This window comes from Miscanthus floridulus, chromosome 19, assembly GCF_019320115.1.
Source record: "Miscanthus floridulus cultivar M001 chromosome 19, ASM1932011v1, whole genome shotgun sequence".
In the NCBI taxonomy this organism is placed as follows: Eukaryota; Viridiplantae; Streptophyta; class Magnoliopsida; order Poales; family Poaceae; genus Miscanthus; species Miscanthus floridulus.
In genome coordinates, this window is record NC_089598.1 from 37,106,521 (window position 1) to 37,177,144 (window position 70,624).

General features: G+C 47.0%; 4 protein-coding genes and 1 pseudogene across 6 annotated transcripts; 2 read left to right on the forward strand and 3 right to left on the reverse strand.

Annotated features, from left to right (window-relative positions):
- Window positions 1–6,170: 6,170 nt before the first annotated feature.
- On the forward strand, window positions 6,171–6,548 carry LOC136525880 (uncharacterized). Its single transcript, XM_066518721.1, has one exon. It carries the CDS (start codon window positions 6,171–6,173, stop codon window positions 6,546–6,548), a length of 378 nt encoding a protein of 125 aa, XP_066374818.1.
- A 17,272-nt stretch (window positions 6,549–23,820) lies between these two features.
- On the reverse strand, window positions 23,821–28,341 carry LOC136528807 (MACPF domain-containing protein At1g14780-like). The gene is made up of 8 exons (XM_066521791.1): window positions 27,795–28,341; window positions 27,039–27,280; window positions 26,008–26,209; window positions 25,778–25,861; window positions 25,487–25,670; window positions 25,070–25,239; window positions 24,924–24,988; window positions 23,821–24,814 (listed from the first exon to the last, which is right to left on the reverse strand). Exons 1-8 carry the CDS (start codon window positions 28,092–28,094, stop codon window positions 24,184–24,186), a joined length of 1,878 nt encoding a protein of 625 aa, XP_066377888.1. The 5' UTR covers window positions 28,095–28,341; the 3' UTR covers window positions 23,821–24,183.
- A 3,518-nt stretch (window positions 28,342–31,859) lies between these two features.
- LOC136528531 (tRNA threonylcarbamoyladenosine dehydratase 2-like) lies at window positions 31,860–36,724 on the reverse strand. 2 transcript variants are annotated; one of them, XM_066521507.1, is made up of 11 exons: window positions 36,594–36,724; window positions 36,434–36,492; window positions 36,154–36,238; window positions 35,543–35,690; window positions 34,451–34,663; window positions 33,695–33,829; window positions 33,449–33,580; window positions 33,047–33,262; window positions 32,740–32,864; window positions 32,400–32,457; window positions 31,860–32,318 (listed from the first exon to the last, which is right to left on the reverse strand). In XM_066521507.1, the coding sequence occupies exons 1-11, from the start codon at window positions 36,686–36,688 to the stop codon at window positions 32,208–32,210; spliced, it is 1,377 nt and encodes a 458-aa protein (XP_066377604.1). In that variant the 5' UTR covers window positions 36,689–36,724; the 3' UTR covers window positions 31,860–32,207. The 2 variants fall into 2 exon arrangements, 1 of the variants encoding a protein (XP_066377604.1); XR_010777103.1 differs by lacking the exon at window positions 31,860–32,318 and having other exon boundaries at window positions 32,740–32,860.
- Window positions 36,725–39,768: 3,044 nt separating this feature from the next.
- Window positions 39,769–42,427, reverse strand: LOC136525881 (uncharacterized; annotated as a pseudogene).
- Window positions 42,428–46,597: 4,170 nt separating this feature from the next.
- LOC136527217 (zinc finger CCCH domain-containing protein 55-like) lies at window positions 46,598–51,804 on the forward strand. Of its 2 annotated transcripts, XR_010776727.1 has the most exons (6): window positions 46,598–46,826; window positions 47,057–47,679; window positions 47,937–48,546; window positions 48,700–50,320; window positions 51,196–51,311; window positions 51,442–51,804. XR_010776727.1 is itself a non-coding variant. In XM_066519846.1 (5 exons), exons 2-5 carry the CDS (start codon window positions 47,097–47,099, stop codon window positions 51,223–51,225), a joined length of 2,844 nt encoding a protein of 947 aa, XP_066375943.1. In that variant the 5' UTR covers window positions 46,598–46,826; window positions 47,057–47,096; the 3' UTR covers window positions 51,226–51,804. The 2 variants fall into 2 exon arrangements, 1 of the variants encoding a protein (XP_066375943.1); XM_066519846.1 differs by having other exon boundaries at window positions 51,196–51,804.
- The last annotated feature ends 18,820 nt before the right edge of the window (window positions 51,805–70,624 follow it).

Genomic DNA, 70,624 nt, shown 5'->3' on the forward strand with positions numbered 1-70,624 from the left:
CTATCCTCGGCGTCAAACCCGACCAGATCTAGGTTCATGGCCACCGGATCGAATTCGTTCCCAAACAGCGCTTCCAGTGCCTCCTGCATGTTGGCCGACAAAGGGGCCGCAAAGGTCGCCTGAAACTTTTCAATGATCCCAAGCTTCTGCTTCAGAACATTCTGCGCTTGTAGCTTGGAGTTGGCCGCGCGGGGTTTCCTAGCGATGTTGCCCGGTATCAGTATTAGGGATACCTGGAAGAAGGAAGCTGATGGCCGCGAACGCTAACTCGCCCGGATGGCCAAGAGCGTATTTTGGTCTGGTACGGGCTCCACCCCGCCCGACCCCGAGGGTGCGGGCTCCGTGTCGCCCGATCCCGAGGGCACGGGCTCCGTGTCGCCCGATCCCGAGGGCACGGGCTCCGTCACGCCCGATACCGAGGGAGCGGGCTCCATCACATCTGACCCTGAGGGTGTGGGCTCTGTCTCGCCCGACCCCTCGGGCGCGGACTTCGCCACGCTAGACCCCTCGAAAGGGGATTCCGCCTCTCCTGACGGGGTCCGTACCGCCTCCAACTACTACGGGTCTGAGAGTACGAACCCAGTGTCAAACTTCTAACACCAAAAGGGGAGTAGGCGCGTCTTGACGTGACCCGCGGCCACAATGGGCCATACCTGAGGACTCACGTCACCAACAGTGTCGGGCGTGCCGGCGCTAAGCTACCTAATCCCCGTACGACTTCCGACGGGGGTATCTGCTAACCGTGCCGCCCGCCGGAATGGAATGGAGCGCCACAACCGGCTGACAACGCCCACGTATAGCACCAGTGATGAATAGGGTCATGACGTGGAGCCATCCTCGTCATCATCTACAGGACCGGCGGGACCCGCGTAAAGGAGACGAAGGGCGTCGCAACCCCGGAGGCCTTCTTCCTCCTTGCTTTTCTCTCGTGTAACCTGCGCCTTTCCCTTCAACTATAAAAGGGGAAGCAGGATGCCCACGAACGGCTCAAGGCTGGAAGGAACTGAGTACAACTAGACTCAACTCCATTCGATCCTTCCATCAGAGACTTGGGACCTTCTCCCTCTCTCGCCTATTTGTAACCCCTACTACAAACAAGTGCCGGTAACACGAGCAGCCTCAAACTGGACGTAGGGACATTCCGCCTGAACCAGTATAAACCCTTGTATCCTCCGAGCACACCATCCGGGCTAGACGCGTAAACACAAATTTACTAGTCGGTGGTTCGAAACACCGACAGTTGGCATGCCAGATAGGGGTCTTTTGCGCGTCTCGTCGTCCACAACAGGCCACAGATGGCTAACCACGGCGTCAGTTGGGTCCCGGTGTGCACGTGCGCTTTGGGAGCCTGGATTTCTTCATCACCATGGAGGGAGAGCCGACGTGGGCTCCAGCCACCGTCCAACTTCTTCGCTCCACCGGCCTCGACGCAACCGTCACGGCCCTCGAGGAGTTGTAGCTGCACGCCTTGGAAGCCCGTGCCCCCGGGAGCGACCAGCTCCTTGGCTTCAATTACGGGAGGCTGGAGCACCAGCTCGACGCCTTCCTAGGACCCCGACTGTCCCGGGAGGACCTGCGTTGCCTCACCTTCTCGTTCGCCAACGTCATGACGTAGCTTACCGGAGGGAAACCACTCTCCCTAGAATACCTCACTCGGAGCGCCCCGACAATGTTCCCGTTTGGTCTACGCAATGCCGCAAGGACCATTGGTCACCTCGTGGCGCAGCGCATGCACCCGTCCCCCATGGATGACGAATTCATGGGTATGACGGACTATGTCGTGGAATCTTTCCACGACCTTCTCGCGGGAGATTTAGAGACGATCTCTGACTTGGACTCCAGCAGGGGAAGCCATCACCCCTCGCGAGAATGCTTCATGGCAGACACCCCCGAGGGCCACGTCGAAAGCGTCCACGAGGGAGGGGCTACTCCTACGAATGACCCCGATGATGATACCGGCCCTGCCTCGCCTACGGGTAGAGCAGCTGAGGGCATGACACAAGGAGATTGAGGATGCACGACTCCAGCTGGAGTAGGAGCATGTGGAGCTCGAGCGCGAGATCAAACGCCGCGAAGACGGTGGCCGTGCGCGCGCCATCACCCACGACGTAAACCGGAGGATCATTGAGGATGACGGAGGCCTCCCGCACTTCGCCTGGGCAAGCTAGAACATAGCTGCCGCAACGGCCTTGCTCTGAGGGCTCCCATTGCCCGTGACACCCGAAGACCATCGGGCCCATCACGAGATCTGCATGCTGCTCGAGCGCACGGCGGTACGGTAGGCGGAAAGCTCGTTGTCTCGGCGACGCGAGCTCGATGCCAGTCAGCGCACGTCTTCGGGATGACATGACCGAGACATATCCATCCACCAGGTGCCACGTGACGGTGGGGGGCTTGCCATGGTCTCGGTGCATGAGCATCTCGGCCCCAACCATGACGCACGTAACACCTAGGACGCCCGTAGGCGCGGATGGTGGGACAAGAGAGAGGAGGTCGGCCACAGCTACCACCGTCATCGCGGTGGACGCTACGACAGCTGCGAGAACCGAAGCCCAAGCCCCAATCTGCCAGGATCCCATGCTTTCAGCCGGCACATCCTCAACACAGCTTTCCCACTGCGGTATTGACCACTGACCAACATCCCAAAATAATCCAAGGAAATGAACCCCGGCCTGTGGCTCAAGGATTACCGGCTTGCTTGTCAAGCCGACAGTGTGGATAGTGATTACTTCATTATCTGCTACCTCCCCTTGTTCTTGGCCAATTCAGCACGAACATGGCTGGAGCACCTTCCGCCCAACCAGATTCAAAGCTGGGCGGACCTAAAAGAGATCTTTGTGAGAAATTTCCAGGGCACCTACGTGTGCCCTAGGAACCCCTAGGATCTGAAGAATTGCCGGTCTAGGGAATGCAACGAGTTGCCCAACATCACCGACGCCGACGTCATCGGAGCCTTCCTGTCTAGGATCACCTACGAGTCCCTGGTCCACAAGCTAGGACACAAGGGCCCTCGGACCACCAAGGAGCTCCTCGACATCACGACCAGCCACGCCTCAGGCATGGAGGCGGTCATAGCGATTTTTGACCGCCCCAAGGGCAAAGCGAAGTGGGACAAGGACATCGGCGAGGGTGCCTCCAACCGCCCAATCAAGAATAAGAACAAGCAGCGACACGGGGGATCGCTCATGGCCGCTGCAGAGCGGAAAGGCGGCCAGGCGCCCACCGAGGGTGCTCCTGACCACTTTGAGAAGCTACTCGAGGGGCCGTGCCTGAACCACGCCTTCCCCGTCAAGCACCTATACAAGGACTGCGCCCTCATTAAGCGTTTCCTGTCTGGTGGCTCCAAAAAGGGGGACTAGGGGAAGAAGCCTAAGCCAGCAGCGGACGACGCCAAGGGGAAGGATGGTGGCTTTCCGATGCTTGATGGCTGCCTCATGATCTTTGGTGGGGTGGCAGCTTACGACTCCAAGCGTCGCCGAAAGCTCGTGTGTCGTGAGGTTTACACGACCGAGCTAGCCATGCCATCTTTCCTCTGGTGGTCGAAGCCCGCCATCACCTTTGACCGATCCGACCACCCAGATAGCATCCCGTAGCCGGGAAGGTACCCGCTCATGGTCGACCCGATCATTGGCACAAAGCGGCTCACCAAGGTGCTGATGGATGGAGGCAGCAACCTCAACATCATGTACACTGATACGCTTGATGCCATGGGCATCAACCAGTCGCACATCTGACCGACCAGGGTGCCTTTCCACGGCATCGTGCCAGGGAGACAAGCCATACCACTCAGATAGATTGACCTACCCGTCACCTTCGGGGATCCGGACAACTATAGGGTGGAGACCCTCACCTTCGAGGTCATCGGGTTCCACGGAACCTACCACGCCATCCTAGGACGACCGTGCTATGCGAAGTTCATGGCTGTCCCCAACTACACTTACCTGAAGCTCAAGATGCCAGGCCCGCGTGGGGTCATCACCGTTGGCACCTCCTTCAGCGCGCTTATGAGTGTGAAGTTGAGTGCTATGAGCATGCCTTGGTGATTATCACCTTCGAGGAGCTCATGGTCATCAAGGAGGGGACCGCTAAGGGAGCACCCAACTCCAAGTGATCGGCTAGATCTTTTGAGCCCGCGGAGGGCATCAAGGAGTCCTCATAGACCCTAGCAGCTCCGAGGACAAAGTGGTGCGCATCAGCACCACGCTTTCCTCCAAATAGGAAAGCGTGCTCGTCGACTTCCTCCATGCCAACAGAGATATCTTCGTGTGGAAACCCTCGAACATGCCAGGCATTTCGAGGGAAGTCACCGAGCACGCCTTGAAGATCAGGCCAGGCTCCAAGCTGGTAAAGCAGCGTCGATGTTGGTTCGATGAGGAGAAGCGCAGGGCCATCGGTGAGGAGATCGCGAAGCTTTTGGCGGCCGGATTCATCAAGGAAGTGTATCATCCTGAGAGGTTAGCCAATCCCATCCTCGTACGAAAAAAGAATGGGAAATGGAGAATGTATGTTGACTACACGAGTCTCAACAAGGCATGTCCAAAGGATCCATTTCCTTTGCCATGTATAGATCAAGTAGTCAACTCGACCTCAGGGTGTGAAATCCTCTGCTTCCTTGATGCATACTCCGGGTACCATCAGATTATGATGAAAGAATCCGACCAGCTCACAACTTCTTTCATCACCCTATTCAGATCGTTCTGCTATGTCACGATGTCGTTCGATCTGAAAAACGTAGGGGCTACATACCAGCATTGTATGCTCAAGTGTTTTGAGGACCTTATCGGGTGAACCGTTGAGGGTTACGTAGATGACATCATGGTCAAGTCTAAATAGGCTGACCAGCTCGTAGCAGACCTAGAGCAAACCGTCGTGAAACTCCAGGCAAATAGCATCAAACTCAGCCCTGAGAAATGTGTTTTTGGCGTCCCATGGGGTATGCTGCTTGGGTTCATCGTCTCCGAGCGCGGCATTGAAGCCAACCCAGAGAAGATCTCAGCCATCACAAGGATAGGCCCTATTCAGAATCTAAAGGGGGTATAGCAAATTATGGGGTGCCTCACCATGCTTAGCCATTCTATCTCGTGCCTCAGCGAACGAGGCCTCCCCCTATACAGCTTTTGAAGAAAATTGACCAATTTGTGTGGACGCTCGAGGCTCAGGAGCCACTTGACAAGGTCAAGGAAATCCTGATGAGGGCCCTGATTCTGGTCCTGCTGACCGATGGCTAACCACTCCTGCTTTACATTGTGGCCACCACGCAAGTGGTCAGTGTCGCCATGGTGGTAGAACAGGAAGAAGAGGGACACACCCTCAAAGTGCAACATCCCATATACTTTATTAGTGAAGTCTTGTTCGATTCCAAGATTCGCTACCCCTAAATCCAGAAGCTCATGTACGTCATCTTGATCACCAAGAGGAAGCAGTGTCACTACTTTGAGTCATACCCGGTGATGGTCGTGACATCCTTCCCTCTCGGCGAGGTCATCCAAAACCGAGACGTCATAGGGAGAATCGCGAAGTGGGCACTCAAGCTGATGGGTCAGGGCATTTCATATGCCCCTCGGATAGCCATCAAGTCCTAGGTGCTGGCTGATTTCATTATAGAATGGACCGAGATCAAAATGCTGTCAGCAGCCATCGATCAAGAGTACTAGATAATGTATTTCAATGGATCGCTAATGAAGAAAGGCGCCAGTGTGGGGCTGGTCTTTGTTTTGCCCCTTGGAATGCGCATGAGGTACATGGTTTGCATTCACTTTCCTACCTCTAACAATGTGACCCCTCAAAAGAGCACCCGGGGGCTACACGCTTTGCTTATCACCGTGGACAAGTTAACAAAGTGGATAGAGGCTTGGCTGATTTCCATGATCAAATCTGAGTAGGCCATGCAATTCTTCCTCGACATCACCCATCGCTTTGGAGTCCTGAACACGTAGTTCACCGGGAAAAGATTCCTCCAATTTTGTGATGACTACCACATCCGCGTTGATTAGACCGCCGTGGCTCACCCCCACACAAACAGGCAGGTCGAGAGCACAAACGGCATGGTCCTGCAAGGCCTCAAGCCTTGAATCTTCAACCGACTGAACAAATTCAGCGGACGATGGGCTGTGGACCTTCCTGCGGTACTCTAGAGCTTGAGGATGACCCCCAGCCGAGCAACCAGCTACATGCCTTTCTTCATGGTCTACGGCTCCAAAGCGGTCCTCCCGACTGACCTCGACTATGGAGCGCCGAGGGTTAAGGCATACAATGAGCAGGGAGCCAAGACATCCCTCGAGGACGCCATGGATCAGCTTGACGAAGCACGTAACATTGCCCTCCTCCGCTCGGCTAAGTACCAGCAAGCGTTACGTCGGTACCACAGCTGTCATGTGTGGGGCCGGGCCTTCAACGTCAAGGACCTAGTGCTCCGCCTTGTCCAGAGCAACAAGAACCGCCACAAGCTCTCTCTGTCGTGGGAGGGACCATATATCATCGTGGAGGTGCTCTATCCGGGCACCTACAAGCTCAAGTTCATCGACGACAAAGTCTTCACCAACGCCTAGAACATCGAGCAGCTATGTCACTTTTACCCCTAGTCTATGCACGTACTTATAAAAATTAAGAATGATATTTCTGAAATGCAAAAATGCTTTTTCTTCTCTGTTTCGCTATCATTTCCTCGATCTTTAGCGACACCTGACCCCAGCAACGGCAAGGGGTCGGGCCTCACTCAGGGGTTGATAAGAATATATCTACTTAGAAACATTCTTTGCGCCCAACCCCTCCTTACAATTAAGATCTAGAAGCAAGAGTTGCGGAAACAAACGCTGAGTAAAACTAGTCAGACAGCAAGAAACCCATGCCTCAGCGGCTATGACATTTCTGCTCACCAACGTGATCAGAGTTTTTTCGCCCGCACCTAGAGCTTTACAACCTTAACGTCAGAAGGGGTCGAATCGCATCAACCTTTTTATACATAAAAAAGAGAAGGGCCAAAAGTCTTTTCAGCCAGAACAAAAGTTAAAAGCTTGTCCATTTATTACAAGTTCACCGCCTGGCTCATCTAACTAACTAACCCCTCGGGGGAATGGCTTCATCCTCAATCTTTATAGCTAGATCCTGCTCTAGGGAGGCCACCATCACCTCAATCTCCTCTACCTTGGCCTTGGAGTAACCAGGCATGAAGCCCTGACTTGATGTTCTCATAGTGAGAATGAGTGATCGCAAACGATCGATGAACGCCAAAGCAAAGTGTGTTCCTCATGGTCTCACATGCCTGATCCATAATCAAGATGGCGTGGACCATGAGCGAGCTCATCTCTAGCTCCGGGGCCAGCTCAAGGTCATCGTAGACTAGCTAGACGGTGATGCATAGGGTATCATGCTCATCGCTCTCCTTCAGGAAGGAGGCCTTCATCTCATCGAGCTCCTTCTCTAGGCCGCAGCTCTTTGTCACCTCCATCCCAAGTTTGTCATCGAGACCTATCCAAGTCACATATCGACCATGTCACAAGGCCTAACATGGGTTCTAGGAAGAAAGACAACAAGGGAAACCGGAGGCTTACCATCCACGTTCGCTCGAAGCTTGCGCACCTCATCGCACTGCCGGCTCACCTCAGTCTCCAGGCATCGGACCCCTTCCTAGTGCTGACCGACCTCCATGGTGAGCCTGGTGGACACACCCTCGGCTACAACCTTTAGGTCCCTCTCCCCCTTAAGCTCACCCTCAAGGAGGTTGATCCACTGCTTGTAGTCAGCGCACTCCTGGTGAGACAATTCGCGCTCCGTGCGGAGCCCCTCTATGGCAAGGAGTAAATTGTCCCACTCCTTTAGTGTCCGCTCAGACTCCGCGGTGTCCGTGCACATCCTCTTGATCAGGGCCGCGAGCTTCTTCTTGGCCTCGTGGGCATCCTTCTCCCTGACTCAGAGGTTGGCTAGCTCCTAGGTAGTGGGGGAAAGCTCAGCCACCTCCTAATGGGTGGTGGTGAGCTGTGTGGCCAGCCCATCACTCCACTGCATCTCTTTGACGAGGCGGTCCCAAACGTCCTTCTCGCGATGAAGGAATTGGGACTTCTCCTGGCTGCGGACCATAAGGGACTACAGAGAGGACAAGTCTTAGAGGTGTGAAAAGGGAAAATGAGAGTCAGAAACATGGTCATATCATACAAGGCCAACCAGGGTGACGACATCGCACAACGAGCTCAGCGTGGTGGTCAGGGCGCGATCCGTGGTCCCAACCTCTATGTGGATTCTCTCCCATTCCCTCTCCTCCACGGCGTCGTCAAGGGCAAAAAGTGTCACCCTCGGGTCTCACCAGTTTGCCCACTGGATCTGGGATCCTCCCCACGCATGCGGGTCGCCGCCTACCCGGACCAGAGACCGGGATGGCTCCGTGCCAATCTCAAGCGGCGCCGACCCCTCTTACGACAGCAACTCCTCTAGAGCATCCCCTCTGATGGTAGAGGGGACGGGTCCCAATGCCACATTTGCTAAGGACACCTTGGGTGCGCCCTCTCCCATCCACCCTACTATAGACGCAGCCACCTACACAGACGACGGCTCCGGTTGCGCTGTCTCTGCCTGTAACATCGCAGCCGCACCCGGCCGCTCCACGTCCACCATGGATGCCTCGGGTGCGTCCTCCTCCATCCGCCCCACCACAGCAGTGGCCTCCTACGTAGATGATGGCTTTAGCTATGCCGTATTCACCTATGATGTCGTGGCCACCTACACGGATGACGGCCTCGGCTGCGTCATTTCTGCCTATGACATCGCGGCCACACTCGGCTGCGCCACATTAGCCATGGGTGCCCTAGACGTGTCCTCCTCCATCTGTTCCCCCATGGACATAGCCATCGGCTGCACCCCTCCAGTCGACACTGTGGCCAACCTGGCGCCACTCCTGCTCACCTCTGACGTAACACCAGCTGGCTCCTAGCACGTCTACCAGAGGGCGAGGCTCTTCTTTGGCGCAAGCCTTAGGAGAGTCCTGCGTCCTCCAATGCTGCGAAGGACATGATGATCAGTTTATGGCAAAAATTCGTTAGAGCGAAGGAGCGAAGAAATTCTTAACTCACCTGGACACCACCGGACAGTGAGTTTTGGGGTCGGTCCGCTCGACCCCGGCTGCACCTCATCGACACGTTGCTATTTCGAGCCTTCCCTCTGCTCGGAAGGTCCGGACGGAGCAGAGTGGCCAGATCCCGCTGACTCCGGGGGCATCCAGAAAGGCCTAGATGGAGCAGAGTGGCCTGATTCAGCTGGCTCTAGGGGTGTGTCCTCCTCCTTCTGCCCCAGGGCATGCCACAGGAAGGGCCCCAAGTTCACGTGCTTGCCAACATGCTACATCCCCGTTGAGACAAGCTCCAAGGTTGCCGCCAGTCCTCTTGCTAGTGGTGACACGCAAGTCACACTCTCCCACGTGGAGTGCTTACCACAAGCTCTAGCACTTGACCCAGTCGGACCACTTATCGCCCTTCGCGTCTCTCTCTACTAGAGTTGCTCTTCATGGCTCCCGCGGGGCGAGCATAATGCCCCTCACAAAGTTCTTCTCTAGAGCACCGCACAAGCTTCTTGCAGGCTTTGACAGAGACCACCACCAATCCGTCTAGGAGGTGGCAACCTCCAAGAGTAATAAGCACCACGGCTTGCAAGACAATCACCTAGTGCCACTCGATACAACCTCATGATGCAATCGCACTAGAATCGCTCACTCACTCGATCGGATGAACACTATCAAGCTCAAGTGAGTTAGAGGGCTCCCAAGCACTACCACATAAGCCACCAAGGCTCTAGTGTGCTCAGCTCTAAGCCAAAGGCCGACCAACACTTCTATTTATAGCCCCACGGGCTAAAATAGCCGTTATCCCTTCACTGGGTAGATTTTAGGACGACCGAACGCGCAGGTCGTGTGCACCGAATGCGTCGAGTGTGGCAACCAGATGCGTCCGAACGCTGTGTTTGGTCACTACTTGACCGCCACGTGTCCCATTCAAATGAAGTAGCCGTTGCCACCAACGGCCCTCTCTGACACGCTCTAACGCGACGCATTAGACGCACTACAGTGAAGTGATCGGACACAGGAGGGGCAGCATCTGGTTGAGTCCAGAGAGCTCCTAGAGCCGCTCAACTTTGACCAGACACATCCGATGTGGCTAACCGGATGCGCCCCTGTGTCTGGTCCTCTCTAGACCAACACCCACGCCCCACGTCACCATGACCTAATGCTAAACAGTGATTGCTCATCATCCGGTCACTGCTACGAGCCAGAGTCTGGTCACCTCAGCAACTCTGCCCACGCCTGGACAGAATACCAGACACGTTCGGTATCGATATCGGACGCGTTCGGTCATGTCGGGAACACTACCGCCTGAGTCAGATACCGGATGCATCTGGTACTCATATCAGACACGTCCGGTCACCCCTGTGACCAGCGCATTCAACTCCTTTTCTTCACCAACTTCTTCTCCTTTGCCAATGTGCCAACACCACCAAGTGTATAATACCTTGTGCATGTATGTTAGCTTTTCACAAACATTTTTCAAGGAGTTAACCACTCAACTTGCCACGCTACTTGATCCTAGCAACGATTCAAAGTTAGATCACTCGAGTGGCACTAGATGACCAATATGCAAACAAGTTTACCCCTCTTGATAGTACGACCATCTATCCTAAATCCAGTCATCAACTTCTCTACACACCTATGACTGGTGAAATGAAATGCCCTAGGTTATACCTTTGCCTTGCGCATTCCATTCCATCTCCTCCAATGTCGATGCAACACATGCACCAACATAATCGATAATGATATGATTCACTCCATATCATCACGTGATCATATTGGTTCATCGATCTTGACTTCACTTGCTCTTCACTATTGCCTCGGTCCATCGGTGCCAAGTCATCACTCAACTTGTCCTTCACACTTGCAACCGGTCCTTCAAGCCAAGTCATATCTTAATCTTCTCCACCTTGATCACATGACTCCATGTCATGTCTCATATGCAATGAGCTCCTTCATCATCACATGTGTGAGCTTTGCAACATCTCTGAGCCATTTCCACCTCCATGGCATATGTTGCTCACACACATATACCTATGGACTAATCACCTATGTATCTCATATAAACACAATTAGTTCACCTAGGGTTGTCACTCAATTACCAAACCCAAATAAGGACCTTTCACCCTGAGGGTGTGGGCTCCATGTCGCTCAACCCCAAAGGCACGGGCTCCCTCATGATCGACCCCGAGGGTGCGAGCTCCATGTCGCCCGACCCCGAGGGCACAGGCTCTGTCATGTCTAACCCCAAGGGTGAGGGCTCCGTCTCGCCCGACCCCTCAGGCGTCGACTTCGCCTTGCCAGACCCTGTCGATGTTTGACCATTGATAGCCTACCATGGGGGTATCCGGGGTAGTATGTTCGGGCTTCAGCGTATGCAGAACTCGATGGTTAATGCAAGAGACAGTCGATTTATCCTGGTTCAGACCCTCGATCTTTGATCGAGTAATAGCCCTATGTCCAGTCGGCGTTAGCCTTTACGTCGGATTGATTGTAAAGTGTTGTGTTATGTTATCTTGTGTCTCTCTATCTAGGAACTCCGCCCTCCTTTATATAGTTAGGAGGCCAGAGTCCTAGTCGGTTTACAATGTAGAGTCCTAGTAGGATTACAGAGTAGTATTACTACTAGGATTACATGGGAGGAATCCTAATCAAACTAGATCTCCTCTCTTCCTTGCGGTGTATCCCATGGATCCTGCATCGACAAGCCCCTGAGCACTTCATGGTTGAGCCCTATAAACCTCGTCTTGTTCCTTCAGGTCTTGTCGAGCAGGAACAAGTGTCATCCGAGTGCTTTCTTGAGCGAAATCGTGTAGCGCTTTGTGAGATCTTCGCGTGGTCTATACCTTTTTGAAGAAAAAAGTACTCCCATTTGGGTGTAGCCCCCGAGCCTCTTGCTGTTTGGCACAAGGAGCTTGAAGGGTCTTTTCTTGAAATCACCCTGATTCTTCGTCGAAGGGCTAGCTCAATGGTAGAGCTACAGTTTACCACCCTTGTTACTCGTCGGTGAGTTCTTTTCTCGTTTTCCTATTATTGAACCCTTCTTTTTGTTTTGACTTTGGTCTTGTTCCCTTGTAGTAAGCGGTCATCAGGTTCGAGTTCTTCTAGGGCTCCAGTACCGGCCGCGCTACTCCCATCGTAGGGTGGTGGCGATGTTTTTGCTGCTGTGGTTCCCCCTGCGAGGTCTTCTTTTGGTTTTATGAAGAAGAAGATAGCTGAGTGAGTGAATTCTGGTTTTATTTCTTTGCTCCCATTCTCCTTTTTTTTCTTATTCTTATTGGTGAGTTTCCTTGTCAACTTTCAGGTCTTTGTCTTTCCTGAACCCTTAGTCGACTTCTTGTCAGACCTCTGGTGTGCCCTTGTGTACTGAGTCTCAGGACTCAGAATGCATGGTCGTCGAGGCGGCTGTGAGGGGGGCAGAGTACGTAGCCGCTGATTTGCTGACTCCTGAGGTGACCGTGGCCATGGCGGTGGGTTCATCTGAGGGGTTGGCCATGGCTTCCCAGGAGGTTGCCCTGGTCGTGCCTTATTTGTATCGGCCAGCTTCTCCCTCTCCTCTTCTTGCTTCTGGCGGTCCGCCTTTGGCCGATGACGTGGTGCAGCAATTTGATGCCACTCATTGATTATCAGAGCTAACCGCCGCCAGGGGAAGCTTGTCGACCCTTGCGACTTCTTTTGGGGAAAAGCTCCAGGTAAGTTTTTCTGAAGTTCTTTCTTTGGATGTTCCTTTTTCTCCTGTCCTTATGTCTTGTTTTTCTCTCTCTTTTTGCTTAGTCTTTTTCCCATGATCATACTGGCTTCTTTTTCTCGTCTGAAAACAAGAAAAAGTTGTCTTCTAAGGTGAGTACCTTGAAGGCAGAGCTTGACCTCTATTGGGCCAAGTTGGAGATCGAGCGCCAGACGCATCAGATGGAGGAGAAGGCTCTCCGTGCCCGAGTAGTTGAGGTAGAAAAGCAGAAGGATGCAGCTGCCCAGGAGGCCTTGAAAATGTGGAGGCCATGAAAAAAGAGTGCCATGGTATTGCGAGTTCTTTTTCATTTCCTTTTGTATTCAGATTTGCCTTTCTACTGACTTGTCTTTTGTTGCTTGGTCTAGCTCTCCAAGTTGAAAAGCAGAAGCTCTCGGAGGGTATCGAGGAGATGAAGACACTCATTCATACTAACCACAATAAGGCTGAGGAGGTAATTACTCAAGCTAAATAAGAACTCGTGCTTGCTAAGTTGATTAGGTGTGGAGCTGACAGGGATCTTGTGCAGGCCCAAAAAATCGTTGAAGACTTGACTGGCAAGTTGGCAACGGCTACTGAGAACTAGAAAGCTTTGTGGAAGTCTTTTCGGTCAATAGCCGACCTTCTCCGGACTCCAGCAGATGACAGTCATTCTTGGGCTCAGTTTATTCCCCAAGTGCCGACCCATTTCCCGGAGTTCATGAAGAGGTGTGCCCATCTGTGCACCAGGAATGTTCTTGCCTAGGTCCGGGTTCTTTCTCTAGAGTTTCCTTTGTCCAAGGTTGCTAATGAAGCCAAGAGTCAAGAGTATCTGGATGTTGTTGAGAAGTTGGAGCCTGAGGTCGATGATTTAGCCAGGAAGATTGTAGATAATCTTAACATTGATATTTCTTCTCCTGATGACAATGCTTGATGTAATCGACCTTTGTATTCTAGCTTTTGTAATAGAACACTATACTTGAAGATTGAATGGAGATTTTTCATTTTTTGTTGATGTCTTCTTTGTCTGTATTTCTTTGTCTCGTAAACAACCTGGTTTAGGTAAATCATTGTCCTGACAAACTTCCTTGATCTATCGAGTGCTTTTCTAGCTTTCGTTTGTGCCTTGTAAACAACTCGGTATACATAGATTGATGTCTTGATAGACTTCCTTGATTTATAGAGTGCTTGTCTGGCTTTTGTTTGTGCCTTGTAAACAACTCGGTACATGTAGATTGATATCTTGACAGACTTCCTTGATTTGTCGAGTGCTAAAAAGACTTAGGACTGGTGATCTCGAGTATCTTCAGCTTCTTCTTTTCGGCTTAACTCAAGATATGGTCAGCGTCCGGTCCTTTCCTTGGTTGCAAAAACATCCTAGGATCGTCAAGCCCCCGAGAACTTCATGGTAGAGCTCTGGAAGCCTCGTCTTGTTCCTTCAGGTCCTACTGAGTAGGTACAAGCGTCATCTGAGTGCTTTCCTGAGTGAAACCGTGTAGTGCTTCTTGGGATCTTCTGAGTGTAGCCCCCGAGCCTCTTGCTATTTGGAACAAGGAGCTAGAGGGTCTTGTCTTGAAATTGCTTTGATTTATGCTCAGGCTTAGTTTCAGTCGTTTTGCTTTTTGGTTTGGGTGTTAGCTTATTAGCTACTCTCATCGGTGGGCTCAAGCATCTTTTTGGCTCTTTTGCTCTCGACCGGTATGCTTAGGCGTATTTTCAGCCATTTTGCTTTTTGGTTCAGGTGTTAGCTTGTTAGCTACCCTCATCGGCGGGCTCAAGCATCTTTTTAGCTCTTTTGCTCTTGGCCGGTATGCTCAGGCGTATTTTCAGCCATTTTGCTTTTTGGTTTGGGTGTTAGCTTGTTAGCTACCCTCATCGGCGGGCTCAAGCATCTTTTCAGCTCTTTTGCTCTCGGCCGGTATGCTCATTGGAAACAACTCGGGGAGAGCCATAATAAGACATATGTTATCGAGAAAGGACCATCTTTATTGATCATGAACATTGATAAGTCATAATAGTACATATGTTGTTGATGAGCACCATCTTTATTGATCATGAACATTGATCTCTTGTGGCTTGTGTATATATTTTCCCTTGAGTTGTTTTCATGCGTAGAATCTTCTTAGCTGGCTGATGTGCCATGTATTGTTGACTTCTTTTCTGTCTTCAGTTACCAACTTGTATGTGCCTGGTCCGGTGACTTTTTTGACGATAAAAGGACCTTCCCATGGATTGAGTAGTTTATGGCGTCCGTTAGTTTTTTGTATTCTTCTTAGTACTAGGTCTCCGACTTGTAATGATCGAGACTGGGTATTCTTGTTGTAATGGCGCCTTAATCCTTGGAGGTATCTTACTAATTGAAGGGTAGCATTTACTCTTACTTCTTTTGTACAGTCGAGCTCTAATCTTCGGGTGTGTTCTGCTTCTCCTTCATCATATTGTTCTATCCTTGGTGACGTCTAGATCAAGTCGGCAGGTAGTACGGCTTCTGGTCCATAAACCAGGAAGAAAGGTGAGTATCCGGTGGCCCTGCTTATTTGAGTCCGTAGCCCCCATACGACCTTGGGTAATTCTTCAATCCATTTTGATCCATAGTCCACTAGTTCTTCATACAATCTTGGTTTTAATCTGGCTAGTATGAGTCCATTAGCCCTTTCTACCTATCCGTTGGCCTCTGGATGTGCGACTGATGCATAATCTATTCTGAAGCCGCAGTCTTGTGCCCAACTTTGGAATTCTATGGCTATGAAGGGAGAACCCAAATCTATGATGATTCGATTGGGCATGCCAAAGCGGTGCATAATGTCTTGAATGAACTTGACCACTTTGGCTGCGCTGTATGTTGTGAGTGGTTTGTATTCAATCCACTTGGTGAACTTGTCAATTGCTATGAAGATGTACGAAACCGCCTTTTGCTTTCTTGAGAGGTGGTACTTGATCTAGCCCCCAGCATGAGAAAGGCCAAGCGAGTGGGATGTAGATGAGATTGTTAGCTAGCACATGAGCTTGTCTTACGAACATTTGATAGCCTTTGCATCTTCTGACAAGTTCTTCTGCGTCTTTCAAAGCGGTTGGCCAGTAGAATCCGGTGCGGAATGCTTTGCCGACTAGAGTTCTTGAAGCGGCATGATTTCCACAGCAACCTGAGTGTATTTCATCTAGGATCTCTTTGCCCTCTTCAAATGAGACATATTTTAGAAGTACTCCGGATGATGCGGCTCTTCTATAGAGTTTGTCTCCCACTAGGACGTAGTTCTTACTTCTGCGAACAACTCGGATAGCTTTCTCTTTTGCCGCTGGCAACTTATTCTCTTTGATGTAATCAATAAAAACCTAAGTCCATGAAATGGTGATTACCAAAATCTGGGTGCCTTTAGCTAAGATTTCAGGGGTTATCTCACCGGGTTGTTTGATAGAGGGAGCTGATAACTCCTCTATGAAAACACCGGGTGGGACCTTCGCCCTGTCTGATCCGACCTTGGCGAGGACGTCTGCCGCAATATTAGAATCGCGCAGGACGTGTAGAATTTCTAATCCTTGAAAATGTTTTTTGAGCTTTCGTATTTCAGAACAGTAGGCACCCATGTTTTCTTTGGTGCAATCCTAATCTTTGTTGACTTGATTGATGACTACTGCTGAATCGCCGTATACGAGTAAATGCTTGATTTTGAGGGTAATTGACACTCGTAGCCCATGGATGAGGGCTTCGTATTCTGCTTCATTGTTTGTAGCTTTCCATAGTATCTGAAGGACATACTTGAGTTGTTTTCCATCTGGAGAAATGAGGAGAACGCCTGCACCAGCTCCGCCTAGCTTGAGTGATCCATCAAAGTACATCTTCCAATGATCAAGGATGGTATTTGACATAGGTTGTTGAATTTCTATCCACTCGGCAACAAAATCAGCCAGGGATTGAGATTTAATTGCCTTCCATGGGGTGAAATCGATATTGAGAGCACCAAGTTCAACTGCCCACTTAGATATGCGCCTTGTTGCGTCTCTGTTGTGTAGGATGTCTCTAAGTGGGAAATCTGTCACCACGGTAATCTTGTGGCTTTCAAAATAGTGACGAAGCTTGCGTGAAGTGATTAGGAGGGCGTAGAGTAGTTTTTGCACATGCGGGTACTGGATTTTTGATTCTGACAGTACTTCGCTGATGTAGTATAGGAGCGTTGTACTTTATATACACGCCCTTCTTCTTCTCTTTCTACGATAATCGTTGTGCTGACCACAGTAGAAGTTGCCACAATGTACATCATCATGTCTTCATGTTTCTTTGGAGGTGTGAGAATGGATGAGGAGGTGAGGTATGCCTTGAGCTTCTTGAAAGCTTCGTTGGCTTCTTCTGTCCACTCGAACTTGTCTGTCTTCTTTAGCAATTTAAAGAAAGGTAACCCTTTTTCGCCCAGTCTTGATATGAAACAATTGAGGGCCACCATACAGCCTGTTAGTTTCTACACATCTTTAACACTTTGAGGAGGGCCCATCTCTATTATGGCTTGAATTTGTTTGGCGCTTGCTTCGATTCTGCGATGACTGACCAAGAATCCGAGTAGTTGTCCTAAAGGAACTCCGAATACACATTTGTTTGGGTTCAATTTCCACCTCCATCTTTTCAGGTTTTCGAAGGTTTGTTTTAAGTCTTCAATTAGTGTATCCGGGTTCTTTGTCTTTACTACTACGTCATCCACGTATGCCTCTATGTTTTCGCCGATCTGATCACCAAGGCACGTTTGGATAGCTCTTTGGTAAGTGGCGCCAGTATTCTTGAGTCCAAATGACATGGTTTTGTAGCAGTAGGCACCGAATAGAGTGATGAAAGATGTATTGCTCTGGTCTTGTTCCTTTAATGCGATCTGGTGGTATCCTGAATAGCAATCAAGGAAGGATAATAGGGTGGATCCTGCTGTTGAATCAACTATCTGATCAATGCGTGGTAGTCCGAACGGATCTTTTGGGCAGTGTTTGTTGAGATCTGTGTAGTCGACACACATGCGCCACTCGTTTGTATTCTTTTTCTATACTAGAACTGGGTTTGCTAGCCAATCTGGATGGAGGATTTCTCTGATAAATCCGGCTGCCATTAGTTTTGTGATTTCTTTTTTAATTGCTGCCTTCTTGTGGGGTGAGAATCGTCGTAGTCGTTGCTTCACAGGCTTGGAGCCTTCATTGATATCAATTCTATGCTCAGCCAACCCTCTTGGGACCCCTGGCATGTCGGTCAGCTTCCAAGCGAAGATATCTTTGTTGTCCCAAAGAAAGTTGGTGAGCGCGAGTTCCTATTTTGCCGAGAGGTGGGCGCTGATGGTTGCCGTTTTGGAGGGATCACCGGTGCACAGGTCAATTTGCTTGACGTCGGCTTCTTTTGGTGGTGCTAGGATGCTGGGTTTTTTAGCCGGTATCTCTAGCTCTTTTGGGCTCGTTTCTGCTGCAATAGTGGCTATTTCTTTTCTTCCATCGGTGGCCTGTGCTTTTGCTGCAATTTGGATTGCCTGAACATCATAGTCAAAAGCGCGCTTCAAATCACTTCGAAGAGAAAGGACACCGTTAGGCCCTGGCATCTTAAGCAACAGGTATGGATAATGCGGTATCGCCATGAATTTTGCTAGTGCTGGGCGCCCAAGGATTGCGTGATATGATGAATCGAAGTCCGCAACTTCAAACTTGATAAACTCTGTACGGTAGTTCGAGGGAGTCCCAAAAGTAACCGGTAGAGTGATTTGTCCAAGTGGCATTGCTGCCTTGCCAGGTACTATGCCATAAAAAGGTGTGCTTGTTGGTGTAATCATCTCGGCGAGTTGTAGTCCCATCTTCCTTAAAGTTTCTAAAAAATGATGTTGAGTCCGGCTCCCCCGTCGATTAGTACTTTCGTGATAGTCATACCGGCAATAGTTGGATCTAGAACCAGTGGGTAATGGCCTACGTTTCCTACGCTAGTCCATTGGTCTTCTCTTGAAAATTGGATTGGATACTGTGACCAATTGAGATATCTTGGTGTAGCCGGTTCTGCTGCTATGATGGTTCGTAACGCTAGCTTTTCTTAATGTTTGCTTCTAGAATCTAGAACCCTGGCAAAGATTACTGCTACTGTCCCCATAGATTTTTGGAATCCCTTGTCTTCGTGGCTGTCTTCTTATTTTTTTCTAATTGCCTTTTTTGGTATTCTCCTTACTATCTTTTCTTGTGTATCAATCTTTGAAGGTGTAGCAATCTTCGATGGTGTGATTTCCTTTGGGGTGCAAGATGCAACGCATGTTTTCAATGTCGTCATACCTTCTGGGCTTGGAAAACTTCCTTGATTTATCAGTCAGTGCTACGGTGTTGTCTGGTCCACGTTTTCTTTCCTGGTGTCTATTGTTTCAATGATTTTGCTTGTCCGGGTTGTCTCGGTTGTTTCTATTCGGGAATCTCTCTTGTGTCTTTTCTTCTATAGTAATAATCTTTTCCACTGTTCATCTGAATTCTTCATTGTTTCTTGGGTTTTCTTTGTAGAAGTCTTGAAATTGCCACCTAGCCATGATTCCGTGAGAGAAAGCTTCGATTACTTCTCGTTGGGTGATGTCATGTACTTGAGCTCGTAGTTCGCCAAATCGTCGATAGTAATTTCTAAGACTTTCACCTCCTTTCTGCTTGAGTCCTTTTAACTTTGCGTGGGTGATTGGGTGTGTAATGATACCCGCAAAATTTTCACAGAAAGCTCTTTGTAAGTCCTCCTAATTTCTGATTGATCCTAGATTCAATTTGTCAAACCACTGAAGGGGCATGGTTTCTAGGGCCATGGGAAAGAACAAGGTCTTGATGTCATCGTCTCCTCTGGCCAATTCAATTGATTGCGAGTAAATCCTAAGCCACTGCCTTGGTTCGGTCTTGTCATCATACTTGGAGTGGTTGGACGGCTTGAACTTGTGAGGCAGTCGTATTGAAGCAAGTCTGTTTGCAAAACAGGGGAATCTATCATGCGTTCTGGCTTCTGTGTATTCTGATTCAGCGCCCCCTTCTTGCCAACTGTTGTCTTGGTGAGAGTAGTTTTGTGTGGCTGTCCGAGTAGGTGCTTTGCTTCTGGCCTTTTTTGGTTGTTCGACTTGATCGTTTTGACTATGGTTTCTTCTGCTTTCTCTGTTATGACTTCCACTTGGTCTAAGTCTCTCAAAAGCAGACATCCTTTGATTTTGATCTTCCTGCTCATGAGATGTTGACCTGTTAGGTAGTCTTGAGCGGGTCTTTCCATCGTGCGTTCTTAGGACTGTTGATCGGAGGAAGTCCCGGAGCTGTTCTTGTTTTTCATTGGGATGTGAAATTGCCCTGAGTTCTTCTAGTGCTTCTCGGATCTTATCATAGGGTGTATTCGCCGCTCGTCCTTCTTCGACCTCTCGCTCTGATTTTCTTCTATTGTACTCGGCTAGGTCTGACTCATATTTGATCCAAGCTTCCTTGCACTGCTTAGCACGGCGTTGACATCATTGTTTCAATTTGTTCTTTCTCTCTCTGGCTTGCCTCTGACTCTTGGTCTCACCATCGTGCCCCTGGGTAAATGGTGATATGTTGGATTTGGATTCATCTGAAGACCTGACATCGGGCGCTTCTGGGGGGACCAATGGTGATCGAGGATGGCGAATCATGAATACTTCTCGAGCATGAGTTGTTCTATCATCAGCGTTGGTTTCCGTACTATCAGAGTTGTTGATAAGTTTAGTAGAGGCTTCAGGGTCGTAGATCGAGTCTCCTTCTTGGTAGGGTAGAGCTGTTGTCATTATTGTGTCAACTAGATGGGTACTGCTATCCTCAGGAACAGAACCTGGCCAGTGGATGATGCAGTCTTGAGATGTTACGGTTAGTACGAGACCTTCCTGAGCTCCTGTCAGTGGTATTCCAAGCACTGGATTAAGAGATCTTTTGAGCTGTGCCCGATAAGGCATTGCCATGTTGTCGAGACCAAACGGAAAAAGACTCGTCTTCTTTAGAGTACTCTGAGTGTACTCCGAGTTGTATTCTCGATAGGTTGATGTCGTGTCCCGGAGCCTTATTGGAAAAGAACTCAGTTTCTCGAAAGAACTCGGATAAGACTCCGTCTCGGAAGCGGAGCCTGAGTTTGAATCGATTGCGTGAAGCCACAAAATCTGAGTTGGATCGGACATCGCGAGCTGCATGAATCTTCTAGCAAGTTGATCTATCGTTGTCACCAAAATAGAAAAGTCCTGATGATGATCTAAATCTTCGAGGAGACGGCCTTGGAGCTTGCCATCGTCGCCTGCCTCGTAGATCCACGAACCGAAGATGAAGGTTGATCCCTTCGAGAAGATCATGTTGTCGAGGTCCATCGAGCTCTCGGATGCAAAGTCGTCGAAGGCCCCTACCTGGCGTGCCAGCTGTCGATGTTTGACCACCGATAGCCTGCCACGGGGGTACCCAGGGTAGTATGTTCGGGCTTTAGCGTATGCAGAACTCGACGGTTAATGCAAGAGACAGTCGATTTATCCTGGTTCAGACCCTCGATCTTTGATCGTGTAATAGCCCTACGTCCAGTCGGTGTTAGCCTTTACGTCGGATTGATTGTAAAGTGTTGTGTTGCGTTATCTTGTGTCTCTCTGTCTAGGAACTCCGCCCTCCTTTATATAGTCAGGAGGCTAGAGTCCTATCGGTTTACAATGTAGAGTCCTAGTAGGATTACAGGGTAGTATTACTACTAGGATTACATGGGAGAAATCCTAATCAAACTAGATCTCCTCTCTTCCTTGTGGTGTATCATGTGGGTCCTGCATCGATAGACCCCTCGATAGGGGATTTCGCCACGCCCGACGAGGGTCCGTACCGCCTCCAACCACTACGGGTCTAAGAGTACGAACCTAGAGTCAAACTTCTAACACCAGAAGGGGAGTAGGCACATCTTGACGTGACCTGCGGCCACGACGGGCCATACCTGAGGACTCACGGCACCAACAGTGTCGGGCGTGCCGGCACTAAGCTACCTAATCCCCGTACGACTTCCGATGGGGGTATCTGCTAACCATGCCGCCCGCCGGAACGGAATGGAGCACCACAATCGGCTGACGACGCCCACGTATAGTGCCAGTGATGAACATGGTCATGACGTGGAGCCATCCCCATCATCATCTATAGGACTGGCGGACCCACGTAAAGGAGATGAAGGGCGCCACAACCCCAGAGGCCTTCTTCCTCCTCGCTTTTCTCTCTCTCTCTCTCTCTCTCTCTCTCTCTCTCTCTCTCTCTCTCTCTCTCTCTCTCTCTCTTGTGTAACCTGCGCCTTCCCTTTCAACTATAAAAGGGGAAGCAGGACGCCCACGAATGTCTCAAGGCTGAAAGGAACTGAGTTCAACTAGACTCAACTCCATTCGATCCTTCCATCCGAGACTTGGGATCTTCTCCCTCTCTCGCCCTACAAACAAGTGCCGGTAACACGAGCAGCCTCAAACTGGACGTAGGGACATTTCGCCCAAACAAGTATAAACCCTTGTGTCCTCCGAGCACACCATCCGGGCTAGACGTGCAAACACAAATTTACTAGTCGGCGGTTCGAAACACCGACATGTGCGTTCGCTGCGCCTCATCGTGAACCCCAACTTCGGCGTCTTGGACCTCCTGAGCTTGGGGCTAGCACGGATGATGGGGGTCCGTAGAGGGATGTAGATCCACGACTCGATCTCTTCTTGAATCGACCTCGACTGTGCCAGTCGGGGAGGGCTGCAAAGCACGTTCGGAACGCTGCTGTCCTCGTTATCGTTTGTCGGCTAGACGTCGCCAGGACGGTTGTCGGCCATGTCCATGGTCGTCACCACAACATGGTCGGGTTCCGAAGCGGAGCGACGGCCGGAGGGGGGGGGGGGGGGACAGAAAATGAAGTACTGATATGCACTTTGCTGAATTTTTATTTGTATTGGCATATTATTTGCTAAATAATTACATTTCATTAAAAGTGTCACCTGCCACGTTAAATACATCACCGTGAACTATGGAAAAGTGTAAATTTAATTTATCACAATGCATGCATGCATGCATGCAATGGTACATCATGAAAAGGTAGTCAGACCCAACTGATGGTTTTTTTATTTTATTTTATTAATCCTATTATCTATCTAAATTAAAAATCGTATAAATATATTTTTACCTTACTACCTTCTATATGAGGTAATAGGTGATCATAGCCATCCAAATCTAACTCAATGCACAGTCCACAGTCAATTTAAGGTATCATAGCAAGTCCAAAGGTGTTACATTTTTCTGTTTACAGTAGCAAGTTACTAGATCCCTGCAGTGGATCTTCCACAAAGAAAACTGAATATTCACAAACAATGGAGCAAAAGATAATGTAGAAATTCATTTCAATTATCTCGACTTGCATGACTACAAGTGACTACTGCCTTTTAGCTGGTACATCATACTTGATTTTAATTTCATACTCCGATCCCCTATCCCGTCTACTACAATGGTGCCTCTCAAGTGAGCTGTTCATATTTTTATAAAGAAAGTCTTTTATTAAAATTTTAAGAGCAATACGTTGAGTTCATATAGAGTATTTAAACAGAACTTGCTACTTCTTCTCAGTAAGAAACACATAGGACATAGCCCAGTAATCGAGCTGTTCATATTAGGGCTTTAATGTTTTGGGATTTTTTATATAAGTTATTTAGTTTGAAAATGCATGTGTAGAATTGCATGAAAAAATACTTGCAAAATCTTATAAATCTGAAGTATTTTAAGAATATATTCTACAGGGAATTATTAGAAAAAATATGTATGGAAGGCAGTGCAAAATCAAATACGACAAGTATTTTTTGGCTCAAGGGAGTACCTTTTGAGTCATGACAATTCCCGGGAAACACAGGCCATGGAGTGAGCTTAACTATCTAGGCAAGTTATAACTTGATACAATCACTCATATTACCATCACTGCGCAAGGAGTCCAGCTGTTGCTAATCAGGCTGGTGCTTGGTATATAGAGGTTATAATAGGTCAACTCATGATCATCCCCCATGGGCAGATTTGGTTAGGATGATGAAAATCCGGTTTGGTAAATCTGAGAAAGGAGGGGCTTATGAGGAAATGAAGAGACTTCGGACCAACAGAAAATACATGCATCAGTTTGAGTTGATACAGTCAAGGTTACAGGTTGAGTTACCTTACCTCCCTGAAAGCCATTACATAACTCCCTTTGTAAGCGGCCTTAGAAAGGACATTAAACACTTGGTGCTGGCCAAACATCCAACTGATCTCCTGGATGCTTTTGAGCAAGCCAAACACATGGAGATAGCTTTGGACTATTATGCAAAGAAGAAGAAGTTTGCAACTAAGCCTAAAAATATTAACACTTTGAATGGGGTTTGAATTCCTTGTTATAATTTTTTTTTGAAAGTTTGGACAAGGGAGTCAGGTTTGATTCTACACAGGTTTTCTCCTAGCAAAAGAAGACAGCGTGTCAAGAAACTGGAGCGAGCAGGGAGAACTTGACGTGAAGTGAGATCTTCCCCTTTTCAACATCCAGCTTGGCGCCAGTGACCAGCCAGTATCCAGGAATGTCCTGTGGCCCCATGGTCACCTGAGACGTCTCGACAAACTTGAGCAACCTCTGGGTCCCGACAGGCATGGGTGGGCCTCCGGCAAACACGGCGGAGTCGATGTGAATCCTCGCCGGGTGCTGCTGCTCCTTGTCAACGCCGGCACCTAAGGACGCTGCGAACGACTTGGATAGGAAGCTCCCTTTGCCCGACTGCCTCGCCGTGTTGTGCGCCCATTTGGACTGCACCACAGCGTGTCCCGGCAGCTGGGTGTACAAGAGCCTGAGGTGCAGGATGTTGGTCGATTCGTGGGCCTTGACGTGCAGCTGGGCGCCGGAGACGATGTACGCCGACGGTGAGCCGGCGCTGATGACCCAGCGAGGGTCGTACTTCACCGGCACTGTGCAGACATGGGCAAACATTCTCCACTGGACCGGCTCATAGTATCTCTCGTCGGAGATCATCTCCGATCCGCGCCATATCGGCTGCTTGGCTGATCTTTCGTTGATGAACGTTGGGTTGTTTGACAAATGTTGCAGGTGGATGCCTAAGCTGATGATAAGATATCGGAAACGAAGGGTCCCAGGTTAGTTTTATGCAGTGTTTTCAGCCAGGATTCAGAGAAAACCATAAGAACAGGACTGGAATAAGTTCTGCTTACCGGTTATTTTTCTTGCCCTCCAGATGTAATCTCATCCCGGTGACTGGTAATCTTGGAACAATCACCTGTTTGCCACATGGTTAATGTGAGCATTTCTAATTTATGAGATTTCAGATGTTTGAAAGTAAAGAGCAAGCATATTTTACCTCGCTTGAGCTGACATGTAGCTTTGAACCTACAAGGCTGAAGTTCAAGGCCGGACTGGCACCTTGTCGGTTTGAGCAGAGACCAAGTGGTAGGTCACTGAGTACTGGAGCCCACGATCTGTGGTGCTGGAAGTCCAGGAAGTACCTCAATTCATCTGTTGGTGGTTTGTCTGTTATGGAACAGAAGCATGATGATAAACCTTTTAGTGTTTGCAACATAGAATGGATGGATAACGGAACTAAATAAGCGCAACGCAATATATTATAACAAGGCAATAATAGTTCTTGCTGAATTGCTTTTACTTTTGTTGAGGTTAGCTTATGATTCATTTCACTGATTGTGCTTTCTTCAAGTTTGAAGTTTGTTGCACTTCGACGATGGATTTGATTTATGTGTGAGAGAAAGACCTTACTTACATCTGAGATATAGGTTGATGGCATGAGAGAGGAAGCCCACGCCAGTTACTCCCTTGAGAAGGGATGTGATGGGCACAAGCTTGAAGTTTATTGCGTCCGGCATTGTGGGCACAGTGAGCAGCCACTCTGAGTGATCGCTCGCTGCTGCATTCCCTCCCCTCTTGGAGTATATCACCGTCACACCCTGCATCAGTTCAGTCCAAACTTATTAGAAATTCCTGGCCTCTACATCTCCTATCTCTTTACTCGCTGTTAGCTGCTGTTAATATGCCAAAATTCTGAACTAAATACCTCTTTGCAGGACACTGGAGTAATCATTCCTTGAAGCCATTGCTGTGTCACTTGGGCATCAAATACATTGAAGGCCTCAGGGACCTGTTGCGATCCAAGTAATAGGATTTCCAGCACATTTCAGTTCATGTTCATGATATATCATATTGTGGTGGATGGATGTTGTTGATTCCGATCCCTAATCTAAGTCTGATCTGGACATAAATGACTAACATGCATGATTTGCTAACCTTAAATTTGTGGTCCCTGTTTTTGCGGTTTGAAGGGGGCAGAGTGCATGTCCCAGTGAAGAGCTGATCACCTAGCTTGTCCAAGTGCTCCTTGATCTCAGATGGGGACAATGGAGACGAGTTGTCCTGCTTCACATACACCACGTCCTGGCCACCCAAACCCAGCCCAACAATGATGTGGGTCCCATACTTCTCGATGAAACTGCTCACAATTTTCAGAAAGAGTGAAATTAGTCTTCAATGGATTGTGCGTCCATTGGTTCAGGAAATGGAAACTGCGTTCGGGCATGGGAAATCATCTGGCTTGTGTTGTTTTTGTTTAGTCAGTGCCTCAATTGTGACATGTTCAGAGAACTGGTCCAGTAGGTAATGTAAAAGCTTATCTACTTAATGTTTAGGAGAATGAATGTACGTTTTCTTAAATTTTGATAGAAATATACTTTCTTGTTTGCTTCTTGTTTGTTGTCCTACACATTGACGTGACACCTTAGAGTTGATTCATGCTGATGTGCAGACAGGAGAGGAGATATACTCCATCTGTTGAGGACCTGGAAGGTTTGAACAAGTCTACGATTTTTCACACCGCATGGCATGGCAAACGTGTGGTGGACGATTTTGCACTCTTGGAAAGGAGAAAACCATTATTATTTGGTCACAAGATGAGGTTAAGTCAAGTCAAGCATAGCACTGCACTTGTGATCACCTCAACTTGCTAGCATCCTGTTCTATTTACTGTATAACTACCTCTCGTCCAAATTAGATGGCATCACAAAGTTTATATAATTTATTATTAAAATTTACGCAATTTGTCCTCTACTAGACATGGTACATGTAATGGTACTTGGATTTGTACCGTGAGTGCATATTAATTGGCCCACCCTCATTTCAACGTAACAATATTATATGACTTTCTTACTTTTAATACATGTTTTTTTTCTCCTGAGAAGTAATGTCAAACCCTTGAATGAATAGGTAACCCTGGAAATGAGAGAAGACCGAATTGGGTGGTGCTTATGATCGCTAGTCCGTACCTTGCTATGGCTGACGGGTCCCATGCCGCCGGTACGTCACGGACGACGTGGTCGGCGAGGGCGAGCGGGCGGCAGTCGAGGCGGAGGTCGAGGAGGGAGATGAAGTAGCCGTCGAAGGCCAGGCACTTGGTGGCGGAGGCGTCGTCAGCCCAGGAGCCGCACTCCAGGTCGAAGCACGAGTTGAAGAGCCCCGACGGGATCTTCCCCGTCAGCGAATTCCGGTGGTTGAACACCTCAGACATCTGCAGCAGGTCAACATTGCAATGCTCGTTTCGTTATTATATACATACATTTTGTCAGGAAAATAAACTTTCTTCGTTGTTGTTTCCAAAAAAAGAGACATTATTTTCTTCTCGTTGATCGGCTATTCGGCTTCGTCAAGATGAAGTACCCGGTCATTGCTGCCCTCGTTATTTTGATCAGAAATTACGTTTTAACGACTTTTTTTTTTCTAAAGAGAAATTGAATGGAAAATGAAATAAATGACGTCACTTTCGTGTAATAAGCATCGTACCAGGTGCTGCTACCTGACAATTTTTTTCTTTCAGTACGAAAGAAACTTGACAGCAGAAAGAAGAAATAATGACATGTCATTTTCCACACTTGTGCAAATTTTTTTAGTTCATGAATACGCAACATTGATTGAAATTTGACTCATTTGGCACCAAATTTCCAACTTTATTACAAAAAAAATGTTTATCTTCAAATGTTCTAAAAAAAATTCAAAATGAAGCTTTTATCAGATCAACAGCAAACCTTGTTGAACTCGAGCACGTCGGACTTGAAGCTGATCCGATCGCCCTTGCCGCACTTGACGTCGGCGGGCACATCGGCGACGACTCCAAAGCCCGGCACGACGACCTTCTCCGCCACCGCCTTCTCGCCGCTCCTCAGGACAAGGCAGACCCCCGCATCCTTGCAGTGCTTCAGCCTCAGGTCGCCCGTCATGTCGACGCCCCTGCCCAGGCACCTCACCGCCTTCTCCACGGCCGCCGCCGCGCCGTCGCCTCCAGCCATCCTCCCCCATCCGCCGGTCATCTCTCTGCTCCTAGCCATGTCTTCTTCCGATGGTGTGATGCAACAATCCTATTCTATTCTATATGCGCGCCATTGCTTGAGTACGAACTTGTCAAGAAACTTGCCAGGACGAGAAGTTGCTCAAGATGTCAAACAATCAAGCAAGGTTGGTGATTGGAGGTTGAAACTTGTGGCAGCTGCGAATGAGTAATGGAGAATGAAATTCCACTTTGGGGGGGTTGGTTTATATAGGGATCAGAAAAGTAGAGGAGAAGGGAGAGATGATGACAGTGGGAACTGAAACGCCTAGGTTGATTGCGATTTTGATTTCTTTGTCGCATTCTTGAATGGAACCAGAACCAGTTTTTTTTTCATTATTTTTTTGGGGACCAAGATTTACCCTTTCTTGATGGGCACCGCCAAAGGGCAAAGGCAGGTTGTCTTGTTTGGACAGCTTCAATCAACCACTACTTTATTCGTCAGGACACACAAGTGTCCACTGTAGTCTGTTAAACTTCAATCTTGTGGTACTGAAAATGCTACATATTTCAAATTATTTTGATACCATCAGAAAATCAACAACATTGGTGACAACTACCGTAACATAACGTAATCAAAACTAGGGCGCCGCCAAAGGCCGGAGTTCCATGTATGTCCCTGTGATGTGCTATGTATAAAAGTCACCATTCAACATTAGTGACAACTACTATTATTGAAATACTGCAGAATGCGGATACATATTTCAAATCCTTTGCATAGTATAGAAGTCAGCATTCAACAATATAATTAGCTACATCGTAAAATAAAAGCAAAATAGGTTCTCTAGAATTTGATTGAATCAAATCATATTGTTTTGGTAGCCACGAAATTAGAGTGGTTCATCCGGTTGGGTTCCTCGACTTTATGCGAGTGCTCTTATTTTGATGTGCCCATAAAAAAACGAGGTGCCTACGGTGCCTTCATCAATCTTGAGTTCAGTCTTAATCTTTCGAAAGTGCTCATAGAGATAGGATGTGTATGCATGTCTTCGTAGAGATTAGTACTGTGATTAAAAAAATTGCTTGGATAACCTATTCGGTATGTTTAGAAGTAGAAACTACAATCCCAATTAATTACAGTGAAAGGCCATAATACTTAAGTAAAATTCCTGGCCTGAAAAATAAAGAGACTAATTTTGTTCTTTTAATCTACTTGTTGCACCCCCCCCCCCCCCCCCCACCACTTTCCTCCGAAGTGACTTGTTCTGCACATTCTTGTAACCATTGGACAACCATGACAGCATAACAAGGTGGAGGGAGCACTATTGAACCTGCATGCTCAAAAATACCGGAAAGGTATTCCAATTCAGAGACTTAAACGGGTTGTGATGGTTAAAATCAACCTTACCCCTTCTTGAGGGCGCGAAGGTTTGACCTTCTATCCTTGTGATGCCATTCACATCGAAATGTCTTGTCTATCAAGAACCATACCATAGATTATTTTTTGAGGGCGCATATCGTAGAATATTGGTGAGAGTATTGAGATGTTGCAATCCAATATCAAATTATTTGTTTCCTCAAAAAAATATCAAATCATTTTCACTAATCCATTCCCTAGTAGGTTTCTCAATCTAAAGGGTATTTGGATCCATCTCACTAAGTTATCTACTTAAAAAATAGTTGGGTGGATCTAAACATACCTAGTTAATTGTTAGCTAGGCATCTAGCTAACAACTATCTCACTAGCTGCCCTACCCAACTAATACAGCTAATAAATAAAAAACACTTCCCCCCCCCCCCCCCCCCCCCCCCTCCCCCCCCACCCCCACGTACCTTTGTTTGGTACTCTACCAATAGTAGCTCTAGAAGATGAAAGGAATTATGGATCACCATCCAATTTTTAGCTCGTGGATAGGTAGCCAGCTATTAGCCATGAACTACTACATCCATCCTATAAAGAGTATTATTTTAGTTTTGTCCAAGCTAAACAATCTTAGATTTGACTATTTTTATATAAAAAAAATTATCAATAGCTATAATACCAAATGAATATTATGATATTTACCGTGTAATTAATTTTTCTATAGTAGATCTATTTAGTGTCATTAATATTAATACTTTTTATAAATTTAGATAGGTATAAGAAACTTTGACTTAGAAAAAAACTAGTATTAACCAGCTCACTAGTTGCTAGTGGATTCAAATCATAATTTTGAGCCTCTTTGACAGGGCTCCTGCAGGGGCTTCAGCTCCGGCTCCTGCAGGAGCTATGCCAAACGTCTGTTTTGGAAAGGGCTCCGCATGGGGAGCCGGTCAAGAGCCGGAGCCATTTTTTACCTGCGCAGGAGAAGCCTCAAAAACGAGCTTCGCGCGACTCCTTGCTGTGGGTTCACGTCGTCTAGTGCGAAGGAGCCGTTTTGCCAAACGTTTTCCAGAACGGCTTCACCTCGAGGAGTTGCTCCTTCAGAGGAGTTAGAGCCGAAGCCATTTTCAGCCAAACGGGCTCTTTTATTCCAGTCGCCTCCCATTGGCCTGACTAGCCGCCAGCGATGATTCATCAATGTCCTGAAGCTTCCCGATTCACGTTACCTACCCAAAAATTTTCAAACGGTTTTGGTGTCAAAGCACACAACCGTACATGAATTCACGTACGTGAGTACGTCCCTGTTCATGAAACCTTGCATGAAAATGGCTAGCGAGGACCTGGAAGGCTAGCACAGATCCGAGACAAATGAAAATTCCAGCATGTGAGTTTCAACATAAATCATATATGTTTGCCGTGTCATCAAACAGGTGCCCTCGTAACTTGCTTGATTAGTCAAGTTCAACCAAATAGGTTCAATTTATCCACATCATTGAGGTCTATCACCACAACTATAGATTGATTTTTACTCGTAGTCAAATTTTGTTTGTAAAGGCGGTTGTAGCAACTGCCTCTACCCAAGGTCTATCACCCTACTAAAAATTGATTTTCAGTTGAAAAGACTGATGTCTAAGAGGGAATGAATCAGGTCACTTAAAAACTAAGACAAAAAACCAAAGAGTTCTAACGTCGGAGAGTTTTGCACCCTATATTTTAATCTATGAACTAACCTAGACTAGGAAGCTAAAGTACACAATGATAAATGTAATAAGTAAATGCGGAAAAGTAAATAAGCTAGAGAAGCAAACTTCCGCTTGACAATGTTTTCAAGCCAGAGAAAGTGCTTCACGACAGTTGCGACTTGCGAAAGCACTTCTAGAGCTCTAGTAATCGATTCGAATTATACTCGCAGCGAAAAAAAAGCATAATTCATAAGGGGGCAAGAAAAAAATAACAATGTTTCATAGGAACACTTGTACTGCGTGTTTCTCACTCGTGAAAAAAGGGCACGGGTAAATCTGAAAGGGATTTAGTAAACGGGAACGTGCGATCTCTCACGCGGCCACGTCGAGGCGAGGCCAGCTACCGTTTCAGAACCAAAGATCGGTTTCACATCATGCCACCGCCCACCGCTAGACTCCCAAAACCTTTGGAACCCGACCCGTCGTCAGGTCAGCGGTCAGCCACTCTGCCTTACCATGGTCCCAAAACATAAACCAGCAGTGCCTCATACGACACAAGATCAATTCTGCTTCGAGCCATCGACTGCCACACGCATCACATATAAACCCGAGACCTGGTCTTGCGAAAATCAGTGGACGGCGCTGCAGACGGCAGAGCGAAAGCGGCTTTCAGTTTCAGCTGGCGGGACGAACCCGGCAGCGGACCCGTTCTGTCTCCATTGCAAGACCTGCCTACGGTCTCTGCACAAGAATTTCCGTGTATATGAGTGATATATCAGTATCATCAAATATCAATATCATCAGTGATTGGTGAGTCTAGAAGCGGCTATGTTCGTGGTATCACATCAAAACTGCATCAGCCAATCAGGCAAAACAAAATATCAGATTTGGCGTCACACGAATCGTGCAGAAAAACCCATACAAGTGTACAACTCCGTGATAACAGAGAGCTGATGTTTCGGCTGCCACAAGAAGAAACTTTGCACATCATTTTCACCATAGCATTACCGATGAGGTACTAACGAATATGAATCCCGCCAAATTGAATGCTGATCCATTGTTCCAAGGCCATCACTGAATAGCAACTGTGGGAATCCAACAAGATCATCAACCCTCGCTGCTCGTTAAGTCATAAGGCAAACTCCATCTCAGCTCGTTTCAGGACACGTGAAACCATAGAGTAGAATTCAGGTTCTTCTTCTTTTATTCGATCGAGTGTGGTGGATTCATGTGCGTCAGCCTGCATAAATAGGAAAAGGTGAACCAATGAACAGGAAAAGCCCACCAGTCCTTTCGTCTGCAACATATGCCATCTTGTTACCTCACTAAACTTGAGAAGTATTAAGTTTGAGATGCCAGCAGCCTTTGATTTGTCCCACCTATAACAAAATAATTACAGGAATTAATGTTAAAAAAATCTCGTTGAAATTTAAGACATTACCAATGCCAAGCCACTTCAGAATTACAAGCTAACATCGCTAGTTAGCCAGGTTATAATTCATATCGCACAACTTAAAAGCTGACAGTCACCCTGCGCTAGAGATAATGCAAGTTCGATTTTGCTTTTCCTCTACCAAATCAGATACGCTGGGAACTTAGGTACTGCCACAAAAAGCATGATGCATCTCAAGCCACGCTATCAGTTAGAGAAGGAAGCGTACCGAACAAGCATTAGTTCATTGACAGATCTCCACATTTTCCGGCCAGTGTCCTTCTGACTTTGGTCTCTAGCACTTCGACCACGCCACAATTCTTTGACAACGTACATTACCTCTTCAGCATCTACCTTTAGATTGTAAAAGAGAATGTTACAAATGTACAGAAGGATATTACAAGTGAAGGTGAAGAATTCCTTTTTCACATGTGCTGGTGACAATCAACATAAATAAATAACATCTCAACTACATAATGCTCCATGAAAATATCTTATTTCCAGGATATGAAATTACATAGCAAGAAACATAGTACCAGAACTTGCTCGGCTGTCCCATACATCAGCTCCTCATGCTCAATAAGACGCTGATGAAGTATACGGTAATGATCCAAATCCAGGTTAACAACTGGTTCAGTTTGAAAATCTAATCCAGCAAGCTGAGTAATCACATAGGAGGCCATAACTTGACCAAATATTGCAGGGATGGTTCCCAGTACTGGTATAATGCGAACCCTAAATCCTGGCACAATCTGTGGAATAATGCATAGCATGTTGTCAATAGTTACGTACACACACATCATGCACTCCTATAATATACAAGCAACTGAGTGTTCTAGAGGAATTTAATTAACTCTTTGTAACAAAAATTTTTGTTCGGAAAATCACGAACAAGCATGTAGCAGGAGGGTGGTAATACAAGTCCTAGGGGAGCTGACCTGGTAATCTGATGGAGTTTCCTCTTCTTTTGAAGCTTGAAAAGGAAGCAGCTTTGCCTTTGGCTTTTCCAATGAAAAAACTACCGGTATTCCACTCTCAATTCCATGTTCTTTCTTGAGCCTGTACCTCACCTAAAAGGAGCAATCACAACACCCCATTTGCAGCACATCTTGACATGTCAGTTAGCTAACGAATGAAATGGCAGCTTACAGTGGGACAGTTTTTGGAAGAAGTATCAAACTAACCGATCGAGAGAGGGGATCATTGCTTGATTCTCTCAAATCTGCAACACGAATTCTGGTGGGATCAGCTCGAGCTCCAGCCCCCATTGCAGAAAGTACCTTCAAACCTCTGCGCATGCAAGCTGCAAGGAGTGCCACCTAAGGGGCAAGGATATTTGAACGGTTACAAACAATGAAGACAACCATTGACAAGCTTACAAATGATATATTCGTAGGTAATGTTCAATGAAGCCATTCGGGCTAAAAAAACAGGTTTCAACTATCTATGCAGGGTGGCTTTGTGTATTGATCATCAGATACAGAGGTAAGGGAAATTTGAGTTTACATAGGAACTAGTTTTTCAAACAGTGGAACTACTACTACTGCCAAGACTTTCATCAAACTGAAAGCATGTGGTGTTGCATGGAGTATTAAGTTGATAACAACAACAAAACCTTTTAGTCCGAAGCAAAGCAAAACAGAACATCCAGAAAAGATTTAAAGCACAGCTATGCCTGAATACTGTATCTAAGCATGAAATGCATGGAAGGATCTATGTATTTTCAATTTTTCCGCAAAACGTGCATAGTAGAATTTTTGTTAAGGAGTTACATCACATGCGAGCCAACCACAACCTCTAAATCTAAGCAGGAAACTAGTACATGCAAGAACCTGCAACCTATAACTACTAGTACAAAAAGGAGGGTGGGGGTAACATAAAATAGGGGATTGCACAAATAGAAAAATGAAAGTTGAAGTTTGAATGCTAGTATTTGTTACCTTGGTATCAATGTTATCTATGCAATCAAGAACAAAGTCAGGCTGTCCAGAAAGAATTTCCGCCTCAGACGATGCATCATACAATTGCACTTTTGCATCTATTTGGCACTCTGGGTATATCATTGAAAAATGCTTCTTGAGGCATAATGCTTTTGAAGTTCCAACATCATCTCTGGTTGCCACAGCATGCCGGTTTAGTGATGAGAGTGATACCTTTCAACATATCATGAGTGCCTTGTTAATGCCCACCTATTATAAATGCAAGATGTCACTTACAAAATTGTAATGTTCACCCACCCATTTGATACAGCTGTAAAAGATACTTAGCATACTTTGCATGGTTATATATTATATCCTAGTTTTAACTAATAATGCAAGGGAACCAACTAGATGATTCCATGATTCTATATCTGATATGGTTAGAGATTCGAAAATGAATCCAGCATACGACCATGCATTCCATAAAAATGAGATCAAATAAATTCTCAATGTGTTGACAACTCTCTAAAACAAAAAAAAAAAGAACTAAGAGTCTGAACTGCTTAAGTGGTTGTATGAACCATGTGGATTAATCAGAAATGACTTTAGAAAAGGTTGGTTTAATTGTTTATAAGAAAACTGGTTTGCAGTTGTTATTCTCTTCTGATAAGTTTATAATACCTTGTTCAGATGGGCCTTTAACCATTGAGAACATGAGATGAGAATTTGTTTTAAGTTAAAATAACTAAGATTGGTACTCCCTCCGTTCCAAATTATAAGTCGCTTTGACTTTTTTGGTTCATCCATTTTGCTATGTATCTACACATATTATTATATCTAGATGCATAGCAAAATGAATGTACCAAAAAAAGTCAAAGCGACTTATAATTTGGAACTGAGGGAGTATATGATATAAATCTTAGTCAAAACAAGATTTTCCTCAGTCCTAGTTAAATCCTTCATAACCAAACAAGATTTTTGGTTGTTAAACCACGAGCTATGTTTAACTAGACATATTTCTAATTACTTAGAGAACAAAAAGGAAAACTAAGTGCATCCAAGTTTTCATAATTATACGATGTATCCACCTCTGGAACACACACAAATCCACACCTGATCAAAATCCACAAGAAGCAACCTGCCAACACCAGATCTCAGGAGCATTGAAGCTGCATGACTGCCAACCCCTCCAAGACCAATGACCACAACATAGGATTCAGTTACTTTCTTCTGAGAGTCCATGCCAAAAAATTGTATATTCCTACATTACACAAGTAACAGATTTTGGTAATCAGAAACACCACGAAAACAGCAATATCCTGAGCATATTCGGCTAAAGGTACTCAGCACATTAGAAAATGTGGCAAAAGTTTTGTTTGTAGTGAAAATCAAGAAATTAACAGGTGAACTGCTAATAGTAAGCTATGCACAGAAACAATAGAACACAATATTTCACTTTCTACACAGGAATGTAGAATCAAATGATGAAAAACATAATTGATTGATGGCAGCAATAAGTAGCATATCAAGCAATGCAGTTAGCTCAAATTTGTATATATCTATATCAACAAAATGTGGAATTATCTGGTTGCAGAGTATAAGTATCAAACAACAAGTAACTGGGTCAATCAAGTAGACAGCAAGAGATGGTTTATACTTTACAGTTAGGGAGTCGCTCCATACATATAGAACTTTACTAAGGAAAGAAACCAAAAGGTGCAAACCTTGTAAGCTGTTCAGAGACTACTTCATCAGAGAGAAGATCCGAGCTACCAACAGCGCCCAGATGCCTGTTGGACCGAGCGTTCCCTGATTGAAGAAGCGAACAATTTAAGATACCAGAACTTTGGAATACACAACCAACATCGCCAAGAATTAGTGATTTCAACAACAAAAACACAAGCCAATCTTAAAATTGCAATCGCTTTGCAAGACGACAGAATCTACAACTAGTACACGTTATCCTACTGCTAAACTGCCAACGTGAGCTAACCGCATGCGTACCAGCCGTCATTCCATTGGATTCCAGCAGGTTCCGCACGTACCCCTCTCTCCGCTTGGATCTGCGACATCGAAACGAAGCAAAAGCGTCAGCAGAACGCTCTGTGGCATCCAGGTCCAGCTTGGCGTGCGGAACGGGGAAGGGGGAAGTTGGGCCGGTTACCCCGAGAGATGATTCATGACAGCGGCGGCAGAGAGCGCGCCGATGGCGGCGCCGGCGCCGGCTGCGAGGAGCCATTCCTTCGCCCGCTCACCCATCTCCGGCTGCCGAACCCTTGGAAACGAATCGGCTGCGCGAACAAAATAGAAACGTTTCGCCGTTTCGAGGCTGTCGGCGCGGCCCGCTACGATCTGATGACTGCCGTTGTAGAGTCAGACGAAGGGCCACGAGTTGGTGGTGGGCTGATGGGCTGACAGGCCTCATCTGAGGCCGTTTTTTCCCCAGTGCGCGCTCGCTGCTAGGGTTTGCAGGGCTTGCGGCGCCAGCCCATCTCCCGCCCTCGAGCACGCGTTGCCGCTGTCCGCTTCTCGCCTTCTCCCCCACGCGCGTGGTCTTCAGCGTCACTGTTCTACAGTCTATTCGCTGGATCGTATTTAGCTTATAAGCCATGGCTTATCAGCCAACGAACAGTATTTTTCTCTCACACCAAACCAGCTAACAGTACTTTCAGCCATGACTTATAAGCCAAATCAGTCCAAACGAAGAGGGCGCTAACTTTTTTAAGCCCTCCATGCTACTGCCACCAGTTTGAGCTCTAACATCGTCAAACTACAGGTGTGAAAAGTCAAAAATACTCTTAAGTCTAAATATGTCATTATTTTTTTAGCATCTTAACGACTTCAAATGAAAAAAAACTCAAAACTAGAAGGTTATAGATCTCGTCGAGATCTATAATTTTCATATAAAAATTATCTTAATTTAATTCCGTAAAAAATATGATTTGATATGATTAATATATCTTAGAAAAATCATATTTTTTTACGGAATTAAATGCAGATAATTTTTATATAAAAATTATAGATTTCGACGAGATCTACAGCTTTCTAGTTTTGAGTCTTTTCATTTGAAGTCGTTAAGATGTTTAAAAAATTAATGACATATTTATATTTAAAGGTATTTTTGACTTTTCATATCTGTAGTTTGATAATATTAGAGCCTAAACTGACGATAGTGGCACATAGAGAAAAAAAATTATTACATCAAAGACCGCTGAATTTTTTCATGCTCCTGGCATTTTTTTTTTGTTACGGCACGCAAGCAATTTCCCTTTTCTTTTTTTTTTTTGCCGCGACGGAACTGTTTCTGGGCGCGGCTTTCGTCGCCGAGCACGACTCCAGATCGACCGACGCGCGGCTCCCGGCACCAGGTTCCGCGACTTCCCCTCCCCGGCGCTCGGCCCCTTCTTTCCGGGCCAGCTGTCGAAGGAGAAAGAAGGATCTGCGACCTCCCTTCCCGCGGCCACCAACAGCGGCAACTCCAGGCGTATGTCCTTCCCTCCCTTTGTGTTTCTTCAGACAGTTGAATCAGTCCTGGATTTGGAGCACTACCTACTACTGTGATAATCGTAACTGTAGCCTGTCGCATCATTTCTTCAGACAATTCTGGTGATTGCTGTTTTCCATTGGTTTTGTGGCGGCCAGAAACTGTCTCTGCTACATATTTACTATTACTGGATACTAGTAATTGCTCTCTATCCTTATTGTGTTGCTGAAATAATAAAAAAAATTCTGCTGTATCCTTATTATGTTGTACTACTGACTTTATGCTTATTTAATTTGGTGAGTTAGAACAAAATCGTCTTATTGGTTATATGTGCTGGTTTTTTTTCACAGTTTGGGATATGCCGCAGGAAGGTAATTGGTCACGAATGATGTCCGAGGCAGGTGGGATTGATGACATTGCAATTTTACCCATTGGTACCAGGCATAGTGGACCAAAGAAGAAGGCAATCTATGCTGCCAAGTACTCTCAGGAGGAAGATCTCCAATTGTGTGAATCATGGGAGAACATCAGTTTGGATCTTATCACTGGAAATGAGCAACCTAGTTAGGCCTATTGGAAGCCAATTCATGATAACTTGTAGGGGCTTTTGCGTTTGTACCCTTATTTTGTATCAAAATTGTGATTTTACCCTCTTTTTTTTTACTTTGTGAATTTATCCCTACTGTGCCATTCACGAAGCACTAGTTTGCCCCTGCTCCGTCATCCACCCCTAACGGTATTAAACTTTGTACAAAAGGACATGAATGCCCATGCGATTTTGTCCATGTTTGTTATGCCTAATTGTGATTTTACCCTGATTTGGAATTAGACTTTTTTATTGTATGCTGACAATTGATTAAATTTGATCAAATATATTTGGCACAACTTATAATTATTTGAACTCAGATTTAATATTGATAAATATTCAAAATTTTGGGACCAAAAGGTTCATAATGATGATAGATGTAACGCCATAAGAAATATTTCGATATAATCTTTTGTGTGGGACAAAAAATCTTCAATGTATAAGAATGCATGTAGAACATCGGTTAACAAACTATATAAGTAGATGCATGCACTGATAACCTTAGTACCTTACCACATAGGAATGTCATACAGTACATGTTTTTCAGCAAAAGTAACCGCCATACAAGTTGGTTCATGTAACACTACAAGCACTAAAACTACACCATGTATTTACTAACCAAGCTGAAAAAGAGAATGACATGAATCAGCTGTTGTTGTTGCATCCTTCATAAAGAAAGGAGCCGGGCCGGAACACACTCTCTGGAGCCTCTGGCTGTGCTCGTCCGAGTGGAAAGAGAAATCCAGCGCGTCTAGGCTCTCCTTGGATGGTTGAACCACATGCCGCTGAGGAATGTCCAAGTTCAGGCCGACGACCCCCTTCTGGCGAGGGTGCTTGTACCCTGTGCCCAACCCATTCTGCCTCAGCTCGGCGCCACGACTGAACTGCTCGATGAATGCGCCATACTGCTCCCTGCCGGAGCTGGACCTGACGATGGACTGCGAGAACCTGGTGCGCCGCACCCACGAGTAGTCCTCGTCATCCATCTCCTCAAAACCTCCGGCCATACAGATCCCTAGTGCAGTAGATTAACAACTCGCAGCAAGAACTGAATAAAGGGGACCTAGATGAGGCAGGCGCCAGCAGGACGAGCACTAGCTGACACTAGAGCTCCGCCCAGTCGACCAGGTAGGCGCCGTATTTGATCCCTTCCAGAGGGACAGGAAATCCCCCAAACTCGACTGCTCCAATCCGACGCGCCATCCGCCGATCAGAGCCCCTCAAGGGAAAACTACAACATTGATCTACTCAAAGGAAAATCACAGCATACTACTTCAGTGATCCAATACTCAAAGGAGTTATTTTTCCACTGTCTCCATGCCATGCTATCGTCCACCCACCACATGATATCCAATATCGTCAGCATGTGTTCCTGCAACCAGTATTCTTTTTGCATCTTTGGCCAATGGAAGGAATGGCTCCTTCTGATCCTTGCCATTTTTTAGAAGTAACAAAGACTTGCGAACAGCCTCACGCCCTAGTAATCGATGTTCCTGAAAGGTCAACATATCGCCTATCATTAGTGACATCAATTTTGAGATGGCTCAAACAGAAAGATACGCAGAAGTTTGAAAGAAACCAGAAGCATGTTACCTTACAGCCAACTATGTCTAGTAAAGATTGGTCTGAAAATGGATGCTCAAACACTCCAGAAATAAACTTAACCCTCAGAATTCGCTCAACAGCATCATCAATCCGAGACATTGGTATCTCCCCGTCTCCACCAAGAACACAATATCGTCCAAAATTTTCTCAAACCTGTGAGGTATCATAATCTGTAGATTGCTCAATGTAGGCAAAACGAACAGATGATTGAGGAATGCATTTCATGTGAACACTCAAATAACCATATACCATGTCCATTCCTGCATTTACTGATTGTGCAATGCAATAGCGATAATCTGACCCTTGAGGCTTTTGTGGCTCACAGATCCTGTCAATGCCCTCCCAATCTAAAATGAGAAAACCCTAAAACAGGAGGTTAGACACGTCAAATTCACAGACCAACCTAAGCTTCAATCATTATACAAAATGATGGCAGTAGGCTCGGGTACCTTAAAGCCTAACTTGCCCTTATCCACGTCAAATTGGACCGGATCAAATCCGAATCCAAATCAAACAAGGCAAATCGCAGCTGCTCCTAGTCAAAGTGGCAATCATCATGGGCACGGCTACGAAGCAGGAAGCCAATAAAGGTTCGGAAGAGCCTGAACCGTGCGAGGAACTGAAAAGGGATGAGAGAGAGGGATATGCACGCACCCACGGGCACAGGAGCACCGGAGAGAGGAGGCCGGTGAGGCGATGCCGCGTGACAAAGCGGAGTCGCGGATGAGTTGTTCGTCCGGCCCCCGGCTGCCAGATGGAGAAGCCTTCCTCATGCGCACCGCACGCCTCGTCAGTCATCGTCACCACGTAGGGCGGCGCGGGTGCGCATCCGGGGCAGATCACGGGCGGTCGCGGAGACTGACGCACGCCGGCACGCGTAGACTGCGCCTGCGTGGGAAGTTGTACGGTGGGAGGCCCGCCGCCGCTTTGTATATTCGTCCATTATGCGTGGTGACTTTAGCGGGGCAGCAGGAGGCGGGCACGAGAGCCTACGTGGGGAGGAGGAAGGAGGGGAGGAGGCAGCGCAGAGACCCCCTGCCAGGCGCCGCCAGGAGCCGCCCGCTCCGCCCACCCTGATGCCGCTCCGCCCGCCCCTACAGCCACGAAGTCGGGCGCCCAGAGGAAGAAGACGACCCGTGGCCGGGCGCCGCCGAGACCTGCGGGCAGACGCCGGGACCTGCAGGCTTACGTCGCCGGTGAGCTGCGGCAGGGCGCCCGCCGCCGCCGCCCGGCGCGCGCACGTCGACCCGCGGGCGGCCGCCGCAGCCTCCCCGCGCCCAGAGGAAGGCCGCGCCCGCACCTTGGAGCCGCGACCGGGAGGCAGCCCCGCGCCCTTGAGGCAGCCACTCCCTACGCCCGAACCTGGAGTCGTGGCCTCTCCTTCCCTTTGGTGCTTCTGCAGCCACCGCCGCTGGAAAAGCCGCGGCGAAGCCGATGTGAGCGACGACGCCCTATGCGTTTGGGATGAGGAGATAAGATAAGGGGCACTATAGTCATTTGGCCTTTGTTTTTCAGTTTTAGAATTTTTTTAATTCATTTAATCCATGTCTATCTGACGGACGTCAGAAGCAGGGGCAAACAGATCGTTTAGTTCAAAATAACAGGGGTAAAAACACAAAGTTGAAAAAGGAAGAGCAAAATCATAATTAGCTTACTGGACAGGGGTAAGAACACCATTTTTCCTAACTTTTATGCCAATAGAAAATTTGCATCTGATAGGAATGCAAATTCTCTGGAGTTGCTGATTCTGTTTAAAAACAAAGATGGGAACGGGGGTACGGACGGCCAGATGGTGATCTGATGACAAGCGAACAAGGATGGGAACAGGGATGCCACGCCTGCGATATCCGTCATCCCCGGCAAGGCGGCGATACTGCGAGCCGTGAGCGGGCCTGAGAGGGAAGGGAGAGGACGGATGGCAAAGATATCATCATCACAGTAACCTCACGGTTGACTAGTCGGCATTGGACTCCTCCTGCAGTGCAGGTGGAGATTGGATTGGGTCGATAGCTATTGAGCCGCTGGGCTGCTGTTTGCGATTCAGTACGTTAAGCTCGCGGGCCAGCTGGTTATGTTAACTAGCTGAAATGCTAACTTGGCTCATTAAGATTCGATGTGCTCTTGTCAGAAAGTCAAGATCACTCGCCTAGCTGGGCGAGCTTATCAGTAATCGTGCCAGCAGGGCAAGACCAGGACAGGCGAGATATCACTCGCGTTTGGTACAGTTACATATTGTAATGGAATACAATATGTGAGAGAGTTGACTAGCAATATTGTCAGGGATCGTCCAGTGGGCTAGCATGTACAGCCCATATAGGCCCATCGCGACAGGGGACAAGCCCATACAGGCCCAAGGCGGCAGGGGACAAACACTACAAAGGAAGCAAGCTGCAGCAGTTCAGGGAGGAAACAATTTATCAGAACATAATACATTTCCCTTAGTTTACTGTTCTTCTTCCTTCTTAAGTCTACCTTTATGTACTAGTTCTTTCTTCCTTCACTACTCCGATCTCTCTCTTCTCCTTAGATTTTGTATCCTACTTGCTTGAATCTAGTTATATGTGAGCAATCTAGTCAGGTTGCTAACAATTGGTATCAGAGGCAGTCGATTCTCGGTCTAGCACCATGAATCCCACTACCGCCCGGTTCCTCCTCGACGAGATCCACAGGAGGTTCGATGAGTTCAACGCTCGGATGGAGCAGCGTTTCTCGCGGGCCATGGCTACGCTGGAGCCGCGGGACGCCGCCGTTGAGATCCGCATCGACAGTTTCGAGCAGTTCGGCGCGACATCACAGGTCGAGGCCGACAACTGGGGCGGCCACTTCAACGAAGGCGATGACTCCGACGAGCAGCACTACGGGGCATGATCCATCGTCGCTGACAACTGGGGTGGGCTGTTTGAGCAGCCTGCCCACATCCTGGAGGAGTCGGCTGCCACCGACGCTGCTGACGGCGCCGACATCTCCCTCGAGCTCACGTCCATAGACCAGATCCGTGGCGAGGGTGCCGTCACTTCCCCCGACCTCGACGCGCCCGCGTGCCTCACGCCCACACCCATCATTTCTACCACCGCGGCTTCTGTGCCCGTGGAGATTTCTCCAATGGAGTTCAAGCGCCAGACCCAGGAGCTCGAGAAGCCACCCTCGTCGTTGTCTCAGGCCGCCGTGGCGGAGGAAGAGACGCTCCGTGCCATCTTGTTCGGCGGCTACGTCGGCTCCTTCGGGCTGGAGTTCGTGCAGTACGTCGAGAGGAAGCATGTCGCGCAGCAGGAGGCCGAGCGCTCTAGGTTCCTTGTCACACGCGTCAAGTAGGAGAGGCTCATCGCCATCGTCCGCGCTGAGCTACTGGGCACTTGCGACCGCGTATTTGTCGGCGTTGACCTTGAGTCCCGCAGCTTCCCGCTGTGCAACTCTGTCCCCAAGGCCTAGTTCCGCGTGGCCAACACCGCCGCCGCGGGGGATTCCGAGCTGCGCACTGTCGCCGTCTCCAACATCTTCTCCACGTAACCAAGCCCACTCCGCTGTGTTCGCCTCACTTGCTGCTACATGGACGAGCACCGGGCCAATCCTCGCTTCCGTCTCGTCAACAACGAGTACGCGCTCCACGTCGTCCCGCTCGGTGGCTACGACGGCTCCCTCGACGATGACCCGGCGTCCAGCTTCGCCCACCTCGATGCGCCGCTCGACCGAGCCATCGGTCACGTTGGCCAGGCGCTCGCAGCAGCCGCTGCGCTCCATGCAGATGTCGTAGGTCTTGCTGATGGTGGGCTACTGGCATGGGTTGTGGCTGCGGAGTCAGCGCAAACCAACTGCTCAACTGTTTGCTCCAATGGTGGCACCGGTGTGCTAGTGTCCTTGCCAACGGCTACACCGATCACTTCATCAACAACCACTGCACTGCCCACTGCTCCAGCTACTCTAAATGAGGTAGCCACACCTGTGCTTCCTGCAGCCGAATTCCATGACATCCCAAAGCATGACAAGCCCAAGTCGGTCGCTATGGTGACTATTGCAAGACAACCTTCATCTACCTGGATGAATGCTCAAGTGGAGTTCAATGAAATGTAGTGAAGGTATATCACCAACCTTACCTCTGCATCTTGGATTGGTGTTGTTCTATCGGGTAGTAGTGCCACTAAAGCTGTTGATGACCAGATGGTGTTTGTGGAAATGAGTGCTCAGAATACAGGGCTGGCTATGGTTGACAAGGACCACGATTAGAGCCGGAGACCATCACCAACCTCCGCTCGACGATCCTAGCTGCTTCAAGCCGTCTAGGTGGCGGCAACCACGAAGAGTAACAAGCGAATCTCGTAGTGAAACACGAACACCAAGTGCCTCTAGATGCAAACACTCAAGCAATGCACTTGGATTCACTCCTAATCTCACAAAGATGATGAATTAATGATGGAGATGAGTGGGAGGGCTTTGGCTAAGCTTACAAGGTTGCTATGTCAATGCAAATGGCCAAGAGAGTGAGTTTGAGCCGGCCATGGAGCTTAAATAGAGAGCCTCCATGAATAGAGTCGTTGGCTCTCTGTTCACTGAAAAATCGAGGCGATCGGACGTGCCGATCAGATCGACCGGACGCAGGACCCCAGCGTCCGGTCGCGCGATGCACGCCACGTGGCCCCTGCTTCAAATGCTGATCGCCTGATCTCAACGGTCATCAGTTTATTTAAGTTATAACCGGACGCACTACAGTGTATGATCGGACGTAGGACCCCAGCGTCCGGTCACTTCTAGTAAGGTACCACTCGCGATCGGACGCGTCCGGTCATACCCGACCGGACTCACCCAGCGTCTGGGCACTCACCGTCTCCACTGTGCGCCGCCACATCAGCATGACCGGACGCTGAACAGTGTTCAGCCTGCGTCCGATCACCTGAGTACCATCTTCTTTTATAATTGACAGGACGTTGCTCCCTAGCGTCCGGTCACCACGTGACCAGCGTCCAGTGTACTCTGTGAAACCCTGTCTTTTCTGTACAGGGCGCCGTTGAGATTTCGAACCCTTACTCCAAGTGCTAAACACAATGTGTATCACCTTTGTGCACGTGTGTTAGCATATTTTCACAAGCATTTTCAAAGATGTTAGCTTTCCACTAGATTCTAAATGCATATGCAATGAGTTAGAGCATCTAATGACACTTTGATAACCGCATTTCGATACGAGTTTCACCTCTCTTAATAGTACGGCTATCGATCCTAAATGTGATCATACTCTCTAAGTGTCTCGATCACTAAACCAAAAAGCTCCTAACAATTTCACCTTAAGCTTTTCGTTTTTCTTTTTTCTTTTCCAAGTCCAAGCATTTGATCATCACCGTGCCATCATCATCATCATGTCATGATCTTCACTTGTTTCATCACTTGGAGTAGTGCTACATATCTCATAATCACTTTGATAAACTAGGTTAGCACTTATAGTTTCATTAACTCACCAAAATCAAACTAGAGTTTTCAACACGTTGTTCAAGTAACTTTGCTTGCTCTTGGCGTATGCAATGCAATTTTGCTGTGCTGAAAGTCTGAAAGCAAAGCCGTTCAAGTAGCTCTGCTTGGTCACTTGCGCAATGTATCCCATGAGGGTAATGAGCGATAATTAAAACAACGACCGCATTAAAATGGTAACAGTAGTTTGGCTTTTCAAGTGTAGCTGGTTGTTGTGCAAATACTCTGAAGTCCCCACAAGAAAAAATATTGATGAAGTCTTCGAATAGAAGGACCAGGGTTTGTAAAAATGCAAATATAGAGTGTGTCATCATATATTACCAAGGCAGAGAGGAACTACCTTCGTAAAAATGCCCGAGTATAGTGTCATAATCATATATTACCAAGGTACAAAGAACTATCTTGGCGGCAAGGAATATAAAGACTGTTTATCTTTGTATATGGTGTTCACAGCTTCTTGTTATCTGAAAAATACTAAGATCTCTCCCGATCTTCTTTATTTTCTCCTTCGCTGTGTCGCATCAGGAGGATTTTGTAGTTACAATTTTTATCTAATGAATGATGAAGAAGCCCCTTTTGCAAAAAAAAAAAAAGGAAGGAGAAAGATATTTAGGGTCTCTTTGGAACATAAGATATGTAAAACATATGATTAGAGTTACATGTCACTTGCAATTCTACCAGAATTGAACCCACAAGATACAGTACAGGAATTAGAAGAGAGAGACACAAATAAAGTTTCCAAGACGTTAATTTTCCCCAAAATTCTTATGAATCGAGCCATTCCATTGAAATTTTGTAGGATTTTAGGATGACCAACCTTTTGTTTCAAAGATCACTTTCACTTAGGAAAAATTTCTATTAGGGTTAGGATTGAGAGGGGCCTTTACCTCGCCCTTTATTCTTCGTGGGAGATCCTCACCGTCCGACCCATTAGTTGCGGCCCAGATTCTCCAACATGTGTGCCGCTTCCGCCCCGCCATTGCCTTCTCCTCCCGTTGTAAGCCCAAAGCCAGTTTCTCTAGCACCGTCGTCGCACGGACCGGTCAGGCTCTCCTCGCTCACTCCAAAGCCCATGGCGCACCGCGAAACCAAAATCTCGCAATCCTAGCCAACCCCAGCGACCTAGCGCCGTCGTCGCTCGATTCCGCCCCGTCGCGCCGGGGCCCCCAGAGGGTCGCAGGCCATCGCGAGCAGCTGGGGGTTCCGCTCCGACCCGAATCCGAGCCTCCCGCAGTACGCAGCGGGTCTCGTTTCCGGACTCTTAGCAGGTAATCGCGGAACCCCTCCTCCTCCTTGGTAGCTCTGTCTGTGGCGATGCAGCCGATGCTACTACGATTGGTTTGATCCCTGCTTCGGTTTGATCTAGGGTTTGGAATTTCTGAGGTGATTTCAGCAGGCCAATCGCGCTATAGCTTGTGTCTGCGTGTGCGTGGTTTTCTTTTGGTTTTAATTCGGCGCCGACTGTTGACAAGGTCTGATTGGAATTTGAACTTTGCAGGAAGTTTCGCGCGAGGGATTGATTGATTCCGGAGCTGGAGATGTACGGGCAGGGAGGGAGCTTCAATCCACACTATCGCCATGGCGCGCCGCCGCCGCCCCAGCAGCAAGCCGGGGTGGCTGGGTCCTTTCCCCAGCAACCTGTGCCACCACCGCCAGCGCCATACCCACAGCACCCTGGATTGCGGCCTCGGCCTCCACCTGGGCCATACCAGCATGGCATGCTGCCACCGCAGAACCAGCCATACCCCTTTGCGCAGCATGGTCAGATGCACCAGATGCCAATGCTGCCCCAGCAGAGAGGTTATGCGCCGATGCCAATGCCAGGGATGCTGCCTCCGCAACAAGCTATGCATCAGGCCCCTCCACAGTATCCACCCCTCCCTCCACCGCCACCTCGGCCATCTGCCCTGCCGCCTTCTCCTCCTCCTCCTCCACCACCACCACCGCTGCCGCCGCCACCGCCAGCATCACAGTCTTCTCCTCACACACCTGTTGTTGCACAGTCATGGGTCGCAGAGGCAGAAGCAAAAGAAGGCGCATCTGATGGTGGTCGTTTTGCCAAAACTCTAGAAGCAGCTACTCAGCTAATAGTTTCTGATGACTCAGATATGGATATGGATGGTTAGCACTCCCCTTTCCCTCCTCCCTCATCTCAGTACAGTCCCTCCTCCCTCATCTCAGTACAGTGATACTATTACTCTGTTTGAAACTTGCACTTTTATTCACACTGCTGCATTTGGCGTCGCAGCAATGACAACTGATAGTTCATACGATGAAAAACATCACTGTGCATGAATGTTGTACCTGACTTTGGCATTTCAGCTTAATTTTCACTTCATCATGTTTCTAAACATTTATTTTATCATGGCAATTTCCAGGGGATGAGGACTCTCCATCAAGGCAGCCCCTTACCCCAGAGAATTCTTCGCTCGTGACTGCTGAATGTACTGGAAATGTTAATGTGTCAAAGTCTATCAGTGATGTTTCAAGCCCGGGCAAGGATTTGCCACCTGGTAGTGGTGAGAATGCTAAAACTGCGCATGCAACTGAGGACGGTGGGAGCACATTCCAACTAATACAAGGTTATGCCTCCGATGACAGTGCAAATGAGGCCGATGCTGGTCCTGAGGGTGCCAGCACCCTCGTGATATTGCCTGAAGATAACATGCACAGTCATTCGAGTGATCGAAATACTGAGGTCGATTATCAGAAACATGTTGATGCAAAAGGAAATGTGAATACCCCTCATGGCACGGAGCAAAATGGTAAGGCTGAAAATTATCATCTGAAGGATGAGAGCAACCCAGTGAAGCATGGCACAGATGTGCTTGGGCATCTGTCCAAAGAAGATACAAGTGACAGTGAATTTGAGGGAGGTCAAAGTAGTAAAAGGCATGGGAGGAGACAAAAGAAACGAACCCGGAGCAAGTCACCTCAGGGTAGAAGTGGTAGTCCAGTTGGGGCAAACAAGTGCAGCCCATCCCAAAGGTATGATGCCTTGTACCTTACCTTGAACTTTAAATAGATGCATCAGTTCATCTGTGTAATTATATTTCTGTATTTAGATTTGTTATAAGTTATGGCATTCGATATGTATATCTTGCTCCCTTTGGAAGTGTAACAGTATTAAATTTCTTTCAGTTCCTCACCTGGAAAGCAGAGCAGGCCACCATTTGCTAAGCAGGTTCATCCTGCTGGTGATGGCAATGATTCAGGAGGTAAAGTTCCTCAGCAAGAGGGCCTGGCATTGACATCCAAATTGGATAGTTCTTCTAATGATTTAATTGGCAAAGTGGGAGATAATGCTGCGTTTGATGTTGCCCTTGGGCAGCATTGTCACAGTGACAATTTAATTTCTGAGCATTCACAACCAGTGGCTGCTTCTGCTGGTGCTCATAAGATGCAAAGGCCATGCCCCCCATCGGAGTCTCGATCAGACTTAATTGTGTCTTCATCAGCAGGTGACCCAATTCTTATGAGCCAACCTGCTGCAGGTGTCCCATATATGTCTGTACAAACTACCAAGAGCTCCATGGCGTCTGATCATCTCCAGCCTCATCCTCAGAGTTTGTGTCCTCCTGAACACATGTCATCCTCAAATATGATTCAGCCACCAGAACAACCAACATTTGCAACATCAGAATTCCCTCAAATGCAGTTCCAGCATAAAGTTATTGCACCAGCAAATGAGTTCCTGCAGAACCAGATGAGAAGCTACCCTCCACAAAATGTGTCTCATCCTAGACCATTCAATTTCCATCATCATACTCTCCCACCAGCAATTCCTTCTAACCAGCAGCCTTCTGGTGTAGGTCTATCTTATTCATCTCATCAGCCTCCATATGGTCAGCACCAACCTCCTGGGAATCTGGATTCAGGAAGTAACTTGGTTTATCCCTCTTTCCAGAGATTTCCATCAAATCTACCAGGAAGTAACAATCTTGGTCCCTTATCTAATGTCGATTTGACTAAATCGTCTATCAAACCCCACTACAATCCATTTGCATCAACCTTTGATAAAACAGATCCAAGTCTAGATATTGGGGATCCTGTAAGCCCTAATGCAATTGGTTCTGTTTCTACAACAGCAGAACACATGAATACACTGTCTCCTTTTGGTCGATCCAGAACACATGCCCATGAAAGTTCTGCAGAACCTGTGCCCAATAAACAAAAGTTATTCCGTCAGGAGTTTGCTTCTGGTGCTCCATATGATCCATTGCTTGACAGTATTGAACCATCAAGCAGTTCAATCAACAAGGTAGATCTTCGTAAAGAGAAGAACTGGAGTGCTGCTGATAGTCGTGGTGCATCAAAACTTATGAACCTAGAAGTGGAAAGTGAAAATATGTATGGACTGGGGGTTGTTGCTGAGTCAGAAGTTGAGGGACTTGGAGAGGTGGCAGCAGATACTGAGGCAGGTGTGGTGGAGAATGCAAGTCCTGAATTTTTAGGTGCTAAAGACTGGAACTCAGATATCCCTGGTGATGTTGACAATGACCAAACATTGGACAGAAATAAGAAGGGTAAAGACTCCAGGTCAATGAAGCTTTTTAAGATTGCTATTGCTGATTTTGTTCAGGAAGTTCTTAAGCCATCATGGAGGCAGGGTAACATGAGCAAAGAGGCTTTCAAAACTATTGTCAGGAAAACAGTTGATAAGGTTTCTAATTCAGTCCCTAGTAGTCATATTCCGAAAACACCTGCCAAGATGAAACATTATGTACAATCCTCTCAAAAGAAGGTGACCAAATTAGTAATGGTATGTCTATTGTCACTAGAATATTGGTTATTTGTGTACATATTCTTTCTGTTCATATGTTTGTAGCATTCTGTGACAATATGTTATGCAATAGTCTTGTTCATGGCATGTGAACTGTTTAGCACCTGAACATCATGGAGAAGTGGAAATTATGCCATGCCTTGATATTTGATACTGAGAAACACTAGTCGCAATTAGTTGGTGTCATGCTATTAAGCTCCTAAGCTCTGATGTCCTGAAGTCCGTGTTATGTTATCCAGCCATTTGGTAATTATTTAGTGGAGTTTGGCAACATATCTTTATATTTTTATGTGAAATCTCCATTCTGGTACTGTCACTTAATTGAGTATATTGTCTACATTTATCTTGTTTGGTCATCATATGGCAATAATTTGTTTCATCACTTGGACCGACATCTTGATTTAAGTTTCTGAATTTCATCATGGGATTCAAAATCTGTCTGGATCAATAGGCCCCACATAAGTGGATGACATACATGTCAAGTTAGAAATGTTTCAAGCTATAATCTGATACTGTGCTTCCAAGTTTTGAGCTCACATACTTTTTCTGGAATGAGAAAGCTTTGTATCACACTGTTTACATAAGAAAATGTGATTCAGCCCCCAAATCTGATATTTCCAAATCAAGGGTACCATATTCTCCTTTTGAGCTGTTCGCTTGTTGGTTTCAGCCAGCCCAAACCAGCTAGCCAACAGTGTTTTTCTCTCACAACAAATCAGCACCAGCCAGCCCAAACCAGCCCAGAAACCAACCAGCGAACAGGCCGTTTAGCTCTCTACTGTGCTATTTTCTTGTTCAGCACATGTTTGTTTCAATAAATATCTGGCTCCACTGACTTGGTTTATTTTCTTCAGGGGTATGTCGACAAGTATGTGAAGCCATAGAGTAATGGGGCATTGTGTGGAGCCAATCAGAACTGTTAAGGCTCCAGAGTCTGTGCTGCATTCTACTAAATGAGGCTGCAAATTGGGTAATCTTTCTGTATTCTACTGAGACTCATTGAGGCTGCTGATATAAATCCTCATGTTCCGGAGTCCAGGACCCATCAAAACTCGAGGGCTTTTTGAACTGCTTTTCTAAGAACTCGTAAACTGAAACAGAACTTAGAGGACGCGTCAGCTTACCTGCGCCAAGCCCTCTCAGGTCTGGAAGTCACTCTGTGCATTTGGTGCTGTTCCCAAGACGCTGCAGCCTGACGAGCACCTCTGTAAAGACCTTGGTTTGGCTCCTCCGGTAAAGAGAAAAAAGGCTGAAATTTAAGATGAAGTAATGTTTGTCGCTTACTCCGTACATGTTCTAGTTAAAAAAAAAAAAAAATATATATTACTTCATGTTTGCGTTGCTTCGCTTCATGTACAGCGCTGTAGACTGTAGTAGACGTTTACTATTTTTCTTCTCAAAAGGGAAATTACCAGACAATCCGGAGGGATTCTTTTGATTAGTATTAATTACTGGGACGTGAATTTTGGTGTGCTAGCTTTTAGGCTAAAGATTCTTTGAACAGTGCCGTGATTCTGTGAGTCGATTAATGGATCGTAATGAACTGTGAGGTATGATGTACTCGCGCTACCAGCGCGTATGCCGTATGGTTTTAATGGTTATATAAAAGCGCGCTGATCACTCGATTATTCACGTCCGTATGCATAGGTATCTATAGTTGCTGATCATTTAGGTCCAATTTTTAATGCAGGGATTTTTCTGTTTCCTATTCCTATGTCTGATGCTTATAAAATTCCTGTATAATTTATGGGAAATTCCTGCGTTCTAAAGGCCTCAGTTATTTGAGTCTGTCAGCATCAGTATCGAGGATCAGCAAAAGGCTGGCAAACTTTTTATTTGCCATCAGAAACGTAGGACTGTTAGCTTACCACCCCATTAGCCCATGGGCCATGGTAGATCCACAAGCAAGCAGCCCATTAAAAACTTAAACTAAGACCAGACTCATCTTAATCAGGAGGCCACTTGTCTTCCCTGAAAAGCGATCATTAATCAGCCACTGTCACCATCCATCGATGTGGGGACAGCTAGCTCTCTTTCGGTTCCGGCCGTCCCTTCCTTCGAGCCCGCACGATCCTGGCCGTCCGTCCAATCACGCCGCAGCCCGCGCCGCGCACCCCCCCGCCCCTCGCTTTTGCGAAACAGCGACCGCGCCGCGCGAGCCACGGCCCGCATGAGTCTCTAGCGTAGCGTCTCTCTCTATCTCCCGTGCGGAGATCCTGCTACTTGCCGGTGGGGTCACCGGTCACGGCGAGGAAGGACTGCGCCTTTCGCACTGGCGTCCATTGTGTCGCGGTCGGCGGGCCGCGGGGCGGGCGGGCAGTTTGCTCTAGGAAACACGGCGGCTACCGATGGCGTGGGGCGTATACCTGCGCGGGGCCAGTTTTTCGGTGGAAAGCGACGCGCTAGGAAAGCGTGCGGAGAAATACGTACCTGAAGTGTGACCGGGCAATTTAGCTGGCGTCGTCCTTACGTGGCAGTGACTAGGCAAGTTAGCTGGTGTCGTCCCTACTGATCGGCGCCGATCTCCTAGAGATGACCTGGCTTCCAGTGCTCCTCTGTCCTCGGCCCCAGCCGAGCCGATCCCTGCTGCCGCGAAGAGTCCCAAGCTGACAACGGCATTAACTCCGTTAAGAAACCATTCTTAATGTAGCCAGCGCAGGGGGTTTCCCATGCATGCCCAGTGAAATTAAATAAATATTTTCCAAATATTTTAACAAGAATCCTTGAAGGCTAGGATTTTAGACAAAAATGCCTAACTTGGCACTCTAGTGTTAAAATAGAAAATAGCTAGAATATGTAAGCAATAACTTTCTTATACTGATCTATATAATAGAAGGATGTGGCTAACGCACGGCCATACGTGCGTTAAGCGGGGTCGCACAGCCGTCTCCTTGCTCGCACTGCCCCCTTCCCTTTCTTTCTCCTTGACGGCACCTTCTATCTCTTAGGCGACCCTCGTCCCCACTCCCGCCCACCGCCCTGCCGCGGCTATAGATGGCCATTCGGGCTACAAGGCCCGGCTCGGGGACGAGCCCATGCTTGGCACGCCCTGGAGGTCAGTAGGCCGGCACGGCCCGTCAGGTACATCGGACCATGCCGTGCCAGCCCACGGGCTATACCAACGGCCCAAGCACGGCCCTCAAGGGGGCGGGCCATGCCGGGGGCTCGACGTGCCGTTGTCTCCCACGCTGGCCGAGGCCGCCGCTGTCGTGCGTTGGAGCGTGTTGCCGCCGCTCGCCTGGGGGCGCCAGTGTTGGAGCCATGGCGTGCTGCAGTTGGCGCCGATGTTGTGCGTCGCGCATCAGATCCGTGGAGGAAGAGGAGAAATCGGAGCTGGAGGGGCGGGCGACTGCAAGAGGGAAAGCGCGTGCAGTGCGGGATGCGCGGTGGAGGGGAGTAGAGAAATCAAAGTAGCGCAGGGAAGAGGAAGGTGTGCGACCGACTCTGCACAGCAGAATAGCTGAACAAATGTGCAACGGCGGGGATCGTGAGGACTAAATTAGGGTTTTCATATATTTATATATATGGGAAGTAAATAAAGTGGGCTGATCGGGCCGGGCCAGGCTAGCACGTCGGGCCAAGGTAGAGGCCCAAGGACGGCCCTAGAGTCAGGCCGGGCCAGCACGGGCCCGATGGTCGTCGTGCCGGGCTGTGCCAGGGCTGAGCCAAAACAGCGGGCTATGAGCCGTGCTGATGGGCCGCGGGCCTTATGGCCATCTATAACCGCTACGATCAAGGGTTTCACTGGAGCTTGCGGCCGTGGCCACGCAACTTCGGCAAAACCATAGCTCACCCGAGGCGCCACCATCTTCCCCTTCCCCCTCCGCTGCCGCTGCCACCATGGCTATGGCACCCCTGCCCCGATCTTGCGCGGCCGCCTCCACCGCCGTCAAGGACCCTAAACCGCCCGCTAGCATCCCACCACATGGATGGTCTTCCTTCCCCAAACCCTTTTCCTTCTAAGGCCGTCGGAGTATGGGAAGATGAGAGGGGGAGCTCGTCGGAACCCTAAGGAGGAGGAGGAGGAAGCCTACCTCGTCGGATCCGCCATGGCCATCGCCAGATCTGACCGTATCCTCCATGCCGTTGTCGGATCTGCTCACCGGAGTTAGGGAGCAGGTCGTCGGGGGAGAGGGAGAGGGGGAGAGGAGAGTCCATGTCGCTGCCGGATCCGCTCGCTCGCCGGAGTTGGGAAGGAGGTCGTCGGGGAGAGAGAGAGAGGGGGGGGAGAGGAGAGAGGGCGCGGTCGGGCAAGATGGGAAAGAAGCTGTGTTTGGTGTGCAGGTGTGCAGCACATTTATCGTTCGCACACCCATATTAAAGTCATTGCCATAATAAAATTTGAAGTTTGTTATTTTCTTTCCGTGACCGCCACACAGTGGTTTTCTTTATCAGTGGAGAACATTAGAAGCTCTCGCCCATTCAAAGCCCTACACATAAACTAGATTTGATAGTGTCACAGATGAGAGGTTTTAAAAAGGCAAGAGGTAGATAAGAGGAAGTTGGAATCCTCTTAATATTCAATTTTTGGGTATTTCTAGGATCTTTCATATTTTGGTCTAATGTTGGAGCTCGAGGCGATTGCGGCATACTTCGAGTTATGTTGTCTATGATCAAGCCTAACCTGACTGATACCTTTTTGTTACACCCTTCGGCTCTTATTTTTGGGTGTTCAAAGGAAAAGACGTGAAGGTAAAATGCTACCACTTTGGGCAAATAAATAAGCCCTATTTTCTTTGGCCTTCTTTGCTATAAGTGGAGTCCTACCACTAGTGTATCAAGATATAAGTTCATTTTGGTTTGTCCAAGACTATTTATTTGAACTATGACCATCAATGTATAAAATTTTATATAGATTTACAACACGAAGTTGGCAGCATCACTATATCTAATAAAAAATACTTTCATAATATATAAGTCTTTTAGTTAATTATTATATATCGCCTACACACCCGTATTACAGTCATTGCCATAATAAAATTTGAAGTTTGTTATTTTCTTTCCGTGACCACCACACAGTGGTTTTCTTTATCAACGGAGAACATTAGAAGTTCTCACCCATTCAAAGCCCTAAGCATAAACTAGATTTGATAAAGTGTCAGAGACGAGAGGTTTAAAAACGACAAGAGATGGATAAGTGGATGTCGAAATCCACTTAATAATATTCAATGTTTGAGTATTTCTAGGATCTTTCATATTTTGGTCTAATGTTGGAGCTCGAGGCGATTGCAGCATACTAAATAGGTGGGAGTTATGTTGTCTATGATCAAGCCTAACCTAACTGATACCTTTACAGTCTTCGGCTCTTATTTTTTGGGAGTGTTCAAAGAAAAAGACATGAAGGGAAAATGCTACCACTTTGGGCAAATAAATAACGACGCAACTAGCGCCCGGACGTTCGGCGCGAGCACGCGTCCGGACGCCCCAAGGGATCACCTATCCGATGCAATAGAACGAGCGCACCCCCGCATCTGAAAACAAGCGCGCCCCCACGTGCAGCCCGTCCCCTGCTGCACAGCCGTGCCTCGTCGCGTCACCATCCCCCGCCGTGCCGCCATCCCATGCGCGCCCGTTGCCCTCCACGCCCCATCCCCGCCGTGCTCCATCACCCGAATGTCCAATGAGAAATTTTCCATTGGAAGATCTGTTGCAACACGGAGCAATACGAGATGCAACATCAGAAGTATTACTTGTTTGCAACATCAGAACAAGTCTACTGCAACATCATAACATGGCGACTGCAACAACAGAACAAAGCTACTACAATGCAAGATCAGAAAAAAGACTAATGCAACAAACAAATATTTCTTGTTGCAACATCAAAACAAGGCTACTGCAACAACAGAACAAAGCACAATGCGAGAAGCAACATCAGAAAAAAGAGACTAATGCAACAAAGAAATATTATTTGTTGCAACATTAGAACAAGGCTACTGCAATGCGAGATGCAACATCAGAAAACAAAAAAAGAGAATAATACAACAAAGAAAAATTATTTGTTGTAACAACAAAACAAAGCTACTGCAACAGAGCTCGCTGGAACCCTAGCCACCACCACGTCCCTTAGATCTAGAGGAGGAGGGTTCAGATCCAGAGGAGGAGGGGAGCGCTCAGATCTAGAGGAGGATGAAGAGGCGGAGGAGGAGGGGGGCTCAGATCTAGAGAAGGACCGACCTACCTCGTCAGAGCTGCCATGATCGTCCTTGTCTCCGGTAGGGGGGGTAGGAGCGGGGTCGCTGGGGAGTGTAGGGGTGGCATGGAGGTCGTACAGAGGGGAGGGAGGGAGCGCCAACGAACGGCGTGGGGTGGCAGTGAGTGGCGTGCGACGTGCGTCCCGGAGCACGGCGTGGGTGGGGCGGTAGTGAGCGAGCGAGCTAGTGGATGAGTGTTGGAGGAGAGAAGCGAGCGAGCGAGTGGATGAGTACGAGCGTGGATGAGTATGTAAGGGACCATGATGTCTAAGAGAGGGGGTGAATTAGGCAATTTAAAGATCTACTCTAAACTATGGCCTCTAATTCTACCTAGTGAAAACCTATGCAAGAAAGTAATCTATCTAAATGTGCAACTACGATTTTGCTGGGTGTGTTCCTATCTCTACCGCAAAAGAGTTATGCAACCTAGGTTCTAATCCTATCGACTAGCCTATCAACTAAGCTAGGAAAGTAAAGCAATCAACCAAGGTAGCAATGTGAATGCGGAAGGTAAAGATGAGGTAGAGATGCAAACTCCCATTGATGACTCTGGTATTTTTATCGAGGTATCGAGAAGCGCTCAAGCTTCCCCCTAGTCCTCATTGGAGCCCCTCGCAAGGGCCAAGCTCCTGGTCAGGTCACTCCATGGATAGCCCTGGTCCTTCCCCACGCGTAAGTAGGTCTCCGGTGTGCCTTCCGGCAAGCCTCTCCCAGAACGCTCCCTGCCGTCTTCACTATCAAGCTTCTAGCCAAACCGCTGCAGGCCTTGTTCCCTTCGGTACATGGTGGCGGCCACACCATAAATGCGTTTGGTGTGATTTCGCAAGAATACAAACACTCCGATGTATAACAATGGTGCGCGCAAGCACCGAGTAATAAGAGGTGTGCAAACATCACTAAACACTAGGCCTAAACCTAGAGAAAGCGCATAAGTGGTAGTCTAATCAACCTAAGCACTTCGCAAAGCACCTACGCTAATCACCTAATGAATCACTAAGTCCTATGCAAGTGGAGATCACTAAAATGGTGTATCAACACCCTTGGTATGTTTCTTCAGCTCTCCACTCCTCAATTGGCCGGTTGGGGGGGGGTCTATTTATAAGTTCCATGGAGGAAGTAGCCGTTGGAGATGAAACCTAGCTTTCTGCCATTGACCGGACACACAGGTCGTCCTAATTGGACACATCTGGTTGTCCCGACCATTGAAGCCGACCGTTGGCGCTCACTGTTGATCGGACTCTCTGGCAAGTCCGATCGCTTACCATCTGACGCGTCTAGTCAACGTTTCACCGCTTTGGAACCTCTATGAACTCAATCGGATGCCACTACCTAGCGCGTCTAGTCATCCATAGTTGCTGCATCCGGTCCTCACTGAGTTGTTGCGGCGACGATGAATAGTGAAGTCCGTGCATCCGGTCACTGCCTCGCTCAGCGTCCGGTCACTGCTATTGATGCCTGCTGTTGCCGAGCAGTTGATCAGATGCGTCTGGTCCTCATAAGAGCCGCGTTCGATCACCTCTGCCGAGCTCGTTTCTTCGCGATCTTACATCCGGCTTGGTTCCTATCTTTGTGCTCGGACTTTGCTTGGTTTCTTGTGTCTTCTATTGTGCTTCTAGGGTCTTGCTTGGAGTGTTGATCATCGGATCATCACGTCGCCTTTGTCTAAGTCAAAACTAACACTCGCAAACACATTAGTCCAATTTGGTCTTGTTGATCATCAGACACAAAAATCCAAAGTAATTGGGCCAAGGGTCCATTTTTCTTACAATCTCCCCCTTTTTGGTGATTGATGACAACACGACCAAAGCAAGCAAATGATAGAAATTTTGAAATTTAAAAAATTATCTACTTGCTAGGATGCAAAGCAAGGGGCAAGTTTATATGATGCTAAAGGTATCTCTTGTATGAACTTTTGGAAATTTATCTTGCTCTCGCAAATGTCCCCAAATGGTATTATGGACTTAAGCCTCCCCCTAATTCTATAATCCACTATCCTCCCTTTCTCGGACCTTGCAAATATCCCCAAATGGTATTATGGACTTAAGCCTCCCCCTAATTCTATAATCCATTATTCTCGCTTTCTCGGACCATTACCACTTGTAAATTATTATGACCGGGCTTGCTTTTGGTCCTATAATTTCTCCCCCTTTGGAATCAAACACCGAAATGGAAGACATTAGTAGCACAAGGGAGGGTCAAATTTTACGATCCTTTATATGTGGAGTGGAATAGATTATAAAACTTGACTCTCACATTACATAGACTAAGCTCCCCCTAAATATATGCTTACATATGGTGGAGGGTGAAGTATATGCATAATTGGCAAAATAATGCACAAGGGAGTTTAATCTATATAATGCATGGAGAAAGCATATAAATACCAAAGTGAAATCATCATAATAATATCGGTTTAGAAATACCACATATAGAGATCACTTGGATCCTCACCACTTGTAATAATATTACTTGTAAATGGTGGTGGATTTTAGAGCTTGATACTTATCTTCGGGGACTCTATTTTCCTTGCAATGAGACTACTACACACATGATAAGCTTGAAATGGTGTTAGTCTCAAAGCATCCAACTTGTAGAGTGACCTAACCTCCCCCTAAATTTATGCATACAAGCATGGAATATTTGTAGGAGACATGCATATTGATTTAAAAAAAATACCATTTGAAAGATGATATCACATGAACGTGATGACCATTTTCAAAAGTGATATTTAGGGGAAATTATCAGCAATTTGGACTTTGGCACATATTAGATAAACAATTGTAAAACAAGCTATGTGTCGTGCTTCTAAGCAATTTAAACCATGTAGGTTTGCTCCAAGGGTAAGAATGATACCGAGCAAGCCTACCATAAGATATACCTAGTGTATGTATGACAAAAGATTAAACATACAAATACAAACCTAGGCACGAAAAAGAACTAGATGCTAATTGATATTGCAAGAAATTAAATCTAGTTACCTGACATGGGGAGTGGAATTTGGGTCCATAGTATTCATTAACCCACTTGGCAGTTACCTTGACCATCATGATGCACCCCATGAAATGTACCCAAATTATGCCAAGTCTCTAATTTCCCGGGGTCCATTGAACTTCTCACTTTCCCTTTGAGATCCAAACCTTCTTGGTGCTCTTCATGTTGCAAATGATCTCCTTTGGCACTCAAATGCGTTTGGCCCCATCATTGGCTTGCTTATTCACCTTGATGGCCACCACCTTATCATTTTCTTCTTCTTTAAGAGATAAGGTGTGGAGGCCTTTTTGTCCACCTTGTTGGTATAGGTGTTGGAGAGCTTGCTTGTTTCCTTTTTGTTTTTCTCTTTCTTCTTAGCTCCTCCCCCATTCTTCACCTTACACTTATAGGACTTGTGACCTTTCTTGTGGCATACATAACAAACCATGGTTTGTTCTTCATCAAGCTTCTTCACTCCCTTGATGGTGTTATCTTGATGAAGTTGGGCTTGCTCTATTTTGCCTTTTACTTGAGTTAAGTCCTTGGTAAGGCGAGCCACTTCTTGCTTGAGTTACTCATTCTCCATTGCACCCTCTTTGTGTGCATGTATCTACAACAACTTTCTCAACACAAACTTGGTTGCACAAGTGTGAGTCTAAACATAAATCATTGCAAGAAGTAGAGGCATCCTTTTTAGGCCTGTCAAAGATTGAATTTTTCTTTTTAGGTGCCTCGGTGGGGGTAGTACTGATGGATTCAAGATTAGCAACTTTATTAGTTAGCTCATCACAATGTTTGCACATGGTTTCCATTTTAGCAAGCAAACATTTATAGGCATCTTGTGAGCTAGCTAACTTTTCTTTTAATTTTTATTTTTCTTTATAAGTTTCTCATCATTGATTGTGCATGCATTTGTTGTTGCACTAGCCTCAAGTTGCTCAATTTTAGTAGATAGTTCACTATTGAGATTAGCAAATGTCTCATATTGTTCAAGCAAGATTTTATATGCTTCTTGTGGACTATCTATCTTTTCTTGCAACATTTTTTTGCTTCTTTTGTTGACTAGTGCAACTTTTAGCATATTTAAGATTTTCTTGCACAAGTTTCTCATAAGAAGGTAGCTCATCATCACTATCACTATTATTGTCACTATCACTAGGGATAGACTTTTTGTTACCTCATGCCATAAGGCACACTCGTGAAGTACTTGATGATGAGTGCTTGTGCCCATGCCTCTTGTGGTGGTCTTCTTCTTCACTTGAAGAATCATCCCGTGACCTTATTGATGTGAGGGCAGTCTTTGCATACCTTTTTCTTTGTCTTGGGTGTGGGCTTATTTGGACAAACTTTCACAAAGTGCCCCAACTCGCCGCATTCATAGCATCCTTTCTTCCTTTGCTCATTTCTTTGATTGGTGAAAATGAAATCTTGAGTTTGGATGGGCACACCCTTGATATTGAGCCTTTGGATCATCTTCTCCACCTTGTTGATAAGTTTGATTGATTCTTCATCAAGGTTGGAGGTGGAGGAGGAAGATTGATCATCATCACTTGATTCTTCTTCTTCATCATCATCATCATCTTCTTCTTCTTCTTCTTTACTTGAGGAGCTTGAGCTTGAGCTTGTCTCAACTTGCTTGCCCTTCATCATCTTGTGCTCACTACAAGCGAGTGCTTTGCCTTTGCTTGATGAAGAGGCTTCTTCGTGACCCATCTTACGTGACATCTCAAATGCCACTATCTTGCCAATGACTATGGCCGGGGTCATGGTGCTCAAGTCTTCCATGTTGTGAAGGATGGTGATGATGCTTGCATATTTCTTTTGTGGTAGCACGAAGATGATCTTCCTCATGATGTCCGTATCACCTAGCTTTGTTAATCCTATAGAACTGAGCTCATTGATAATTAGATTCTAAGGAGAATACATGTCACAAACAAGCTCATCATCATTCATTTCAAAAGAATCATAACTTTGTTGAGCTAGGCAATGTTTTTGCTCACAAACATTACTTGTGCCATCATGGAGCTCTTGTAATTTTAACCAAATTTCATGTGCCATATTTAAAGTGAATACTTGGTTAAACACATCCATGCTAAAAGAGTCAAACAAGCAATTTTTAGCTCTAGCATTGAAATAAATTTCCTTTTCTTCACTCTTTGTGGGTTTATCAGGATTCTTAATGGGTTTCATCCTGTCATGAGTGACTCTCTAAAAGGTCCTTGTTTGGTTTTGGTAATTGAGTGACAACCTTAGGTGGACTAATGTGTTTAAGTGAGATACACAGGTGATTAGTCCATAGGTACATGTGTGTGAGCAACATATGCCATGACGGTGATGATGGCTCAAAGATGTTGCAAAGCTCACACATGTGATGATGAAGGAGCTTATTGCACATGAGACATGATATGGAGTCATGTGATCAAGGTGGAGAAGATCAAGACACGACTTGACTTGATGGACCGGTTGCAAGAGTGAAGGGCAAGTCGAAGGCTTTGGAGCGATGGACCACGTGGCGGTGAAGCTTGAGCAAGACTTGGCGCCGATGGATGAAGGCAATGGTGAAAAGCAAGTGAAGTTAAGATCAATAAACCAATATGATCATGTGATGATTTGAAGTGGATCATATCATTGTTGATCGTGTTGGTGCATGTGTTGCATCGACATTGAAGGAGATGGAATAGAATGCACAAGGCAAAGGTATAACCTAGGGCATTTCATTTCACCGGTCATAGGTGTGTAGAGAAGTTTATGACCGGGTTTAGGATAGATGGCCGTACTATCAAGAGGGACAAACTTGTTTGTATATCGGTCATCTAGTGCCACTTGAGTGATCTAACTTTGCATCGTCGCTAGGATCGAGTGATGTGGCAGGTTGAGTGGCTAACCCTTGAAAATATTTGTGAAAATATGCTAACACACATGCACAAAGGTGACACATATTGTGTTTAGCACTTGGGAGCAAGGGTTCAAAACTTCACTGGCACCGGACGCTGGTCACGTGGTGATCGGACTCCGGGGAGCAGCGTCCGATCAATTATAAAAGAAGATGGTACTCTCGGCCTATGACTGGATGTAGGTGACCGAACTTTGGCTGAACACTGTTCAGGGTCTGGTCATGTTGATGTGGCGGCGCATAGAGAAGAGAGAGAGTGATCAGACGCGAGGTGAGTCCGGTCAGGCATGACCGGACGTGTCCGGTGGCGACTGGAACCTTACTGAAAGTGACTGGACACTAGGGTCCTGTGTCCGGTCTTGGCACTGTGCTATGTCAGGTCATCACTTGACCATTGAGATCAAGCAACTGAGATTGAATGGAGGTGACACATGGTGTGCATCCATTGGCCAGATGCTGGATCGAGTGCATCCGGTCGATCTGATCGGAGCGTCCGGTCACCCCGTGCTATGCCCATTGAAGGGGTACAATGGCTCTATTTTCGTGGGGGCTATAAATAGAAGGGGTCTCGGCCTTGGGCTAGTTGCTGAGCACACTAGAGCCTTGGTGGCTTATGTGGTAGTGCTTGGGAGCCCTCTAACTCACTCTAGCTTGATAGTGTTCATCCGATTGAGTGAGTGAGTGATTCTAGTGCGATTGTGAAGGGTCGAGATGGCAGACTAGAGGGGGGGGGGTGAATAGTCTTTTCTAAAATTAATCGCATCGGCTAATCGAAACAAGTGCGGAATTATAACTAATGGTCTAGCCAAGACTACACCCCTCTATCTATGTTCTCTAGCATCTTCCAAAGATACTAATCAAGCAACAAAGGTGCCAGGCTAGCTAGAGCTCACCTAACCAATTCTAGGAGCAAGGTCACACAAACCTATGCCACTAGTACTTTAAGCAACAAGGGAGCTCCTACACATGCTAGTAAGCAAAAGCACAAAGCCAACTAAGCTCACTAGCAATGCTCAATAACAAGGCAACTGATGCCAAATTAAAGAGCGCAAATACTTAGCTACACAAACTAAGCAATGTGACTAACAAGGTTACACAAACCAAATTAGCCACGCAAGGGAGCTACTTCTATGCTACACAAGCAAGAAGATAATCAGCAAGCTACACAAGCTAACTAATTACTAAAGCAACAACACAAGCTTAATGTATATGAAAGTAATTGCAAGCTTGTGTAATGGGGATGCAAACCAATGGGAAGAACAAGGTTGACACGATGATTTTTCTCCCGAGGTTCACGTGTTTGCCAACACGCTAGTCCCCGTTGTGTCGACCGCTCACTTGGTGGTTTGGTAGCTAATTGGCATTACCCGCCAAGCCCACATGTCGAGCGCCACAAGAACCTACCCCAAAAGTGAGGGTAGCTCAATGACACACTTTACTAAAGTTGCTCTTCATGGCTCCTACGGGGCGAGCACAATGCCCCTCACAATCTCTTCTCTAGAGCGCCGCACAAGCTTCTTGCGGGCTTCCATGGAGACCACCACCAAGCCATCTAGGAGGTGGCAACCTCCAAGAGTAACAAGCAACACCAGCTTGCAACTCGATCACCTAGTGCCACTCGATGCAACCTCACGATGCAATCGCACTAGAATCGCTCACTCACATAATCGAATGATCACTATCAAGTATGTGTGAGATGGAGGGCTTCTAAGCACTCTCAAGCACGGATACAAAGTCCCTCGAGGTGCTCAGCCCTAGCCATGACCAAAGGCCACTTCTATTTATAGCCCCAAGGGCTAAACTAGCCATTACCCCTTCACTGGGCATTTTTTGGGCCAACCAAACACAGCACCGGACGCTGCACCGGACGCACCGATCGTGCATACCAGACATGTCTGATCGCTATACCAGACATGTTTGGTAGCTATCTGACCACCACGTGTCCAACCGTTGCCTCCAATGGCTCTCTGATATGTCGACCGGGCGCTCAGCACGAAACGACCGGACGCTACACCGCTGCATCCAGTTGAGTCTAGTAGGCCTCTAGGGCCGACCGGACACAACAGTTAGAAACCGACTGGACGCTGAGCCTCAGCGTCTAGTCAAGTATTGTAAGCATCCTCTGACGATCGGACGCTGCTAGCGTCCGATCGATTGTACCACTGAACACAGTTTTTTTATTCACACCAGACGCATCCGGTGTGGCGACCGGACGTGTCCAGTCACACTGTGTAGTTCAGTCTTGAGCCACATACCGGATGTGTTCGGTCTCGATACCGGACGCGTCCGGTCACACTGTGACCAGCGCGACTAACTCCTCTTCGACTCTATCTTCTTCACCCTTGCTCAAATGTGCCAACCACCAAGTGTATCACCATGTGCACATGTGTTAGCATATTTTCACAAACATTTTCAAGGGTGTTAGCCACTCAACTTGCCACGCCACTCGATCCTAGTGACAATGCAAAGTTAGATCACTCGAGTGGCACTAGATGACCGATATGCAAACAAGTTTGCCCCTCTTGATAGTACGGCCATCTATCCTAAACCCGGTCATGAACTTCTCTACACACCTATGACCGGTGAAATGAAATGCCCTATGTTATACCTTTGCCTTGCGTGTTCCATTCCATCTCCTCCAATGTCGATGCAACACATGCACCAACACGATCAACAATGATATGATCCACTTCATATCATCACGTGATCATATTGGTTCATCGATCTTGACTTCACTTGCTCTTCACCGTTGCCATCGTCCATCGGTGCCAAGTCTTGCTCAAGCTTCACCGCCACGCGGTCCATCGCTCCAAAGCCTTCGACTTGCCCTTCACGCTTGCAACCGGTCCATCAAGCCAAGTCTTGTCTTGATCTTCTCCACCTTGATCACATGACTCAATGTCATATCTCATGTGCATTTAAGCTCCTTCATCATCACATGTGTGAGCTTTGCAACATCTCCAAGCCATTTTCACCTTCATGGCATATGTTGCTCACACACATGTACCTATGGACTAATCACCTGTGTATCTCACATAAGCACAATTAGTCCACCTAAGTTGTCACTCAATTACCAAAACCAAACAAGGACCTTTTAGATTGCATCGTGAGCTTACATCGAGTGGCACTAGGTGATCAAGTTGCTAGCTGGTGGTGCTTGTTACTCTTGGAGGTTACCACCTCCTAGATGGCTTGGTGGTGGTCTATGTCGAAGCCCGCAAGAAGCTTGTGCGGTGCTCTAGAGAAGAGCTTTTTGAGGGGCATTGTGCTCGCCCCACGGGAGCCCCGAAGAGCAACTCTTGTTGAGCGTGTCATTGAGCTACCCTCACTTTTGGGGTAGGTTCTTGCGATGCCCGACATGCAGGCTTGGCAGGTGATGCCAATTAGCCACCGAACCACTAAGTGAACGGTCGACACAATAGGGACGTAGCGTGTTGGCAAGCACGTGAACCTCGGGAGAAAATCACCGTGTCAACGTTGTTCTTCCCATTGGTTTGCAATCCCCTTACGTAAGCTAGTAGTTACTTTCATATACATTGAGCTTGTGTAGTTGCTCCTATAATTAGTTAGCTTGTGTTGCTCACTAGTTACCTTCTTGCTTGTGTAGCATAGAAGTAACTCCCTTGCGTGGCTAATTTGGTTTGTGTAACCTTGTTAGTCACTTTGCTTAGTTTGTGTAGCTAAGTATTTGCGCTCTCTAATTTGGCATTGGTTGCCTTGTTATTGAGCATTGCTAGTGAGTTTAGGAGCTTTGTGCTTTTGCTTACTAGAATTGTGTAGGAGCTCCTCAATGTGTAAAATACTAGTGGCATAAGTTTGTGTGATCTTGTTCCAAGAATTGGATAGGTGAGCTCTAGCTAGCTTGACACCTTTGTTGACTAATTAGGATCTTTATAAGGTGCTTGTGAAACTTCAATAGAGGGGTGTAGTTTTGGCTGGACCGATTGTTTTAATTCCGCATTTGTTTCGGTTAGTTGGTGCGATTAATTTTAGAAACAACCATTCACCCCCCTCTAGTCACCATCTCGACCCTACACTCCCTAAACACCCAAATCTACCATCTTAAGGTGACAAGCCATTCTAGCTTTATAGTAGGGGAAGTTAGTACTGTCAAAGTGCGAAGGCCTAGAGGTATCCATCCCAACCACTCTAAATTGCGTCGGCTCAACGACGTTGAAGCCAAAGATCCAAATTGAGCCAACCGGCTTTGATACCACTTGTAAGGGACTGTGACACCTAAGAGGGGGTGAATTAGGCAACTTAAAGATCTACTCTAAACTATGGCCTTTAATTCTACCTAGTCAAAACCTATGCAAGAAAGTAATCTATCTAGATGTGCAACTATGGTTTTGCTAGGTGTGTTGCTATCTCTGCCACAAAAAATTTATGCAACCTAGATTCCAATCCTATCAACTAGCCTATCAACTAAGCTAGGAAAGTAAAGCAATCAACCGAGGTAGCAATGTGAATGCGGAAGGTAAAGATAAGGTAGAGATGCAAACTCCCGTCGATGACTCTGATATTTTTATCGAGGTATCGAGAAGTGCTCAAGCTTCCCCCAAGTCCTCGTTGGAGCCCCTCATAAGGAATCGCTCGCAAGGGCCAAGCTCCTAGCTAGGTAACTCCATGGATAGCCCTGGTCCTTCCCCACGCGCAAGTGGGCCTCCGGTGTGCCTTTCGGCAAGCCTTTCCTAGAACGCTCCCCGCCATCTTCACTATCAAGCTTCTGGCCGAACCGCCGCGGGCCTTGTTCCCTTCGGTACACGGTGGCGGCCACAGCACAAACATGCTTGGTGTGATTTCACAAGACTACCAACCCCTCCAATGTACAATAATGGTGCGCATAAGCACCAAGTAATAAGAGGTGTGCAAACCTCACTAAACACTAGGCGTAAACCTAGAGCAAGCGCATAAGCGGTGGTCTAATCAACCTAAGCACTTCACAAAGCACCTACACTAATCACCTAATGAATCACTAAGCACTATACAAGTGGAGATCACTAAAATGGTATATCAACACCCTTGGTATGTTTCTTCAGCTCTCAACTCAATTGGCCTGTTGGGGGTCTATTTATAAGTTCCATGGAGAAAATAGCCGTTGGAGACAAAACCTAGCTTTCTGCCATTGACCGGACACGCAGGTCATCCTATGGCAGAACCTCCTAAATTATAGGGCTCACATGCACCTATCACTGTCCAATGACCTCTAACGACTATGCATTTGTTCCCGGTAACTTAAGAAGACTGTCGGGTGTCCTCGAAGAACCCCGAATCATCAATGATTTTTTTCCGAGCAGGATCCATTACAGAGTCATTGTAGTATTACAACAATTTATTCATTAATTTACATCAGAGTGAAATAGCGGAAGTCTTACAATAACTTATTTTACAAAACAGTTGTTTCAAACCTTACAACTATGTACAATTATTATTACAAACCATAGTAGTGGAGTGGCATTAGTAACATAAACATAACACACAAAGAAAGTGCCGTGCCCAAGGACCACACATTTACTTGTCATCTTCGATTTGAAAAACAGTCATGCAGCACGGTCCAAAACAGACCTGCTCATGAGACTCACCTGCAACAAGGGTTAACGAACCCTGAGTACAAAAGTACTCAACAAGACTTAACCAGAATAAAAACTGATAAGACTCAGGAATGCAGGCTCAGGGATTCAAGGTAAGGCTTTAACAATAAATAAGGTTCTTTTGCGTAAAAGCTCTTTAAAAAGATTCTTTCTTTCAACATTTAATCCTTATCAAAATCATATATGAATCTACCATGATCCGTATTGAGATCATGAACTTCATATCAAACCCTTTCTCCAATCTTCCACAAGTTTCATTTATTAACTACGATGATGAACAGTGAGTTGAGTCTCCATAACCGAGGAGCAACGACAATTCAAACCAATTATAACCTAGCTGGGGATTCTCAACCACACGACATATGCAGGTCCCTGACCTACATATACCAACCCACCCTCAGATCCTCTAAAACAAGAACAGGTCCGCGCCACCCGAGAGCATAGTACTCCACCAATCCAGCCCATTGCCACGTGGGTACATGCTACTCCCACTATCTCTCCACTCCCAGTGCGTGAGTAGCCATTCTCATAATAGAATAGCCGAGTTAAGGCTTACCGGAGCATGTGGCCAGTACTACAAAGTCTCACCTCATGCAATTCAACAATGGATGGTTCTTAATCGACACAGGCGGAAAGAACCCGCTCACAAGACATCCATGTCTTGTGGCTCTCATACACCGAGTCATGCTCATATCTCATGATAACATAAATAACCAGTCGTATCCAAAAATCCATTTATACCTCGAAGGTGACAGGTAATCACCCGACTTTTATTGGTCTAAGCATGGCTATGCATAACTAGGTATTCTCGAATTAAAACTGGTAACAAGGTTGATATGAAAAAACATGGTTGGTAATGCACCAATTAGGTTTTTACTCGACTCCTAATCACTTAATGCAGTACTGAAAAGCAAAAGTGATATAAATTTGTAAAACACAAGGTAGGTTTAAATGCATCCGGGGCTTGCCTTGATTGTCGGAATAGTCAGGTTCTGGAGATGTTCCACAGATATCAAACCTAACTTCAACAGGTGGATTAACTTCCTCAACAACTTGGTTGACTACCACGTTCTCACTTTCGTTCACTACACATAGTAACAATGCCATGTTTAATATGATGCGCGATATAAAACATGATGCTTGACGATGGATGCAAAAGTTAGTAACTTGAATACAACTTTCCTTCGCGGTACAATTGCAAACCTACAACTAACTAAATCTTTTCATAAACTCAAACACTTACTTTAAGCACCAAGGATCATTTTATGCTAATGACCCAAGGTCATCACTCAATCCCAAATTCAAACAAAACGTAAATCATTAGGGTTTACTATTTGTTTTTATTAATTAATAACTAATTAATAATTATGAAATAAATCAACTTTCTCCAAATGAGCTCAAAATTTTTGTGAAGACTCATCACATGATAACTAAGTGGCAAAACAATTTTCATAATTTTTGGATAATTATTTAAGCCTAAAAAAATCATGGAAACCCATTTATTAATTAATTTTTATCAGAGAGGTCACACAAAAATTTTCATAATTTTTGGAGCTCTATTTAATTCTACACAAAATAAACAAATCACAACACTATTTAATCAATTCTGCAAGATAGAAAAATTTCGTTTTCAAATAACCGGCCACTGACATCAGGGTCCCACATGTCGGCACAGTACTCCCGCGCCGACCACAGTGGCGAGCTCTCTGACCGGCGATTTCTCGCCGACGGTGAGGTCTTCGGCGATGGAGAGGGTACCAACGTGATCACCACGATAAGGCACACCCATTGGTGGCACTAATTGCACCAGCCACGGCTCAAACCGAGCTTAACACCGGCCATGGCGGCACGACCGAGCAGTGCACAACGGCGCTATGGCATTCTAGCGGCTAGAGCTCGCTAGAGCTCCCTACAACTACTCGAATAGCATCAGCAGCTCACCTAGATCGGGCTAGAGCACTTGGTTGACTGGGAGCAGCAAAGGGCGCTTCTGTTGACGTTGATGACGACGGCGGCAACGACAAGCACGATGTTCTGGTGGCTGTAGTGGAGGAAATGATCAATCAACAAGGCACATAGCGTCACGGCAACACGGAGAAGCTAGAGCTATGCTTAGCAAGGGCAGAGATGCACCGTAGAGTGCTGGCCATGGAGAGGCGAGCTCGACGGCGTTGCGGCCGGCCACGAGGAAGAACGACGACGCGCAGCGTTTCTCGGTGAAAACAGATGCCTAGGACCAGTCGGCTGGGTTCACAAGGAGTAGGCAGAGATGTGGTATGCTTTGCAAAGACTGGGAGGGTGCTACGGCGACGGTGCGAGCTCGACGGAGCTGAACGACGATGTCGGGAAAAACAGAGGAAGAAAGCAGAGGAGAACGGCGATGGCGCAGGCTTTATAGCGCGGCCAAGAAGCACGGAGAAGCCACGCAGCAGCCTTCCCATGCCAGCGTGAAGCCGAAGATGGCCACGGGCACGCCTGGAGGACGTCGGAAGCTCACCGACGGTGAGGTGTCAGCCTGCTTCACTGTTCCCACTAATTACCGAATTGCCACTCGCTTTAATTCTCAAATTACTCCCAAATTTGTATGGTAACTCAAAAATCTCCAAAAATAAAAGTTGTTCCAAAATAAAAGTTCTACAAC

Bases quoted from the DNA above. Each gene is read 5' to 3' on its own strand.
- LOC136527217 (XM_066519846.1), top strand. From the start codon at position 47,097: ATGTACGGGCAGGGAGGGAGCTTCAATCCACACTATCGCCATGGCGCG. The intron at 48,547-48,699 runs GTATGATGCCTT...AATTTCTTTCAG, and splicing joins AAGTGCAGCCCATCCCAAAG to TTCCTCACCTGGAAAGCAGA. The intron at 50,321-51,195 runs GTATGTCTATTG...TATTTTCTTCAG, and splicing joins AGGTGACCAAATTAGTAATG to GGGTATGTCGACAAGTATGT.
- LOC136525880 (XM_066518721.1), top strand. From the start codon at position 6,171: ATGCCTTTCTTCATGGTCTACGGCTCCAAAGCGGTCCTCCCGACTGAC.
- LOC136528531 (XM_066521507.1), bottom strand. From the start codon at position 36,688: ATGGGTGAGCGGGCGAAGGAATGGCTCCTCGCAGCCGGCGCCGGCGCC. The intron at 33,830-34,450 runs GTAACAAATACT...CTTGCCCCTTAG, and splicing joins TAGATAACATTGATACCAAG to GTGGCACTCCTTGCAGCTTG. The intron at 32,319-32,399 runs GTAACAAGATGG...CTATTTATGCAG, and splicing joins TACTTCTCAAGTTTAGTGAG to GCTGACGCACATGAATCCAC.
- LOC136528807 (XM_066521791.1), bottom strand. From the start codon at position 28,094: ATGGCTAGGAGCAGAGAGATGACCGGCGGATGGGGGAGGATGGCTGGA. The intron at 25,862-26,007 runs GTTAGCAAATCA...GGATCGCAACAG, and splicing joins ACAGGGACCACAAATTTAAG to GTCCCTGAGGCCTTCAATGT. The intron at 25,240-25,486 runs GTAAGTAAGGTC...GTTCCATAACAG, and splicing joins CATCAACCTATATCTCAGAT to ACAAACCACCAACAGATGAA.